The sequence below is a fragment of the Lonchura striata genome, chromosome 33 (genome assembly GCF_050655825.1).
Source record: "Lonchura striata isolate lonStrDom1 chromosome 33, ASM5065582v1, whole genome shotgun sequence".
NCBI lineage: Eukaryota > Metazoa > Chordata > Aves > Passeriformes > Estrildidae > Lonchura > Lonchura striata.
The window spans coordinates 991,020-1,061,773 of record NC_140735.1 but is presented as its reverse complement, the minus strand read 5'-3'; the positions used below and the strand labels follow the sequence as shown (position 1 = coordinate 1,061,773).

Here is a 70,754-nt window from a genome sequence, read left to right as displayed (position 1 = left end):
CAGTCCTGCAAGGCTCTTACATCAGGAGCAAAGAGCAGCCTGCAGGGTGGGGAAGGCTGGAGCTGTAGCACTGTGTGCTCATCCCTCACCTTCATGGGGAGCTGCCCCCAGACTTGCTATGTATCACTTTGATGATTCTCCTGTTGGGTGTATTTTGGAGCAGCTGTTATCTGTGGCTTTTTATGGTGATCCTGTGGAAAGCAGCCATTTACCTGCTGTGATGAACTCAAAACTAATACTAACTCTTCATTCCCTTTGGTTTTATTTGGGGTTTTTTTAGTCTCTTTGTTTGATTGGTTTGCATGGGTTCGTTTGTTTCTAGGTTTTGTCTGTTTTGGTTTGAGTCTTTTGTTTGCTTTTTCATAAGACTCAGGTGAAGTTGGCATAGCCAAAGTCAAGAGAATGTACACCAGGCTTGACTTTCCAGAAATTACTTTTGGCTGGGTTTAACTGCATTCTCCAGGCTCAGGATGACCAGTCCATTTGCAGGATTTGCTCTGCAACATCAGCTTGCCCAGGCTCTGCTCGGTGATTCAAATATGGAAAAGACAATGGATATTGTGCCAAGCTTCCTTTCAAACAGCCAAAAGTGCAACGGCATGAGAGAAAAAAAGAAAAAAACAGAGACTATATTCACCAATTAGAGCAGAAGCAGTGTCCCACCATCTTGCCTTCCACTCCTTTTAATTTTGTACATTGAGAGGCAATCCTGGGCCTAAAGCTTCCGTCTCTCAGTTCCTGATGCCATTTGACTCCAGCCTGGACTCCCCCAGATCACACTGCCTGCTTTCCACGTGGGGCTGGGGATGCTCAGCCTGGAAAGAGGAGACCCTGGGGAGGCCTCACTGCAGCTCTGCAGGACTGCAAGGGTGCCACAAGAAAGATTGGGACAGGGTGTTCCACAGGGCCTGTGGCAACAGGACAAGGGGGGGACGGCTTTCAGCTGCAGGAGGCTGATTGAAGTTGGATCTGAGGAAGCTGCTCTCTTCCACTGAGGGTGCTGAGGCACTGGCCCAGGCTGTGGATGCTCCATCCTTGGGAACAGGGCTCTGAACACCATGGTCTGGGGGAACGTTGCTAAGCATGGAACCAAAGGCTCTCTAGCTCAGTGGTCATGTCACAATCCATGTCCCATCTGGAACTGCCAGCAGCCAGCAAGCAGCACAACACAGCCGTTGGCCCTGGGCTCAGCACACGCTGCACGCTGCTCCTGCTGCTCCTGTCACCCTTCTTGTTCCTGCCCCCGAGACCTCATCTCATCAGTCTCAAAAGCTGCCTAAGGCCTGGATTGTGTCATCCATCCCTGCAGGATGCTCACATTTGTCCTGAGGAAGGTACGGTGCCATTCCATGGAGGTGGATCCCCCCAGCTGCCCGGGTGTGGGCTGGAGTTCTGGGGGGATGGGGTGGGACAGGGACCCCACTCTGAGGTTTTGCTACCTCTGCAGGCTGTTGCAGGTAGAGAAGACAAGATGGAGGTGGAGAGACAGACTGATAGAGAGGAGAAGATGGAAGTGGAGGGAGAAAAGAGAGGAGAGGAAGAGATGGAGGTGGACACCATAATGGATACGGAGGAGGAGATGGAGGTGGATGGAGAACAGACTGGAGAGGAAGAGATGGAGGTTGATGAGGATGAGGAGATGGACGTGGAAATGGAAGAGTACACCCAGGAGATGGACATTGATGAGGAAGATGAAGAGGAGGCCATGGTCCTGGGATGAAGAGCGATGCCAGCAGCAGGACAGGCATGTGGTCCCCACAGGCACAGTGGGTTCCCTGCAGCCAGGCTGGGGCGGGATTGGGCTGGGTGGTCCCTGCTCAGGAACGTGGTACCCAGTGCCTTGGGTTCTGCTGGCCATGCCCAGCCTGTCCTGTTCTTGCTTTGGGCCACACAAGCCCCATGGCAGTGCCTGGGGCCCAGCCCCCAGACCCAGCCAGCCTCAGCTCTGGCAGCAGAGTCCCAGTGTGCCAGCCTGGGGACACACGGAAGAGCCCTCTGTGCCTGACTGGAGTGACCATGGCACCTGCTTTTCTTCCCGGACTGATGGAGATCCTGGACTGAAATGGCACCCTTTTGTACATAGTTTTTAGAGTTTGTTCTTGTTTTTGCCATATAGGTTTTAGGGCTTCGTTTTGTCTTCTGTAAATACATTTCAAATATTGTTGTTAGATATGTTCTTAGGTATATACCTTCTATAAATTGTTGTTATTACAAATATTCTTACAAAAGTAAATGTGTTCTGTGTTTTCATTGCTGTTCTTATGTAAATAAACAACCTTGGGTTTTCACACCCCAGTTCTCTTTCCATTTCCTTCCAGCACAGGCAATATTGGCCAAGTTGTGTTTTCCACTTGCTCCCGGTTCCCAGGGCTGGAGGTTCATGGGGGAGCTGGCACAGCCACCCCAGCAGTGGTTGTCCCACTCAGAGGGTTCCGCTGACAGAGGTCACTGTCTCCTTGCTGTCTCTCTGGACACACTGGGGAGCTGCAGGGGCAAATCCCAGCGTGCCCTGTCCCATGGGATCCCATGTTGGGACTCAATGTCCCAGCCCGGGTGAGCACTGGTTGTGGCCCTGGGCTCAGCATGGCAGGCCTGGTGCTCACAGCAGTGCAGACTTCAAGCTGGCCATGCACAGCTCCGTGTTTCTCCCAAAAATATCACTGCTGCAGCACCTGGGGTTCCCCAGTGCTGGGCTTTTTATCCCCACTGCATGGAGGATCACATGGCAGGGCAAAGGATGGAGCCCATGTGGCATCCAACCTGCCCTGATCCAGGCTGGGCACAGCCTGATGAAGGATGAGCACATCTTGCAGGGATATGGAAACCTCCCCTGAAAACCCAGTTCAGGCAGAGCCTGAGCTCTTTTGTGGCTCTGGGCAGGAAGATGCTCAGGATCTCCCAGAGAGGCTCAGCGGGCAGTAGGATTGTGCCTGCATCTCGCTCTGGACATGCCAGTGGCTCAAGTGACAGCTGTGGGAATGATTTATAATGCACCGAGAGGGGCCACAGTCCTGCAAGGCTCTTACATCAGGAGCAAAGAGCAGCCTGCAGGGTGGGGAAGGCTGGAGCTCTACCACTCTGTGCTCATCCCTCACCTTAATGGGGAGCTGCCCCCAGACTTGCTATGTATCACTTTGATGGTTCTCCTGTTGGGTGTATTTTGGAGCAGCTGTTATCTGTGGCTTTTTATGGTGATCCTGTGGAAAGCAGCCATTTACCTGCTGTGATGAACTCAAAACTAATACTAACTCTTCATTCCCTTTGGTTTTATTTGGGGTTTTTTTTAGTCTCTTTGTTTGATTGGTTTGCATGGGTTGGTTAGTTTCTAGGTTTTGTCTGTTTTGGTTTGAGTCTTTTGTTTGCTTTTTCATAAGACTCAGGTGAAGTTGGCATAGCCAAAGTCAAGAGAATGTACACCAGGCTTGACTTTCCAGAAATTACTTTTGGCTGGGTTTAACTGCATTCTCCAGGCTCAGGATGACCAGTCCATTTGCAGGATTTGCTCTGCAACATCAGCTTGCCCAGGCTCTGCTCGGTGATTCAAATATGGAAAAGACAATGGATATTGTGCCAAGCTTCCTTTCAAACAGCCAAAAGTGCAACGGCATGAGAGAAAAAAAGAAAAAAACAGAGACTATATTCACCAATTAGAGCAGAAGCAGTGTCCCACCATCTTGCCTTCCACTCCTTTTAATTTTGTACATTGAGAGGCAATCCTGGGCCTAAAGCTTCCGTCTCTCAGTTCCTGATGCCATTTGACTCCAGCCTGGACTCCCCCAGATCACACTGCCTGCTTTCCACGTGGGGCTGGGGATGCTCAGCCTGGAAAGAGGAGACCCTGGGGAGGCCTCACTGCAGCTCTGCAGGACTGCAAGGGTGCCACAAGAAAGATTGGGACAGGGTGTTCCACAGGGCCTGTGGCAACAGGACAAGGGGGGGACGGCTTTCAGCTGCAGGAGGCTGATTGAAGTTGGATCTGAGGAAGCTGCTCTCTTCCACTGAGGGTGCTGAGGCACTGGCCCAGGCTGTGGATGCTCCATCCTTGGGAACAGGGCTCTGAGCACCATGGTCTGGGGGAACGTTGCTAAGCATGGAACCAAAGGCTCTCTAGCTCAGTGGTCATCTCACAATCCATGTCCCATCTGGAACTGCCAGCAGCCAGCAAGCAGCACAACACAGCCGTTGGCCCTGGGCTCAGCACACGCTGCACGCTGCTCCTGCTGCTCCTGTCACCCTTCTTGTTCCTGCCCCCGAGACCTCATCTCATCAGTCTCAAAAGCTGCCTAAGGCCTGGATTGTGTCATCCATCCCTGCAGGATGCTCACATTTGTCCTGAGGAAGGTACGGTGCCATTCCATGGAGGTGGATCCCCCCAGCTGCCCGGGTGTGGGCTGGAGTTCTGGGGGGATGGGGTGGGACAGGGACCCCACTCTGAGGTTTTGCTACCTCTGCAGGCTGTTGCAGGTAGAGAAGACAAGATGGAGGTGGAGAGACAGACTGATAGAGAGGAGAAGATGGAAGTGGAGGGAGAAAAGAGAGGAGAGGAAGAGATGGAGGTGGACACCATAATGGATACGGAGGAGGAGATGGAGGTGGATGGAGAACAGACTGGAGAGGAAGAGATGGAGGTTGATGAGGATGAGGAGATGGACGTGGAAATGGAAGAGTACACCCAGGAGATGGACATTGATGAGGAAGATGAAGAGGAGGCCATGGTCCTGGGATGAAGAGCGATGCCAGCAGCAGGACAGGCATGTGGTCCCCACAGGCACAGTGGGTTCCCTGCAGCCAGGCTGGGGCGGGATTGGGCTGGGTGGTCCCTGCTCAGGAACGTGGTACCCAGTGCCTTGGGTTCTGCTGGCCATGCCCAGCCTGTCCTGTTCTTGCTTTGGGCCACACAAGCCCCATGGCAGTGCCTGGGGCCCAGCCCCCAGACCCAGCCAGCCTCAGCTCTGGCAGCAGAGTCCCAGTGTGCCAGCCTGGGGACACACGGAAGAGCCCTCTGTGCCTGACTGGAGTGACCATGGCACCTGCTTTTCTTCCCGGACTGATGGAGATCCTGGACTGAAATGGCACCCTTTTGTACATAGTTTTTAGAGTTTGTTCTTGTTTTTGCCATATAGGTTTTAGGGCTTCGTTTTGTCTTCTGTAAATACATTTCAAATATTTTTGTTAGATATGTTCTTAGGTATATACCTTCTATAAATTGTTGTTATTACAAATATTCTTACAAAAGTAAATGTGTTCTGTGTTTTCATTGCTGTTCTTATGTAAATAAACAACCTTGGGTTTTCACACCCCAGTTCTCTTTCCATTTCCTTCCGGCACAGGCAATATTGGCCAAGTTGTGTTTTCCACTTGCTCCCGGTTCCCAGGGCTGGAGGTTCATGGGGGAGCTGGCACAGCCACCCCAGCAGTGGTTGTCCCACTCAGAGGGTTCCGCTGACAGAGGTCACTGTCTCCTTGCTGTCTCTCTGGACACACTGGGGAGCTGCAGGGGCAAATCCCAGCGTGCCCTGTCCCATGGGATCCCATGTTGGGACTCAATGTCCCAGCCCGGGTGAGCACTGGTTGTGGCCCTGGGCTCAGCATGGCAGGCCTGGTGCTCACAGCATTGCAGACTTCAAGCTGGCCATGCACAGCTCCGTGTTTCTCCCAAAAATATCACTGCTGCAGCACCTGGAGTTCCCCAGTGCTGGGCTTTTTATCCCCACTGCATGGAGGATCACATGGCAGGGCAAAGGATGGAGCCCATGTGGCATCCAACCTGCCCTGATCCAGGCTGGGCACAGCCTGATGAAGGATGAGCACATCTTGCAGGGATATGGAAACCTCCCCTGAAAACCCAGTTCAGGCAGAGCCTGAGCTCTTTTGTGGCTCTGGGCAGGAAGATGCTCAGGATCTCCCAGAGAGGCTCAGCGGGCAGTAGGATTGTGCCTGCATCTCGCTCTGGACATGCCAGTGGCTCAAGTGACAGCTGTGGGAATGATTTATAATGCACCGAGAGGGGCCACAGTCCTGCAAGGCTCTTACATCAGGAGCAAAGAGCAGCCTGCAGGGTGGGGAAGGCTGGAGCTGTAGCACTCTGTGCTCATCCCTCACCTTCATGGGGAGCTGCCCCCAGAGTTGCTATGTATCACTTTGATGGTTCTCCTGTTGGGTGTATTTTGGAGCAGCTGTTATCTGTGGCTTTTTATGGTGATCCTGTGGAAAGCAGCCATTTACCTGCTGTGATGAACTCAAAACTAATACTAACTCTTCATTCCCTTTGGTTTTATTTGGGGTTTTTTTTAGTCTCTTTGTTTGATTGGTTTGCATGGGTTCGTTTGTTTCTAGGTTTTGTCTGTTTTGGTTTGAGTCTTTTGTTTGCTTTTTCATAAGACTCAGGTGAAGTTGGCATAGCCAAAGTCAAGAGAATGTACACCAGGCTTGACTTTCCAGAAATTACTTTTGGCTGGGTTTAACTGCATTCTCCAGGCTCAGGATGACCAGTCCATATGCAGGATTTGCTCTGCAACATCAGCTTGACCAGACTCTGCTCGGTGATTCAAAAATGGAGAAGACAATGGATATTGTGCCAAGCTTCCTTTCAAACAGCCAAAACCGCCAACGGCATGAGAGAAAAAAAGAAAAAAACAGAGACTATATTCACCAATTAGAGCAGAAGCAGTGTCCCACCATCTTGCCCTCCCCTGTTAATAATTTTGTACATTGAGAGGCAAACCTGGGCCTAAAGCTTCCGTCTCTCAGTTCCTGATGCCATTTGACTCCAGCCTGGACTCCCCCAGATCACACTGCCTGCTTTCCACGTGGGGCTGGGGATGCTCAGCCTGGAAAGAGGAGACCCTGGGGAGGCCTCACTGCAGCTCTGCAGGACTGCAAGGGTGCCACAAGAAAGATTGGGACAGGGTGTTCCACAGGGCCTGTGGCAACAGGACAAGGGGGGGACGGCTTTCAGCTGCAGGAGGCTGATTGAAGTTGGATCTGAGGAAGCTGCTCTCTTCCACTGAGGGTGCTGAGGCACTGGCCCAGGCTGTGGATGCTCCATCCTTGGGAACAGGGCTCTGAACACCATGGTCTGGGGGAACGTTGCTAAGCATGGAACCAAAGGCTCTCTAGCTCAGTGGTCATCTCACAATCCATGTCCCATCTGGAACTGCCAGCAGCCAGCAAGCAGCACAACACAGCCGTTGGCCCTGGGCTCAGCACATGCTGCACGCTGCTCCTGCTGCTCCTGTCACCCTTCTTGTTCCTGCCCCCGAGACCTCATCTCATCAGTCTCAAAAGCTGCCTAAGGCCTGGATTGTGTCATCCATCCCTGCAGGATGCTCACATTTGTCCTGAGGAAGGTACGGTGCCATTCCATGGAGGTGGATCCCCCCAGCTGCCCGGGTGTGGGCTGGAGTTCTGGGGGGATGGGGTGGGACAGGGACCCCACTCTGAGGTTTTGCTACCTCTGCAGGCTGTTGCAGGTAGAGAAGACAAGATGGAGGTGGACAGACAGACTGATAGAGAGGAGAAGATGGAAGTGGAGGGAGAAAAGAGAGGAGAGGGAGAGATGGAGGTGGACACCATAATGGATACGGAGGAGGAGATGGAGGTGGATGGAGAACAGACTGGAGAGGAAGAGATGGAGGTTGATGAGGATGAGGAGATGGACGTGGAAATGGAAGAGTACACCGAGGAGATGGACATTGATGAGGAAGATGAAGAGGAGGCCATGGTCCTGGGATGAAGAGCGATGCCAGCAGCAGGACAGGCATGTGGTCCCCACAGGCACAGTGGGTTCCCTGCAGCCAGGCTGGGGCGGGATTGGGCTGGCTGGTCCCTGCTCAGGAACGTGGTACCCAGTGCCTTGGGTTCTGCTGGCCATGCCCAGCCTGTCCTGTTCTTGCTTTGGGCCACACAAGCCCCATGGCAGTGCCTGGGGCCCAGCCCCCAGACCCAGCCAGCCTCAGCTCTGGCAGCAGAGTCCCAGTGTGCCAGCCTGGGGACACACGGAAGAGCCCTCTGTGCCTGACTGGAGTGACCATGGCACCTGCTTTTCTTCCCGGACTGATGGAGATCCTGGACTGAAATGGCACCCTTTTGTACATAGTTTTTAGAGTTTGTTCTTGTTTTTGCCATATAGGTTTTAGGGCTTCGTTTTGTCTTCTGTAAATACATTTCAAATATTGTTGTTAGATATGTTCTTAGGTATATACCTTCTATAAATTGTTGTTATTACAAATATTCTTACAAAAGTAAATGTGTTCTGTGTTTTCATTGCTGTTCTTATGTAAATAAACAACCTTGGGTTTTCACACCCCAGTTCTCTTTCCATTTCCTTCCGGCACAGGCAATATTGGCCAAGTTGTGTTTTCCACTTGCTCCCGGTTCCCAGGGCTGGAGGTTCATGGGGGAGCTGGCACAGCCACCCCAGCAGTGGTTGTCCCACTCAGAGGGTTCCGCTGACAGAGGTCACTGTCTCCTTGCTGTCTCTCTGGACACACTGGGGAGCTGCAGGGGCAAATCCCAGCGTGCCCTGTCCCATGGGATCCCATGTTGGGACTCAATGTCCCAGCCCGGGTGAGCACTGGTTGTGGCCCTGGGCTCAGCATGGCAGGCCTGGTGCTCACAGCATTGCAGACTTCAAGCTGGCCATGCACAGCTCCGTGTTTCTCCCAAAAATATCACTGCTGCAGCACCTGGAGTTCCCCAGTGCTGGGCTTTTTATCCCCACTGCATGGAGGATCACATGGCAGGGCAAAGGATGGGATCCCATGTGGCCTCCAACCTGCCCTGATCCAGGCTGGGCACAGCCTGATGAAGGATGAGCACATCTTGCAGGGATATGGAAACCTCCCCTGAAAACCCAGTTCAGGCAGAGCCTGAGCTCTTTTGTGGCTCTGGGCAGGAAGATGCTCAGGATCTCCCAGAGAGGCTCAGCGGGCAGTAGGATTGTGCCTGCATCTCGCTCTGGACATGCCAGTGGCTCAAGTGACAGCTGTGGGAATGATTTATAATGCACCGAGAGGGGCCACAGTCCTGCAAGGCTCTTACATCAGGAGCAAAGAGCAGCCTGCAGGGTGGGGAAGGCTGGAGCTCTACCACTCTGTGCTCATCCCTCACCTTAATGGGGAGCTGCCCCCAGACTTGCTATGTATCACTTTGATGGTTCTCCTGTTGGGTGTATTTTGGAGCAGCTGTTATCTGTGGCTTTTTATGGTGATCCTGTGGAAAGCAGCCATTTACCTGCTGTGATGAACTCAAAACTAATACTAACTCTTCATTCCCTTTGGTTTTATTTGGGGTTTTTTTAGTCTCTTTGTTTGATTGGTTTGCATGGGTTCGTTTGTTTCTAGGTTTTGTCGGTTTTGGTTTGAGTCTTTTGTTTGCTTTTTCATAAGACTCAGGTGAAGTTGGCATAGCCAAAGTCAAGAGAATGTACACCAGGCTTGACTTTCCAGAAATTACTTTTGGCTGGGTTTAACTGCATTCTCCAGGCTCAGGATGACCAGTCCATTTGCAGGATTTGCTCTGCAACATCAGCTTGACCAGACTCTGCTCGGTGATTCAAAAATTGAAAAGACAATGGATATTGTGCCAAGCTTCCTTTCAAACAGCCAAAACTGCAACGGCATGAGAGATAAAAAGAAAAAAACAGAGACTATATTCACCAATTAGAGCAGAAGCAGTGTCCCACCATCTTGCCCTCCACTCTTATTAATTTTGTACATTGAGAGGCAATCCTGGGCCTAAAGCTTCCGTCTCTCAGTTCCTGATGCCATTTGACTCCTGCCTGGACTCCCCCTGATCACACTGCCTGCTTTCCACGTGGGGCTGGGGATGCTCAGCCTGGAAAGAGGAGACCCTGGGGAGGCCTCACTGCAGCTCTGCAGGACTGCAAGGGTGCCACAAGAAAGATTGGGACAGGGTGTTCCACAGGGCCTGTGGCAACAGGACAAGGGGGGGACGGCTTTCAGCTGCAGGAGGCTGATTGAAGTTGGATCTGAGGAAGCTGCTCTCTTCCACTGAGGGTGCTGAGGCACTGGCCCAGGCTGTGGATGCTCCATCCTTGGGAACAGGGCTCTGAGCACCATGGTCTGGGGGAACGTTGCTAAGCATGGAACCAAAGGCTCTCTAGCTCAGTGGTCATGTCACAATCCATGTCCCATCTGGAACTGCCAGCAGCCAGCAAGCAGCACAACACAGCCGTTGGCCCTGGGCTCAGCACACGCTGCACGCTGCTCCTGCTGCTCCTGTCACCCTTCTTGTTCCTGCCCCCGAGACCTCATCTCATCAGTCTCAAAAGCTGCCTAAGGCCTGGATTGTGTCATCCATCCCTGCAGGATGCTCACATTTGTCCTGAGGAAGGTACGGTGCCATTCCATGGAGGTGGATCCCCCCAGCTGCCCGGGTGTGGGCTGGAGTTCTGGGGGGATGGGGTGGGACAGGGACCCCACTCTGAGGTTTTGCTACCTCTGCAGGCTGTTGCAGGAAGAGAAGACAAGATGGAGGTGGACAGACAGACTGATAGAGAGGAGAAGATGGAAGTGGAGGGAGAAAAGAGAGGAGAGGAAGAGATGGAGGTGGACACCATAATGGATACGGAGGAGGAGATGGAGGTGGATGGAGAACAGACTGGAGAGGAAGAGATGGAGGTTGATGAGAATGAGGAGATGGACGTGGAAATGGAAGAGTACACCGAGGAGATGGACATTGATGAGGAAGATGAAGAGGAGGCCATGGTCTTGGGATGAAGAGCGATGCCAGCAGCAGGACAGGCATGTGGTCCCCACAGGCACAGTGGGTTCCCTGCAGCCAGGCTGGGGCGGGATTGGGCTGGGTGGTCCCTGCTCAGGAACGTGGTACCCAGTGCCTTGGGTTCTGCTGGCCATGCCCAGCCTGTCCTGTTCTTGCTTTGGGCCACACAAGCCCCATGGCAGTGCCTGGGGCCCAGCCCCCAGACCCAGCCAGCCTCAGCTCTGGCAGCACAGTCCCGCTGTGCCAGCCTGGGGACACACGGTAGAGCCCTCTGTGCCTGGCTGGAGTGACCATGGCACCTGCTTTTCTTCCCGGACTGATAGAGATCCTGGACTGAAATGGCACCCTTTTGTACATAGTTTAGAGTTTGTTCTTGTTTTTGGCATATAGGTTTTAGGGCTTCGTTTTGTCTTCTGTAAATACATTTCAAATATTGTTGTTAGATATGTTCTTAGGTATATACATTCTATAAATTGTTGTTATTACAAATATTCTTACAAAAGTAAATGTGTTCTGTGTTTTCATGGCTGTTCTTATGTAAATAAACAACCATTGGGTTTTCACACCCCAGTTCTCTTTCCATTTGCTTCCGGCACAGGCAGTATTGGCCAAGTTGTGTTTTCCACTTCCTCCCGGTTCCCAGGGCTGGAGGTTCATGGGGGAGCTGGCACAGCCACCCCAGCAGTGGTTGTCCCACTCAGAGGGTTCCGCTGACAGAGGTCACTGTCTCCTTGCAGTCTCTCTGGACACACTGGGGAGCTACGGGGGCGAATCCCAGCGTGCCCTGTCCCATGGGATCCCATGTTGGGACTCAATGTCCCAGCCCGGGTGAGCACTGGTTGTGGCCCTGGGCTCAGCATGGCAGGCCTGGTGCTCACAGCAGTGCAGACTTCAAGCTGGCCATGCACAGCTCCGTGTTTCTCCCAAAACTATCACTGCTGCAGCACCTGGGGTTCCCCAGTGCTGGGCTTTTTATCCCCACTGCATGGAGGATCACATGGCAGGCCAAAGGATGGATCCCATGTGGCATCCAACCTGCCCTGATCCAGGCTGGGCACAGCCTGATGAAGGATGAGCACATCTTGCAGGGATATGGAAACCTCCCCTGAAAACCCAGTTCAGGCAGAGCCTGAGCTCTTTTGTGGCTCTGGGCAGGAAGATGCTCAGGATCTCCCAGAGAGGCTCAGCGGGCAGTAGGATTGTGCCTGCATCTCGCTTAGGATATGACAGTGGCTCAAGTGACAGCTGTGGGAATGATTTATAATGCACCGAGAGGGGCCACAGTCCTGCAAGGCTCTTACATCAGGAGCAAAGAGCAGCCTGCAGGGTGGGGAAGGCTGGAGCTGTAGCACTCTGTGCTCATCCCTCACCTTCATGGGGAGCTGCCCCCAGACTTGCTATGTATCACTTTGATGGTTCTCCTGTTGGGTGTATTTTGGAGCAGCTGTTATCTGTGGCTTTTTATGGTGATCCTGTGGAAAGCAGCCATTTACCTGCTGTGATGAACTCAAAACTAATACTAACTCTTCATTCCCTTTGGTTTTATTTGGGGTTTTTTTAGTCTCTTTGTTTGATTGGTTTGCATGGGTTGGTTTGTTTCTAGGTTTTGTCTGTTTTGGTTTGAGTCTTTTGTTTGCTTTTTCATAAGACTCAGGTGAAGTTGGCATAGCCAAAGTCAAGAGAATGTACACCAGGCTTGACTTTCCAGAAATTACTTTTGGCTGGGTTTAACTGCATTCTCCAGGCTCAGGATGACCAGTACATTTGCAGGATTTGCTCTGCAACATCAGCTTGCCCAGACTCTGCTCGGTGATTCAAAAATGGAAAAGACAATGGATATTGTGCCAAGCTTCCTTTCAAACAGCCAAAACTGCCAACGGCATGAGAGAAAAAAAGAAAAAAACAGAGACTATATTCACCAATTAGAGCAGAAGCAGTGTCCCACCATCTTGCCCTCCCCTGTTAATAATTTTGTACATTGTGAGGCAAACCTGGGCCTAAAGCTTCCGTCTCTCAGTTCCTGATGCCATTTGACTCCTGCCTGGACTCCCCCAGATCACACTGCCTGCTTTCCACGTGGGGCTGGGGATGCTCAGCCTGGAAAGAGGAGACCCTGGGGAGGCCTCACTGCAGCTCTGCAGGACTGCAAGGGTGCCACAAGAAAGATTGGGACAGGGTGTTCCACAGGGCCTGTGGCAACAGGACAACGGGGGGACGGCTTTCAGCTGCAGGAGGCTGATTGAAGTTGGATCTGAGGAAGCTGCTCTCTTCCACTGAGGGTGCTGAGGCACTGGCCCAGGCTGTGGATGCTCCATCCTTGGGAACAGGGCTCTGAGCACCATGGTCTGGGGGAACGTTGCTAAGCATGGAACCAAAGGCTCTCTAGCTCAGTGGTCATCTCACAATCCATGTCCCATCTGGAACTGCCAGCAGCCAGCAAGCAGCACAACACAGCCGTTGGCCCTGGGCTCAGCACACGCTGCACGCTGCTCCTGCTGCTCCTGTCACCCTTCTTGTTCCTGCCCCCGAGACCTCATCTCATCAGTCTCAAAAGCTGCCTAAGGCCTGGATTGTGTCATCCATCCCTGCAGGATGCTCACATTTGTCCTGAGGAAGGTACGGTGCCATTCCATGGAGGTGGATCCCCCCAGCTGCCCGGGTGTGGGCTGGAGTTCTGGGGGGATGGGGTGGGACAGGGACCCCACTCTGAGGTTTTGCTACCTCTGCAGGCTGTTGCAGGAAGAGAAGACAAGATGGAGGTGGACAGACAGACTGATAGAGAGGAGAAGATGGAAGTGGAGGGAGAAAAGAGAGGAGAGGAAGAGATGGAGGTGGACACCATAATGGATACGGAGGAGGAGATGGAGGTGGATGGAGAACAGACTGGAGAGGAAGAGATGGAGGTTGATGAGAATGAGGAGATGGACGTGGAAATGGAAGAGTACACCGAGGAGATGGACATTGATGAGGAAGATGAAGAGGAGGCCATGGTCTTGGGATGAAGAGCGATGCCAGCAGCAGGACAGGCATGTGGTCCCCACAGGCACAGTGGGTTCCCTGCAGCCAGGCTGGGGCGGGATTGGGCTGGGTGGTCCCTGCTCAGGAACGTGGTACCCAGTGCCTTGGGTTCTGCTGGCCATGCCCAGCCTGTCCTGTTCTTGCTTTGGGCCACACAAGCCCCATGGCAGTGCCTGGGGCCCAGCCCCCAGACCCAGCCAGCCTCAGCTCTGGCAGCACAGTCCCGCTGTGCCAGCCTGGGGACACACGGTAGAGCCCTCTGTGCCTGGCTGGAGTGACCATGGCACCTGCTTTTCTTCCCGGACTGATAGAGATCCTGGACTGAAATGGCACCCTTTTGTACATAGTTTAGAGTTTGTTCTTGTTTTTGGCATATAGGTTTTAGGGCTTCGTTTTGTCTTCTGTAAATACATTTCAAATATTGTTGTTAGATATGTTCTTAGGTATATACATTCTATAAATTGTTGTTATTACAAATATTCTTACAAAAGTAAATGTGTTCTGTGTTTTCATGGCTGTTCTTATGTAAATAAACAACCATTGGGTTTTCACACCCCAGTTCTCTTTCCATTTGCTTCCGGCACAGGCAGTATTGGCCAAGTTGTGTTTTCCACTTCCTCCCGGTTCCCAGGGCTGGAGGTTCATGGGGGAGCTGGCACAGCCACCCCAGCAGTGGTTGTCCCACTCAGAGGGTTCCGCTGACAGAGGTCACTGTCTCCTTGCAGTCTCTCTGGACACACTGGGGAGCTACGGGGGCGAATCCCAGCGTGCCCTGTCCCATGGGATCCCATGTTGGGACTCAATGTCCCAGCCCGGGTGAGCACTGGTTGTGGCCCTGGGCTCAGCATGGCAGGCCTGGTGCTCACAGCAGTGCAGACTTCAAGCTGGCCATGCACAGCTCCGTGTTTCTCCCAAAACTATCACTGCTGCAGCACCTGGGGTTCCCCAGTGCTGGGCTTTTTATCCCCACTGCATGGAGGATCACATGGCAGGCCAAAGGATGGATCCCATGTGGCATCCAACCTGCCCTGATCCAGGCTGGGCACAGCCTGATGAAGGATGAGCACATCTTGCAGGGATATGGAAACCTCCCCTGAAAACCCAGTTCAGGCAGAGCCTGAGCTCTTTTGTGGCTCTGGGCAGGAAGATGCTCAGGATCTCCCAGAGAGGCTCAGCGGGCAGTAGGATTGTGCCTGCATCTCGCTTAGGATATGACAGTGGCTCAAGTGACAGCTGTGGGAATGATTTATAATGCACCGAGAGGGGCCACAGTCCTGCAAGGCTCTTACATCAGGAGCAAAGAGCAGCCTGCAGGGTGGGGAAGGCTGGAGCTGTAGCACTCTGTGCTCATCCCTCACCTTCATGGGGAGCTGCCCCCAGACTTGCTATGTATCACTTTGATGGTTCTCCTGTTGGGTGTATTTTGGAGCAGCTGTTATCTGTGGCTTTTTATGGTGATCCTGTGGAAAGCAGCCATTTACCTGCTGTGATGAACTCAAAACTAATACTAACTCTTCATTCCCTTTGGTTTTATTTGGGGTTTTTTTAGTCTCTTTGTTTGATTGGTTTGCATGGGTTGGTTTGTTTCTAGGTTTTGTCTGTTTTGGTTTGAGTCTTTTGTTTGCTTTTTCATAAGACTCAGGTGAAGTTGGCATAGCCAAAGTCAAGAGAATGTACACCAGGCTTGACTTTCCAGAAATTACTTTTGGCTGGGTTTAACTGCATTCTCCAGGCTCAGGATGACCAGTACATTTGCAGGATTTGCTCTGCAACATCAGCTTGCCCAGACTCTGCTCGGTGATTCAAAAATGGAAAAGACAATGGATATTGTGCCAAGCTTCCTTTCAAACAGCCAAAACTGCCAACGGCATGAGAGAAAAAAAGAAAAAAACAGAGACTATATTCACCAATTAGAGCAGAAGCAGTGTCCCACCATCTTGCCCTCCCCTGTTAATAATTTTGTACATTGTGAGGCAAACCTGGGCCTAAAGCTTCCGTCTCTCAGTTCCTGATGCCATTTGACTCCTGCCTGGACTCCCCCAGATCACACTGCCTGCTTTCCACGTGGGGCTGGGGATGCTCAGCCTGGAAAGAGGAGACCCTGGGGAGGCCTCACTGCAGCTCTGCAGGACTGCAAGGGTGCCACAAGAAAGATTGGGACAGGGTGTTCCACAGGGCCTGTGGCAACAGGACAACGGGGGGACGGCTTTCAGCTGCAGGAGGCTGATTGAAGTTGGATCTGAGGAAGCTGCTCTCTTCCACTGAGGGTGCTGAGGCACTGGCCCAGGCTGTGGATGCTCCATCCTTGGGAACAGGGCTCTGAGCACCATGGTCTGGGGGAACGTTGCTAAGCATGGAACCAAAGGCTCTCTAGCTCAATGGTCATGTCACAATCCATGTCCCATCTGGAACTGCCAGCAGCCAGCAAGCAGCACAACACAGCCGTTGGCCCTGGGCTCAGCACACGCTGCATGCTGCTCCTGCTGCTCCTGTCACCCTTCTTGTTCCTGCCCCTGAGACCTCATCTCATCAGTGTCAAAAGCTGCCTAAGGCCTGGGTTGTGTCATCCATCCCTGCAGGATGCTCACATTTGTCCTGAGGAAGGTACGGTGCCATTCCATGGAGGTGGATTCCCCCAGCTGCCTGGGTGTGGACTGGAGTTCTGGGGGGATGGGGTGGGACAGGGACCCCACTCTGAGGTTTTGCTACCTCTGCAGGCTGTTGCAGGTAGAGAAGACAAGATGGAGGTGGACAGACAGACTGATAGAGAGGAGAAGATGGAAGTGGAGGGAGAAAAGAGAGGAGAGGAAGAGATGGAGGTGGACACAATAATGGATACGGAGGAGGAGATGGAGGTGGATGGAGAACAGACTGGAGAGGAAGAGATGGAGGTTGATGAGAATGAGGAGATGGACGTGGAAATGGAAGAGTACACCCAGGAGATGGACATTGATGAGGAAGATGAAGAGGAGGCCATGGTCTTGGGATGAAGAGCTATGCCAGCAGCAGGACAGGCATGTGGTCCCCACAGGCACAGTGGGTTCCCTGCAGCCAGGCTGGGGCGGGATTGGGCTGGGTGGTCCCTGCTCAGGCACGTGGTACCCAGTGCCTTGGGTTCTGCTGGCCATGCCCAGCCTGTCCTGTTCTTGCTTTGGGCCACACAAGCCCCATGGCAGTGCCTGGGGCCCAGCCCCCAGACCCAGCCAGCCTCAGCTCTGGCAGCAGAGTCCCGCTGTGCCAGCCTGGGGACACACGGTAGAGCCCTCTGTGCCTGACTGGAGTGACCATGGCACCTGCTTTTCTTCCCGGACTGATGGAGATCCTGGACTGAAATGGCACCCTTTTGTACATAGTTTTTAGAGTTTGTTCTTGTTTTTGGCATATAGGTTTTAGGGCTTTGTTTTGTCTTCTGTAAATACATTTCAAATATTGTTGTTAGATATGTTCTTAGGTATATACATTCTATAAATTGTTGTTATTACAAATATTCTTACAAAAGTAAATGTGTTCTGTGTTTTCATTGCTGTTCTTATGGAAATAAACAACCTTGGGTTTTCACACCCCAGTTCTCTTTCCATTTGCTTCCGGCACAGGCAGTATTAGCAAAGTTGTGGTTTCCACTTGCTCCCGGTTCCCAAGGCTGGAGGTTCATGGGGGAGCTGGCACAGCCACCCCAGCAGTGGTTGTCCCACTCAGAGGGTCCTGCTGACAGAGGTCACTGTCTCCTTGCTGTCTCTCTGGACACACTGGGGAGCTGCAGGGGCGAATCCCAGCGTGCCCTGTCCCATGGGATCCCATGTTGGGACTCAATGTCCCAGCCAGGGTGAGCACTGGTTGTGGCCCTGGGCTCAGCATGGCAGGCCTGGTGCTCACAGCAGTGCAGACTTCAAGCTGGCCATGCACAGCTCCGTGTTTCTCCCAAAAATATCACTGCTGCAGCACCTGGGGTTCCCCAGTGCTGGGCTTTTTATCCCCACTGCATGGAGGATCACATGGCAGGCCAAAGGATGGATCCCATGTGGCCTCCAACCTGCCCTGATCCAGGCTGGGCACAGCCTGATGAAGGATGAGCACATCTCGCAGGGATATGGAAACCTCCCCTGAAAACCCAGTTCAGGCAGAGCCTGAGCTCTTTTGTGGCTCTGGGCAGGAAGATGCTCAGGATCTCCCAGAGAGGCTCAGCGGGTAGTAGGATTGTGCCTGCATCTCGCTCTGGAGATGCTAGTGGCTCAAGTGACAGCTGTGGGAATGATTTATAATGCACCGAGAGGGGCCACAGTCCTGCAAGGCTCTTACATCAGGAGCAAAGAGCAGCCTGCAGGGTGGGGAAGGCTGGAGCTGTAGCACTCTGTGCTCATCCCTCACCTTAGTATGGAGCTGCCCCAGAGTTGCTATGTATCACTTTGATGGTTCTCCTGTTGAGTGTATTTTGGAGCAGCTGTTATCTGTGGCTTTTTATGGTGATCCTGTGGAAAGCAGCCATTTACCTGCTGTGATGAACTCAAAACTAATACTAACTCTTCATTCCCTTTGGTTTTATTTGGAGTTTTTTTGGTCTCTTTGTTTGATTGGTTTGCATGGGTTCGTTTGTTTCTAGGCTTTTTCTGTTTTGGTTTGAGTCTTTTGTTTGCTTTTTCATAAGACTCAGGTGAAGTTGGCATAGCCAAAGTCAAGAGAATGTACACCAGGCTTGACTTTCCAGAAATTACTTTTGGCTGGGTTTAACTGCATTCTCCAGGCTCAGGATGACCAGTACATTTGCAGGATTTGCTCTGCAACATCAGCTTGCCCAGACTCTGCTCGGTGATTCAAAAATGGAGAAGACAATGGATATTGTGCCAAGCTTCCTTTCAAACAGCCAAAACTGCAACGGCATGAGAGATAAAAAGAAAAAAACAGAGACTATATTCACCAATTAGAGCAGAAACAGTGTCCCACCATCTTGCCCTCCACTCTTATTAATTTTCTACTTTGAGAGGCAAACCTGGGCCTAAAGCTTCCGTCTCTCAGTTCCTGATGCCATTTGACTCCTGCCTGGACTCCCCCAGATCACACTGCCTGCTTTCCACGTGGGGCTGGGGATGCTCAGCCTCGAAAAGAGGAGACCCTGGGGAGGCCTCACTGCAGCTCTGCAGGACTGCAAGGGTGCCACAAGAAAGATTGGGACAGGGTGTTCCACAGGGCCTGTGGCAACAGGACAAGGGGGGACGGCTTTCATCTGCAGGAGGCTGATTGAAGTTGGATCTGAGGAAGCTGCTCTCTTCCACTGAGGGTGCTGAGGCACTGGCCCAGGCTGTGGATGCTCCATCCTTGGGAACAGGGCTCTGAGCACCATGGTCTGGGGGAACGTTGCTAAGCATGGAACCAAAGGCTCTCTAGCTCAATGGTCATGTCACAATCCATGTCCCATCTGGAACTGCCAGCAGCCAGCAAGCAGCACAACACAGCCGTTGGCCCTGGGCTCAGCACACGCTGCACGCTGCTCCTGCTGCTCCTGACAGCCTTCTTCTTCCTGCCCCTGAGACCTCATCTCATCAGTGTCAAAAGCTGCCTAAGGCCTGGGTTGTGTCATCCATCCCGGCAGGATGCTCACATTTGTCCTGAGGAAGGTACGGTGCCATTCCATGGAGGTGGATTCCCCCAGGTGCCTGGCTGTGGACTGGAGTTCTGAGGGGATGGGGTGGGACAGGGACCCCACTCTGAGGTTTTGCTACCTCTGCAGGCTGTTGCAGGTAGAGAAGACAAGATGGAGGTGGACAGACAGACTGATAGAGAGGAGAAGATGGAAGTGGAGGGAGAAAAGAGAGGAGAGGAAGAGATGGAGGTGGACACCATAATGGATACGGAGGAGGAGATGGAGGTGGATGGAGAACAGACTGGAGAGGAAGAGATGGAGGTTGATGAGGATGAGGAGATGGACGTGGAAATGGAAGAGTACACCGAGGAGATGGACATTGATGAGGAAGACGAAGAGGAGGCCATGGTCCTGGGATGAAGAGCGATGCCAGCAGCAGGACAGGCATGTGGTCCCCACAGGCACAGTGGGTTCCCTGCAGCCAGGCTGGGGCGGGATTGGGCTGGGTGGTCCCTGCTCAGGAACGTGGTACCCAGTGCCTTGGGTTCTGCTGGCCATGCCCAGCCTGTCCTGTTCTTGCTTTGGGCCACACAAGCCCCATGGCAGTGCCTGGGGCCCAGCCCCCAGACCCAGCCAGCCTCAGCTCTGGCAGCAGAGTCCCGCTGGGCCAGCCTGGGGACACACGGAAGAGCTCTCTGTGCCTGACTGGAGTGACCATGGCACCTGCTTTTCTTCCCGGACTGATGGAGATCCTGGACTGAAATGGCACCCTTTTGTACATATTTTTTAGAGTTTGTTCTAGTTTTTGGCATATAGGTTTTAGGGCACCCTTTTGTCTTCGGTAAATACATTTCAAATATTGTTGTTAGATATGTTCTTAGGTATATACATTCTATAAATTGTTGTTATTACAAATATTCTTACAAAAGTAAATGTGTTCTGTGTTTTCATTGCTGTTCTTATGTAAATAAACAACCTTGGGTTTTCACACCCCAGTTCTCTTTCCATTTGCTTCCGGCACAGGCAGTATTGGCCAAGTTGTGTTTTCCACTTCCTCCCGGTTCCCAGGGCTGGAGGTTCATGGGGGAGCTGGCACAGCCAACCCAGCAGTGGTTGTCCCACTCAGAGGGTCCTGCTGACAGAGGTCACTGTCTCCTTCCTGTCTCTCTGGACACACTGGGGAGCTGCAGGGGCGAATCCCAGCGTGCCCTGTCCCATGGGATCCCATGTTGGGACTCAATATCCCAGCCCGGGTGAGCACTGGTTGTGGCCCTGGGCTCAGCATGGCAGGCCTGGTGCTCACAGCAGTGCAGACTTCAAGCTGGCCATGCACAGCTCCGTGTTTCTCCCAAAACTATCACTGCTGCAGCACCTGGGGTTCCCCAGTGCTGGGCTTTTTATCCCCACTGCATGGAGGATCACATGGCAGGCCAAAGGATGGATCCCATGTGGCATCCAACCTGTCCTGATCCAGGCTGGGCACAGCCTGATGAAGGATGAGCACATCTCGCAGGGATATGGAAACCTCCCCTGAAAACCCAGTTCAGACAGAGCCTGAGCTCTTTTGTGGCTCTGGGCAGGAAGATGCTCAGGATCTCCCAGAGAGGCTCAGCGGGCAGTAGGATTGTGCCTGCATCTCGCTCTGGACATGCCAGTGGCTCAAGTGACAGCTGTGGGAATGATTTATAATGCACCGAGAGGGGCCACCGTCCTGCAAGGCTCTTACATCAGGAGCAAAGAGCAGCCTGCAGGGTGGGGAAGGCTGGAGCTGTAGCACTCTGTGCTCATCCCTCACCTTCATGGGGAGCTGCCCCCAGAGTTGCTATGTATCACTTTGATGGTTCTCCTGTTGGGTGTATTTTGGAGCAGCTGTTATCTGTGGCTTTTTATGGTGATCCTGTGGAAAGCAGCCATTTACCTGCTGTGATGAACTCAAAACTAATACTAACTCTTCATTCCCTTTGGTTTTATTTGGGGTTTTTTTAGTCTCTTTGTTTGATTGGTTTGCATGGGTTGGTTTGTTTCTAGGTTTTGTCTGTTTTGGTTTGAGTCTTTTGTTTGCTTTTTCATAAGACTCAGGTGAAGTTGGCATAGCCAAAGTCAAGAGAATGTACACCAGGCTTGACTTTCCAGAAATTACTTTTGGCTGGGTTTAACTGCATTCTCCAGGCTCAGGATGACCAGTACATTTGCAAGATTTGCTCTGCAACATCAGCTTGCCCAGACTCTGCTCGGTGATTCAAAAATGGAAAAGACAATGGATATTGTGCCAAGCTTCCTTTCAAACAGCCAAAACTGCCAACGGCATGAGAGAAAAAAAGAAAAAAACAGAGACTATATTCACCAATTAGAGCAGAAGCAGTGTCCCACCATCTTGCCCTCCCCTGTTAATAATTTTGTACATTGAGAGGCAAACCTGGGCCTAAAGCTTCCGTCTCTCAGTTCCTGATGCCATTTGACTCCTGCCTGGACTCCCCCAGATCACACTGCCTGCTTTCCACGTGGGGCTGGGGATGCTCAGCCTGGAAAGAGGAGACCCTGGGGAGGCCTCACTGCAGCTCTGCAGGACTGCAAGGGTGCCACAAGAAAGATTGGGACAGGGTGTTCCACAGGGCCTGTGGCAACAGGACAACGGGGGGACGGCTTTCAGCTGCAGGAGGCTGATTGAAGTTGGATCTGAGGAAGCTGCTCTCTTCCACTGAGGGTGCTGAGGCACTGGCCCAGGCTGTGGATGCTCCATCCTTGGGAACAGGGCTCTGAGCACCATGGTCTGGGGGAACGTTGCTAAGCATGGAACCAAAGGCTCTCTAGCTCAATGGTCATGTCACAATCCATGTCCCATCTGGAACTGCCAGCAGCCAGCAAGCAGCACAACACAGCCGTTGGCCCTGGGCTCAGCACACGCTGCACGCTGCTCCTGCTGCTCCTGTCGCCCTTCTTGTTCCTGCCCCTGAGACATCATCTCATCAGTCTCAAAAGCTGCCTAAGGCCTGGATTGTGTCATCCATCCCTGCAGGATGCTCACATTTGTCCTGAGGAAGGTACGGTGCCATTCCATGGAGGCGGATCCCCCCAGCTGCCCGGGTGTGGGCTGGAGTTCTGGGGGGATGGGGTGGGACAGGGACCCCACTCTGAGGTTTTGCTACCTCTGCAGGCTGTTGCAGGTAGAGAAGACAAGATGGAGGTGGACAGACAGACTGATAGAGAGGAGAAGATGGAAGTGGAGGGAGAAAAGAGAGGAGAGGAAGAGATGGAGGTGGACACAATAATGGATACGGAGGAGGAGATGGAGGTGGATGGAGAACAGACTGGAGAGGAAGAGATGGAGGTTGATGAGGATGAGGAGATGGACGTGGAAATGGAAGAGTACACCGAGGAGATGGACATTGATGAGGAAGATGAAGAGGAGCCCATGGTCCTGGGATGAAGAGCAATGCCAGCAGCAGGACAGGCATGTGGTCCCCACAGGCACAGTGGGTTCCCTGCAGCCAGGCTGGGGCGGGATTGGGCTGGGTGGTCCCTGCTCAGGCACGTGGTACCCAGTGCCTTGGGTTCTGCTGGCCATGCCCAGCCTGTCCTGTTCTTGCTTTGGGCCACACAAGCCCCATGGCAGTGCCTGGGGCCCAGGCCCCAGACCCAGCCAGCCTCAGCTCTGGCAGCAGAGTCCCGCTGTGCCAGCCTGGGGACACACGGTAGAGCCCTCTGTGCCTGACTGGAGTGACCATGGCACCTGCTTTTCTTCCCGGACTGATGGAGATCCTGGACTGAAATGGCACCCTTTTGTACATAGTTTTTAGAGTTTGTTCTTGTTTTTGGCATATAGGTTTTAGGGCTTTGTTTTGTCTTCTGTAAATACATTTCAAATATTGTTGTTAGATATGTTCTTAGGTATATACATTCTATAAATTGTTGTTATTACAAATATTCTTACAAAAGTAAATGTGTTCTGTGTTTTCATTGCTGTTCTTATGGAAATAAACAACCTTGGGTTTTCACACCCCAGTTCTCTTTCCATTTGCTTCCGGCACAGGCAGTATTAGCAAAGTTGTGGTTTCCACTTGCTCCCGGTTCCCAAGGCTGGAGGTTCATGGGGGAGCTGGCACAGCCACCCCAGCAGTGGTTGTCCCACTCAGAGGGTCCTGCTGACAGAGGTCACTGTCTCCTTGCTGTCTCTCTGGACACACTGGGGAGCTGCAGGGGCGAATCCCAGCGTGCCCTGTCCCATGGGATCCCATGTTGGGACTCAATGTCCCAGCCAGGGTGAGCACTGGTTGTGGCCCTGGGCTCAGCATGGCAGGCCTGGTGCTCACAGCAGTGCAGACTTCAAGCTGGCCATGCACAGCTCCGTGTTTCTCCCAAAAATATCACTGCTGCAGCACCTGGGGTTCCCCAGTGCTGGGCTTTTTATCCCCACTGCATGGAGGATCACATGGCAGGCCAAAGGATGGATCCCATGTGGCCTCCAACCTGCCCTGATCCAGGCTGGGCACAGCCTGATGAAGGATGAGCACATCTCGCAGGGATATGGAAACCTCCCCTGAAAACCCAGTTCAGGCAGAGCCTGAGCTCTTTTGTGGCTCTGGGCAGGAAGATGCTCAGGATCTCCCAGAGAGGCTCAGCGGGTAGTAGGATTGTGCCTGCATCTCGCTCTGGAGATGCTAGTGGCTCAAGTGACAGCTGTGGGAATGATTTATAATGCACCGAGAGGGGCCACAGTCCTGCAAGGCTCTTACATCAGGAGCAAAGAGCAGCCTGCAGGGTGGGGAAGGCTGGAGCTGTAGCACTCTGTGCTCATCCCTCACCTTAGTATGGAGCTGCCCCAGAGTTGCTATGTATCACTTTGATGGTTCTCCTGTTGAGTGTATTTTGGAGCAGCTGTTATCTGTGGCTTTTTATGGTGATCCTGTGGAAAGCAGCCATTTACCTGCTGTGATGAACTCAAAACTAATACTAACTCTTCATTCCCTTTGGTTTTATTTGGAGTTTTTTTGGTCTCTTTGTTTGATTGGTTTGCATGGGTTCGTTTGTTTCTAGGCTTTTTCTGTTTTGGTTTGAGTCTTTTGTTTGCTTTTTCATAAGACTCAGGTGAAGTTGGCATAGCCAAAGTCAAGAGAATGTACACCAGGCTTGACTTTCCAGAAATTATTTTTGGCTGGGTTTAACTGCATTCTGCACGCTCAGGATGACCAGTACATTTGCAGGATTTTCTCTGCAACATCAGCTTGCCCAGACTCTGCTCGGTGATTCACAAATAGGGAAGACAATGGATATTGTGCCAAGCTTCCTATCAAACAGCCAAAACTGCAACAGCATGAGAGAAAAAAAGAAAAAAACAGAGACTATATTCACCAATTAGAGCAGAAGCAGTGTCCCACCATCTTGCCCTCCACTCTTATTAATTTTGTACTTTGAGAGGCAAACCTGGGCCTAAAGCTTCCGTCTCTCAGTTCCTGATGCCATTTGACTCCAGCCTGGACTCCCCCTGATCACACTGCCTGCTTTCCACGTGGGGCTGGGGATGCTCAGCCTCGAAAAGAGGAGACCCTGGGGAGGCCTCACTGCAGCTCTGCAGGACTGCAAGGGTGCCACAAGAAAGATTGGTACAGGGTGTTCCACAGGGCCCGTGACCCAGCCCCAGACCCAGCCAGCCTCCGCTCTGGCAGCAGAGTCCCAGTGTGCTAGCCTGGGGACAAACGGAAGAGCCCTCTGTGCCTGACTGGAGTGATGTCCTGGGTTGTAAAATAAGCTTGTATTCTATTTGCCATCTGTTGAAGGCAAACTTGTCGGACAGGTTTTGTTATCTCTCTCAGAGACAATGGTTTGCCCTGTAGAGGCAATGTTTTGTTTATACACTATTGACTGACTCACTGCCGGGCTGGTAAATGTAACACCGTGAGGGGTCCCACCCAGAGGGGGAAGCCAAGCACTCTATTATTGGATAAAGGGGTAGCTTTTAGGGAGAGAAGCAGCTCGCTCTCTCTCTCTTCGCGGGATTCCCGGAGAAGCAGCTCTCTTCAGCGGCACTCGCAGCGAAGCAGCCGGCGCGCGCTGAGGCGACGGCAGCGGAGCTCAGAGGCAACCCCGGCGCAGAGGAAGACCGGCCCCACTGCCACCAGATCTTCAGAGGAAAACCATACCCTTCTAAAGATCACCATTTCAGCTGCAATTCATCAACCATTGCAAGGGAAGCAATTGTCCCAGCAGAACTGTACTGGCACCCCGACTCCTCAGGTTCTGGACCTTTTCACTGTTTTTGTTTGTACCGATTGCATTTGCCTTTTTAAATTGTTGTCTAGTTTTCTCCTAGTAAAGAATTGTTACTCCCATTCCCATATCTTTGCCTGAGAGCCTTTTAATTTAAAGATCCTGGTAATTCAGAGGGAGGGGGGTTTGCCGTTCTCCATTGCACAGGAGGCTTTGCCCTCTTTCACAGACTCCTGCCTTGTCGAACTAAGACAGATTTTGACGCATCAACGTGAGGCCCGAGGGCATTGAGAGGGAAAAAGGATTAATAGTTCTTAAGTAATTTGGTTTTTTGTTGTGTGTAAAAACATCTTCAGCATCACCATGTGGTCTAGTTTACCTTGGTTTGGGTGGCATGTGATCGTAGCTATACTTTTCCCATTTGCAGACCCTTATTTAAAAATGGGTCCTATAACTAAGGCTACTGTGTCTGTTATCAAGTTTGGCTTCTGGGTTAATTGGGTGAGGAATTCATGGATCTTTAATTTCCTCTGGAAGGCAGGTACATGGATTCATAGCTATCACATGTTAACTGTATGTTTTGGGGGTTACTTTAATAACGGTACCTACTGCGAGGAAATAGCACCTGGGCAAACTTTCTCCCAACCTTTTAACCATCTTTTTGGGTCTGCTCCACCAGTTCTCAAAGGGTTAAGATCCTTTCTAAGTGCTAATGATACCATACAATGGGTGGTGTTGCTGATAGTCCTGTTATATTTAGCATTCAGAGATAAGGGAAGATTAACCTGGATAACTACCCTCACACCTACACCACAGACTCGAGATGCTGCTGCTCCAGAGCCTGACCCTCCCCACAGCCCACCTCAGAAATGAACCGCCCAGATTGGGTGAGGGTTCTGGTTAAGGAGATACGAGAGATGCTGAAGGACTGCATTTCCCCAGCTGGTGAGAAACCGGCCCTTTGCCTTGAGGAGGGACAGTCTAATAGTACAGCTGTGGAATCCACTAATGTTACAACTGTCCAGGTTCCAGCTGAACCACAAAGGCAGTCACGGTCAGCAGCAGTGGCCCCGGTAGAAACAAGGAAGTCTAAGGTGAAAGCAGAGCACCCTGCAGATAGGGACAGGAATGGAGGAACCCCACAACCCACAGGGGAGCCAGAGATTGCTATCATCACCGAGTCCCTGACGTACGAAGGTCTTCGTAATCTGCATAAAGACATTGTGCGACGAGGGCGTGAGGCTTATGCTACCTGGCTACTCCGGGTTTGGGATCTTATGGGTACAGGCGTGCAGCTGGACGGTGGTGAGGCAAGGAACTTGGGACCCTTGACCCAGGACTCGGGTATAAATCAGGTTTTTGTAAGGGAACCAGGGTCCCTTTCTCTCTGGGAGCGGCTCTTAATGAGTGTCAGGGAGAGGTTTGTCCACAGAGAGAGAATGCAAGAGCACCATCATAGAATGCGCTGGAAGACCCTCGAGGAAGGGATCCAACAGCTGAGGGAAGTGGCAGTATTTGAGGTACTCTTTGGGAGGGATGGACGACACAATAATGACCCTGACAAGGTCAGGTGTACGGGACAAATGCTGTGGAGTCTGGCAAATCTTGGGCCATCTCAATACACCACCTTCATTGCAACAATCAATGCTGACGCCCACCGGGAGACAATAGGTTCTGTTGCCAACAAACTTAGGAATTATGAGAGTATGATTAATGGCCCAATGCAGGCTCATATCTCAGCTGTGATTAAGGAGTTTAAAGAGGAGATGAGGGAGGAGATAAGGAAGGTTAATACAGCACCCGTGAGAGTCACAGGCCCCAGAATCAGCGCCCAACAATCCCCATCTAGAGAGAGAGGGTACACCCCAAGGGCTAATCTGTGGTTCTTCCTGCGTGACCATGGGGAAGACATGGGGAGGTGGGATGAGAAACCCACTTCTGTCCTGGCAGCACGGGTCCGTCAACTCAAGGAGGGAAACTCTAACCGGGGGAGTTCCACCAAAGTGAAGGTAGCCTCAACCTCCCGTGACCAAGCTTGTGGGTACGATCTGTCAGACCCCCTTGAAGGGACCTCTAGTATGTATGCCCAGGGAAGGAATGATAACCAGTGTTAGAGGGGCCCTGTCTCTAGCCAGGGAGAGGCACGGGAAAACCGGATCTTCTGGACAGTGTGGATCCGATGGCCTGGCACATCAGAGCCACAAAAATATGATGCTTTAGTTGATACTGGTGCACAGTGTACTCTGATACCATCGGGACATGTGGGGGCAGAGCCTGTTTCCATTGCTGGTGTGACAGGGGGATCACAACAATTGACTCTGGTGGAAGCTGAGGTGAGCCTGACTGGGAAGGACTGGAAGAAACATCCTATAGTGACTGGCCCAGATGCTCCGTGTATCCTGGGCATAGACTTCCTCCGGAACGGATATTACAAAGACCCAAAGGGACTCAGGTGGGCTTTTGGAATAGCCGCTGTAGAGGCAGAAGGCATTAAGCAATTGAACACCTTGCCTGGACTGTCAGAAAACCCCTCTGCAGTAGGACTCCTAAGGGTGGAAGAACAACACGTGCCAATTGCCACCTCGACAGTGCACCGCCAGCAGTATCGGACGGATCGAGATGCCGTGATCCCCATCCACAAAATGATTCGGGAGCTGGAGAGCCAAGGGGTGGTCAGCAAAACCCACTCACCCTTCAACAGCTCCATCTGGCCTGTGCGCAAATCTGACAAAGAATGGAGATTGACTGTGGACTATCGTGGCTTAAATGAAGTGACTCCACCGCTGAGCGCTGCTGTGCCGGACATGCTGGAACTCCAGTACGAGCTGGAGTCCAAGGCAGCAAAGTGGTATGCCACCATTGATATTGCTAATGCGTTTTTCTCCATTCCTCTGGCAGCAGAATGCAGGCCTCAGTTTGCTTTCACCTGGAGGGGCGTGCAGTACACCTGGAACCGACTGCCCCAGGGGTGGAAACACAGCCCCACCATCTGCCATGGACTGATCCAGGCTGCACTAGAAAAGGGTGAGGCTCCAGAACACCTGCAATACATTGATGACATCATTGTGTGGGGGAGCACAGCGGCAGAAGTGTTTGAGAAAGGTGAGAGGATCATCCAGATACTACTAGAAGCTGGCTTTGCCATCAAGAAGAGCAAAGTCAAGGGACCTGCCCGAGAGATCCAGTTCCTGGGAGTGAAATGGCAAGATGGACGGCGCCAGATTCCCACTGAGGTCATCAACAAGATCACAGCTATGTCCCCACCAACCAGCAAAAAGGAAACACAAGCTTTCCTGGGTGCCATAGGTTTCTGGAGAATGCACATTCCTGAGTATAGCCAGATTGTGAGCCCTTTTTATCTGGTTACCTGAAAGAAGAATGATTTCCACTGGGGCCCTGAGCAGCAACAAGCCTTCACCCAGATCAAGCAGGAGATCGCTCATGCTGTAGCCCTTGGCCCAGTCAGAACGGGACCAGAGGTCAAGAATGTGCTCTACTCTGCAGCCGGGAACCATGGGTTGTCCTGGAGCCTTTGGCAGAAAGTGCCTGGGGAGACTCGAGGCCGACCACTGGGATTCTGGAGCCGAAGTTACAGAGGGTCTGAAGCCAACTACACTCCCACAGAGAAGGAAATCTTGGCTGCCTTTGAAGGAGTTCAAGCTGCCTCAGAGGTAATTGGCACAGAAACACAACTCCTCCTGGCACCCCGACTACCGGTGCTGGGGTGGATGCTTAAAGGAAAGGTTCCTACTACCCACCATGCCACTGACGCCACATGGAGCAAATAGATTGCCCTCATCACTCAACGCGCCCGTATTGGAAACCTGAATCGCCCTGGGATTTTGGAGATAATTACGAACTGGCCAGAAGGTGAAAACTTTGGTCTCACTGATGATGAGGAGCAGGTACAAGTGACAAGGGCTGAAGAGGCTCCACCATACAACCAACTACCAGCAGAAGAGACCTGCTACGCTCTTTTCACTGATGGTTCCTGTCGCATCGTAGGGATGAACCGGAAGTGGAAAGCAGCCGTATGGAGCCCCACACGCCAAGTTGCACAAGCTACCAAAGGAGAAGGTGGATCGAGCCAACTCGCCGAACTCAAGGCCATTCAGCTGGCTCTGGACATTGCTGAAAGGGAGAAGTGGCCAAAGCTCTACCTTTATACTGATTCATGGATGGTAGCCAATGCTCTGTGGGGCTGGCTGGGAAGGTGGAGGAAGGCCAACTGGCAACGTAGAGGAAAGCCAATCTGGGCTGCTGATATATGGAAAGACATTGCCTCTCGGGTGGAAAAGCTGACGGTGAAAGTCCGTCATATAGATGCCCATGTCCCCAAAAGTCGGGCTAATGAGGAGCACCGAAACAACGAGCAGGTAGATCAGGCAGCAAAAATAGAGGTGTCAAAGATAGACTTAGATTGGCACCATAAGGGGGAGTTGTTCTTGGCTCGATGGGCTCATGATGCCTCAGGTCATCAGGGCAGAGATGCCACCTACAAGTGGGCATGAGACCGAGGGGTGGATCTAACCATGGACAGTGTTTCCCAGGTTATCCATGACTGTGAGACGTGTGCTGCCATCAAACAGGCCAAGAGAGTGAAGCCCCTATGGTATGGTGGGCGGTGGTCCAAGTACAAGTATGGGGAAGCCTGGCAGATTGACTACATCACACTGCCCCAGACACGCCAAGGCAAGCGCTACGTGCTGACCATGGTGGAAGCCACCACTGGATGGCTGGAGACTTTCCCTGTACCTCATGCCACTGCCCGGAACACCATCTTAGGCTTGGAAAAGCAAGTCCTGTGGAGACACGGCACCCCTGAGAGAATTGAGTCTGACAACGGTACCCATTTCAAGAACAGCCTTATCAACACCTGGGCCAGAGAACATGGTATCGAATGGATATATCATATTCCCTATCATGCTCCAGCTGCCGGCAAAGTTGAACGGTGCAACGGACTCCTTAAGACTACCCTGAAGGCTCTTGGTGGGGGAACATTTAGAAACTGGGAAATTAACCTGGCAAAAGCAACCTGGATGGTCAACACCCGGGGGTCTGTCAATCGAGCTGGCCCTGCTCAGTCAGAACCCTTACACGCAGTAGATGGAGATAAGGTCCCTGTAGTACATATGAAAGGTATTTTAGGGAAAACTGTTTGGATTAATCCCACCTCAGGCAAAGACCAACCCATTCGTGGGATTGTCTTTGCTCAAGGACCTGGTTACACTTGGTGGGTAATGCAGAAAGATGGGGAGACCCGCTGTGTACCACAGGGAAACTTGGTCTTAAGAGAGAACTGGGTGTAAGATTTCATGGTGTGCAGATGGAAATAGAATAAGGGGTGGATAATGTCCTGGGTTGTAAAATAAGCTTGTATTCTATTTGCCATCTGTTGAAGGCAAACCTGTCGGACAGGTTTTGTTATCTCTCTCAGAGACAATGGTTTGCCCCGTAGAGGCAATGGTTTGTTTATACACTATTGACTGACTCACTGCCGGGCTGGTAAATGTAACACCATGAGGGGTCCCACCCAGAGGGGGAAGCCAAGCACTCTATTATTGGATAAAGGGGTAGCTTTTAGGGAGAGAAGCAGCTCGCTCTCTCTCTCTTCGCGGGATTCCCGGAGAAGCAGCTCTCTTCAGCGGCACTCGCAGCGAAGCAGCCGGCGCGCGCTGAGGCGACGGCAGCGGAGCTCAGAGGCAACCCCGGCGCAGAGGAAGACCGGCCTCACTGCCACCAGATCTTCAGAGGAAAACCATACTCTTCTAAAGATCACCATTTCAGCTGCAATTCATCAACCATTGCAAGGGAAGCAATTGTCCCAGCAGAACTGTACTGGCACCCCGACTCCTCAGGTTCTGGACTTTTTCACTGGTTTTGTTTGTACCGATTGCATTTGCCTTTTTAAATTGTTGTCTAGTTTTCTCCTAGTAAAGAATTGTTACTCCCATTCCCATATCTTTGCCTGAGAGCCTTTTAATTTAAAGATCCTGGTAATTCAGAGGGAGGGGGGTTTGCCGTTCTCCATTGCACAGGAGGCTTTGCCCTCTTTCACAGACTCCTGCCTTGTCGAACTAAGACAAGTGACCATGGCACCTGCTTTTCTTCCCGGACTGATGGAGATCCTGGACTGAAATGGCACCCTTTTGTACATAGTTTTTAGAGTTTGTTCTTGTTTTTGGCATATAGGTTTTAGGGCTTCGTTTTGTCTTCTGTAAATACATTTCAAATATTGTTGTTAGATATGTTCTTAGGTATATACATTCTATAAATTGTTGTTATTACAAATATTCTTACAAAAGTAAATGTGTTCTGTGTTTTCATTGCTGTTCTTATGTAAATAAACAACCATTGGGTTTTCACACCCCAGTTCTCTTTCCATTTGCTTCCGGCACAGGCAGTATTAGCAAAGTTGTGGTTTCCACTTCCTCCCGGTTCCCAGGGCTGGAGGTTCATGGGGGAGCTGGCACAGCCACCCCAGCAGTGGTTGTCCCACTCAGAGGGTCCCGCTGACAGAGGTCACTGTCTCCTTGCAGTCTCTCTGGACACACTGGGGAGCTGCAGGGGCGAATCCCAGCGTGCCCTGTCCCACAGCTGCCAGGGTGAGATGGGGTTGGGAGGATGTTGGGAGAAATGGGAACCAAGTTTGGAGTGGTGTGATGTATTTGATAGCGAATAAAACTTTCAGAGTTACTGATTTCTCTCCCCTTAATTTTCAGTCAGTTCTATTTGTAGAGTGGTTCCTTCTCAGCTGAGTGAATTCCTATAAAATTCAATTTTTTAAAATCCATTGGCCCAAACATTCCAAAAACTAATATTCATATAAAACCACCCATCTGCAATTACATTTTTTTAAAACAATTTTAATTTTTTTAGAGTATTTAAGGGTGTTATTAAAGTTTAATTGTTTGGTTAAATTGTATGAGACATTATAGTGGTGTTTGGTTTCGTGTTTAGTATATTTGCAATATGAATTGTTTTACTAAGGTGTGTTCGATTGTATGTTTAGATTGGCTCGTGCTGTTAGAGGCGCTGGGCTCAGCCTGGCAACTGATGAGTCAGAGCCGTCCCGGGCGCTCATTGGCTGAAAATCGCCGGGCGGGACAAGCGCCGAGTTTCTGCCTGGGAACTGAATCGTCATCAGCGCCGCGCGCTCTGATTGGCCAGGATCTGCTTCGGGGCGGGGACGGGAGGAACTGGGGTCCCCCAGGAGCCCCCCGGGTTTGGGGTTTCCATCCCCCCTCGGCCCTCGGGGCGGCCTTGGGGCCACCCCAACACCCCCAAAATGGGGAGGGTCCCCGGAGCCGCTTGGAAGTCCCAAAAATGGGCTGGAAGCGGCAGGAGCCGCCCCAAAAAGGGATTGAAGGGTCCGGTCCGGGAATGGCTCCGATCCGGACTGGGATTGAGGGAGGGTCCGGTCAGCGGCTGCGGAGGGGCTGGGATTGGGGAGGGGTCCGGGATTGAGGGGATGGGTCCATTCCGGGACTGGGGCAGGATTGCTCCCTGGGGGTGGGCTCCATGATTGAGTCAGGGTCTCTCCCCTTCCCGATCCCTGATCCTGTTCCCGATCCCAATCCCATTACCATTTCTGTTCCAGTTCCCGGGCCAGTTCCCGATCCCGATCTCATCCCCAACCCCATTACACTCCCACTCCCGATCCCCATCCCATTCCCGTTCCTGTTCTCGATCCCGATCCCACCGCTGTTTCCAGGGAATGGCTCCTATCCCAACCCCGACTCCGAACCCGGGGGGTCAAACATTGGGATCAAACACCCCAAATCTAAACACTGGGAGTGGGGGGGACAAACATCCCCAAACCCAAACTCTGGGATGTCAACCTCCCCCGTGCCCCAAACCCGAAATTTTAGGATCAAACCCCCCAAATCCCAGATCCTGGGGTGTCAAACACTTCCCAAATCCCAAATGTTGGCGTTAAACCCTCCTGACCCGAAATCCTGGGGTTCAAAACATTTGGGGTGTCCAACACCCCCAATTCCCAAAGTCTGGGGTCAAATACCCCCAAATCCCAAATCCTGATGTGTCAAACACCCCCAGCCCCCAAAGTTTGGGGTTAAAACCCCCAATCCCGACTCCTGGGGTGTGAAATATCTGGGTTGTCCAACCCTCCTCGTCTCCAAAGTTTGCGGTCAAACCCCTCAATTCCCAAATTTTGGGGTCAACACCCCCCAATCCCAAACCCTGGGGTGTCAAATCCCCCTGATCTCCCCCACTTTGGGGTTAAATCCCCCAAAATCAGTTGGTCAATCCCCCCAGTTTCCAAATTTTTGGGTCTAAACCCCCAAACCCCAAATCCTGGGGGTTGAAATACCTGGGTTGTCCAACCACCCTGATCCCAACGTTTGGGGGTGAAACCCCCTGATCCCCAAATCTTGGGAAAGAAAAACAAAATCCCAAACCCTGGGGTGTCAAACTCCCTCAGTTCCCAAAGTTTGGGGTCAAAAACTCCCAAAGCCCCAGGTGTCAAAACCCCCTAAACCCCAAATTTTAGGATCAATCCTCCCAGTCCCCAAAGTTTGGGGTCATGACCCCCCCAAATCCACGCCAGCCCTGGGGGACACAGTGGGGTTTGTTTGGGGTTATTTGGGGTTTGTTTGGGGTTATTTGGGGCAGCTCCAGGTGCAATGTCTGCAGAAAGACCCTGGGTACAACACCGGGGAAAAAAGGGGAATGGGTGGGAATTGGGGGATTCAGGATGGGGAAAGATCCTGGGTGGGAAAGGGGGATTTAGGATGGACAGGGAAGGATTTGGGATGGGAAAAGGGGATTTGGGATGGGGAAAGGGGAATGAAGTGGGGAATTGGGGTGGAAAAGGGAGATTTTGGCATTGGAAAAGGGATTTGGGGACAGACAAAGGATGTGAGGAGGAAAAAGGAGAATCTGTCATGGGAAAAGGAGGATTTAGGTTGGGAAAAGAAAGATTTGAGCTCAAAAAGACATTAGGGATTAAAAGTGATTTTGGGGCTGAAAAAAGGAAGATTTGGGATAAAAAGTGAGGATTTGGGCTGAGCTGAGCTGAACTTACCTGGGGGACTAGGGGCGTGCAGGGTATTTGGGGCAGGGTCAGGACCATTTTTGGGGCAGTTTTCTGAGATTTTGGAGTATTTTCTTGGGATTTGGCAGCAGGTCTATGGGATTTGGGTGCAGTTTTATGGGATTTCGGGGGTTTCTATGGGATTTTGGGGTGCTTTGAGGGATTTCAGGGTATTTCTATGGGATTTTGAAGTGGTCTGGAGGGACTGCAGGATGTTTCTATGGGATTTTGGGGCAGCTTGAAGGCATTTGAGGTGTTTTGGGGCAGGTTAAGGGTATTGTGGTGCAGCTTTGAGGAATTTTGGGGTGGTTTGGAGGGATTTCAGGACATTCCTCTGAGATTACAGGGTGGTTTGGAGGGATTTGGAGTGTTTGGGGGCAGATTTTGGTTATTTAGGGGCGGGTTTGAGGCGATTTTTTAGGGGTATTTCAGGCCAGTTTTTTTGGGGTTTGGGGTTATTTTGGTGGGGTTTGGGGTGTTTTGGGTCACTTTTGGGGAAGGAGATCTCCATGGCTGGCTCTGGGTGATGCTGGAGCCCTGCAGGGCCTCGCGGGTGGCGCCCGCCTGCACCTCGGTGTCCAACTGCAGCGAGGTGATGTCGCAGCGCCCGGGCACCAGCGCAGCTCCTGGAACCCCGGGAACCTGGGATGGGAACGGGGCCAGGAGAGCCCGGAACACCCGGGAGCCGTCCCCAGACACCCAGGAACCTTCCCCAGACACCCGGGAATGTTCCCCAGACACCTGGGAATGTTCCCCAGACACCTGGGAACCTTCCTCAGACACCTGGGAATGTTCCCCAAAAACCCAGGAACATTCCTCTAGAAATCTCGGAATGTTCCCCCAGACAACCGGGAACCTTCCCCCAGAAACCCAGAAAACCTGGGAATGTTCCCCCAAATCCAGAAATACTTAAAAAAAAAAAAAATCCTGAAATATTCTCCCAGAAATCCAGAAATTTAGACATTTTCCCCAAAGAAATCCAGAAATGATCCTCCAAAAAATCCTGGAACATTCCCAAAAAACTAGGAACTTCCTCCAAAAAATCCAGAAATACTCCCCCCAAAAAATCCAAACCCAAACCCGTTCCCCATCCAGACACATTCCAAAAAAACCCATAGAAACATTCCCAAAAATCCAGAAATTTCCCCTCAAAAAAATCCAGAAATCCCTCCCCAAAAAAACTAGAAACTCCCCCCCAAAAAATTCAGAAATTCCCTCCTAAAAAAATCCAGAAATTCGCCAGAACTTTCCCATAAAAAAAACAAGACATTTCCTCTATAAGAAGTCCAGTATTTCCTCCATCTCAAAGCCTGGTATTTTCCCCCCAAAATCCAGAAATTTTCCCCTAAAATCCCAGACATTCCGCCCCAAAATCCCAATATTGTCCCAAAAAAAATCCAGCTCCAAGCCCCCCTCAGCCTCTCAACCCCCAAGCCCCAAAACCCCGCAGTGCCCCAAAGCCCGGCCGGAATGCCCGGAATGCCGGGATTGCCCCAGATCTCCCTGGCTGAGGAGCACGGGGAGCATCAGCTCCTGGGGCTGCTCAGGGAGCTGGGGCAGGAGCAGGATGTGCTTCGGGGCTTTACCACAGCTGGGGGAAACGGGAGACAAACCCCAAAATCTGCCCCAAAGCTGCCCCAGCCAAGCCCAAAATCTGCCCAAAGTCACTCTGGATAGACACCAAAAAATCTGCCACAAATCCAGAGAAAACCCCCCCCCCCAAAAAAAAAACCCAAAACAAGCAAACAAACAAACAAAACCCAAAGAAACAACAACAACAACAACAAAAAGCACAAAAATCTCCCCAAAATTTAAAAAAACACCACAAAGCTCTCACCAAAATCCAATAAAAATAAAAAAAAACCACCAAAAATTTGCCCAAAATCCCCAAAAAAATCTCCGTATAAAATCCCCCCAAAAACTCACCAAAATCCAATAAAAATTTCCTCAAATTCCTCACAGAAAATCCCACCAAAAAATACCATCAAATTCCCACAAAAAATTCCACCCATAGAATCCTTAAAATCCCACAAAATCCACCCAAAATCCCAGGGAAATCCCCACAAAAATTCCATCCAAAAGTCCACAAATTCAGCCCAAAGCCCACAGAAATCCCTCAAAATCCCCATAAAAATCGCGCCCAAAATCCCCCTAAATGCCACAGAAAAATCCCTCAATGCCACCCACTAAATCCCCATGAAAATCCCACAGAATCCATGAGAAAAACCTGCACAAAAATCCCCCCAAAATCCCCAAATCACACAAAATCCACAAAAAAAATCCCTCCAAATTACTCAAAATATTCCACAAGAATTTCTCCAGAAAGCCCCGCAATCCCACAAAATCCACCCCAAATCCACTCAAAAAATCCGCACCAAAATCCCACCAAAACCCTCTCAAATTCTCCAAAAATTGCCCCCAATTCCCTTCACATCCCACCCAAAGTCCGAGGAAATCCACCCAAAAAATCCCCACGAAAACTTCCCTCAAAATCCCAGCCAAACCTCCCAGAAGCAGCCCAAGAATCCCGCAGAGATCGCTGCGAGTGCCCGAATCGCCCGGAACAATCCCCGAGCCATCCCCGCCCGGCCCCGCGCTCCGGCCCCGCTCTCTGTGGGGCCGGGGCCTCTCCCCCCTTGGCTCTGCGCTGGTCCCGTTCGCGCTCCGCTCCCGCTCCCGCCCCACCAGCGCTCCCTGCCCTGGGCCGCGCTGGCCGAGCCCGGCGGGGCGCGCTGGATCCGCTGGGACGGCGCATCCCGGCCCCGGCCCCGGCCCCGCGGGGCTCCCGGGGCAGCTCCGGCCGGGATCCGGCACTGCCGCGGGGCTTTGGGCTTTCCCGGCGCTGCCCGGCGGCTCCCGGGGATCTGCGGCTTCCCCGGGATCCGGGGAGCTTCCAGAGGGGACCTGGGCTGGTTCCGGGGGGATTTGGGATCACTCCGGGGGGAGCTGGGGACGGCTCGGGGGGTTTGGGGTTGTTACCGAGGATTTTGGGGGAATCTGGGAGAGGTTCCAGAGGGGATTTGGGGCTTTCTGAGGGGTTCAGGGGAATTCAGAGGGGATCTGGGGAGGATTTGGGGCTGAGGGGTTTTTGGCAGGAATTCTGAGGGAATCCAAGAAGGATTTTGGGGTTTTCCAAGGGATTTTCAGGTGTTCTGAGGGATTTGGGGAGGTTCCAGACAGGATTTGGGGCAGTTCCAAGAGCAATCAGGGGCGTTTGTGAGGGATTTTGGCAAGTCCTAGAAGGAATTTGGGGAATTTCAGCAGGATTTTGGGGGAATTTAGAGGAATTTGGGAGGTTCCAACAGGGATTTGGGGTCATTTCCAGGGGATTGGGGGTGGATTTCTGGCTGGATTTCCCGTTCTTCCCCGGATTTCAGGCTTTTCCCCAGAATTTCCTGTTTTTCCAAGAATCTGTAGACTGGTGCCTGGATTTGGGTCTCATTGTGGGGTAGAAGGGGAAGGTTTGGAAGATTCAGGATGAATTCTGAGGGTTCCTGGCTGGATTTGGGTATTTATTGAAGGATTTTGGGTGGGTTTCAGATTGACTCTGGCACTTTTTTCCCAGAATTTCAGGATTGCTCCCAAAAGCTTGGTATTTTCCCCATGCTCTCACCATGGGTTTGTCCCAGAAGGGAAAGCTTTGGGGGGTTCTAGCACGCATTTTATGGATATTTGAGGCTGGATTTGGGCATTTTCCCAATGATTTGGGGGCTTTTTCCAGAATTTCAGGATTTCTCTCAAAATTCCAGGATTTCTCCTCCAACTTCTCCCTCACTATGGGCTTGTCATAGAAGGGGAACCATTGGAGTGTTCCTGGTTGAATTTTTGGGATATTTGAGGCTGCATTTTGGAGTTTTTGTTCCCCATGAAATCAGGATTTTTTCCCAGAATTTCAGGATTTTTTTTCCCAAAATTTGGGGATTTTTCTGCAGCATTTCTGTCTCACCATGGGCTTGTCATAGAAGGGGAAGCTTTGGGGTGTTCAGGGTGAATTTGAAGGGATTCCAAGTTGGACTTTGGGGATATCTGAGGCCAGAGTTTGGCGGTTTTTCCCCAGCATTCCAGTTCTTTCCCCAGTGTCAGAACTCCCCCAGTCTCTGTCTCACCACGGGGTTGCCGCAGGAGGGGAAGCCCTGCAGGGAGCGCAGGGCGTTGGTGGCGCTGCTCATCTCCCTGAAGGTGAGGAAGGCCTGGCCCCGCAGGCCGAGACTGCGCCGCACCAAAATGTCCAAAATCTGCCCAAACCGCGAGGAAACGGCGCAGAGGGACTTCTCCAGCTCTGGGACACCCAGGGGACAGCCTGAGCCCCTGGGGACACCCAGGGACACTCTCAGAGCCCCCAGGACCCCCCAGCCCCCCGTCCTCCTTGATCTCCTGGCTCAGCTGCTGATGGAGATGCTGGGCTGGGGCCGGGGGTCCTGCACCGCCAGGGCCGGGACCCCTCTGTGGGGACAGGGGGGCTTCAGGGGGCGTCTGGGGCTGCGACCCCTTCACCCCCTGGCACCCCTTTAGGTGCCCCCAGAGCCCCAAATCCACCCAGACCCACCTAAACCCCCCAGGTACCCTCAGACCCGCCCCACTTTACCCCAAAATTGACCCCAGAACCACCTAAGACCCCCCAAATCCCATCAGGCTGCCACAAATCCCCCTCAGACCCCTCAATTCCCCCACAAACCCTATAAAATCCCCTCAGATTCCCCCAAATTCCCCCACACCACCCTCAGAACCCCCAGATTCCCTCAGAATTCCCAGTTCCTCTCACAACACCCCCAAAATCACCTCGGACCCTCCCAATTCTCCTCAGATCCCCCTAAACCCACCTGAGAATGCTCCAGACCCTCTCAAACTCCACCCAAAGCTCCCTAAACCCCCTCAGACCCACCAAAGCCCCCTCAGACCCCCGCATTGCCCCCAAACCCACCGCACACCCCCTATTTCCCGTCAAACTCCCCAAAATCCCCAATTTCTCCCCAGACTCGCCCCAAACCCCCCCAGCTCTCCCGGCCCCGCCTCAGCTCCTCCTCAGCCCCGCTCCCCTCACAGTTTCCCGCCTCCGCCGTGCTCAGGGCTCCCCAGCCAATAGCGGCGCGCCCCGTGCCGAAACAACCAATCAGCGCGCGGCTCCCCTCAGCAGCGCCCGCCTCCCCGCGCCGCGGCAGCCAATCAGAGGGAGCCGGGAGCGGGCTCGGGCGGGCCCTGCGGGCGGCGCTGCCAGAGCGGGGGAGGTGCTGGGAGAGGCCGGAGCTGCGGGAGCGGCTGGGGCGGCGCTGCTGGGGAGGGGGGTCCGCACAGTGGCTGGGGCTGGGGGCTAGGGGAGCTGGGGAGGGGCTGGGGGCATCGGGGCCTTTGGGGAGGGATCCGGGGGAGTTTTGGAAGGAGCTGGGGGTGCTTGAAGGATTCCTGGGCTGGGTTTTGGGAGGGGTCTGGGGGTCCTGTGTGGGGTTTTGGGAGGAGGATCCTGAAGGATCCTGGAGGTGTCAGGAAGGGTCTGGGGAGGGGTCTTGGGGCCTTGTGGGGGGACCTTGGGGGTGGGGATGGGTCCTGAGAGGGGTCTAGAGGGGGGTCTTGGGAGGGCCTGGGGGTATTGGAGGTTTTGGGGACGGGTCCTGGGGGGATCTGGGGAAGGGCCGGGTTGGGTTTGTGGAGGGGTCTGGAGGGTCCTGTAAGGGTCCTGGGTGGGCTCTTGGGAAGGGTCTGGGGGTGGTCTCAGGGACATCCTGGGCTGGGCCCGATTGGGGTCTGGGGGCTCTCAGGGTGGATTTTTGGCCCCTTTGGCTGATTTTAGGCCGGATCTGGTGGGGTTTAGGGTGGATTTCAGATCCCTTTGGATGGTTTTAGGCCCATGTGAGTGAATCTTAATCCTGTGTGGGTGATTTTAGGTCCCTATTTTTGGTGATTTTGGGCCCTTCTGAGTAGTTTTTTTGCTTCTTTGGGCAATTTTAGGTTGAACCAAGCCTTTTTAGGGTGATTTTTGGTCTTCTTGTGTTGGTTTCAGGCACATTTGGGTGATTTTAGGTACCTTTGGGTGATTTTAGGCCAAACCAGATAGTTTCAGGGTGGATTTTAGGCGTATTTGAGAGATTAAAGGGTGATTTTATGACATTTCTTTTGGGTTTTAAAACATTTGGTGTATTTGAGACCCCTTTGGTTACTTTTAACCCCATTTGGCTGATTTTTGGCCAAACCATGTGGATTTAGAGTGGATTTTGATGCTCTTGGTTGATTTTAGGACCATGGCAAGGACAGAGACTCAGACCCTGCAGACCCTGAGTGCAGTTCTGGCCTGGTTGAGGTGGATTCTCACCAGGTGATTGTTTGCAGGTGTGTTTGCTGTGCCATGCTGTGCTGCTCCTGGCAGGTCCTGGCAATGAGCGGCGTGCTCTGTACACTTACACCTACTGCACAATCCCCGCTCATCACAACAGGGTTAATGAGGGTCTGATTTCCCCACCTCTCGGCCAGATGCCGCTCGCTTTAACTTTGGTGATCCCCCACGGAAGATCCCTCATCTGCCTCACCACCACCGCCGCCAAGGATGGAGATTGAGGCCCCCTCCCATGGTCTGAGACTGAGACCCTTAAAATTCTTACACAGGGCGCTGGCCTGACCGAAGTGGGATGTCTGCCAAGTGTTCCCTCAGGTGTGATCACTGGACCAAGACTGGTTTTTCATGGCAACCAGACCTGAAACAATGGGTCCTGCTCGCTGCTGAGACTGGTTTGTCCAGTTCGGAACTGCACTGTCTGTGCTTGTTCTCAGCTTATTCTCCACTGTCCTGTACCTGCTCCCTCAACTTTAAAAGACCCCTGAGTTAACCAAAGATTTTGGGATTTTCCCTGACGTGACAAGACGGATCTGTTGGCTGGATCACAAGGATTTCGTCTCTCTGTTGGTAGCTATTTCCCCTGGCCCTCTTTCTCTGTCTCTCTATCATTTATCTCCTAACCCTGCTATTGCATCTGCTGAGGGCATCAATAAAAGGTGCATTGGCTTTGACTGATACTGAAAGTCCCGCTGCAGTGTGTCCTTTGCACTCCGAGATGGGTAAAATGAAACATCAGGACCCCTGCTTCTATCAGTGTTTCGTGGCAGCCCAGCACCCTAAATGGGGAGAGCCAAGAGGGAGGAGCTTTTGGGATTGCTGGGACTCCCAGCAGCCTGGGGAGGGCAGGCAGCGAGGAGAAGGGGGACCCCCAATCCAAGTGTGACCCCAGCAGCTGGGACAGGGGGGAACCCTGAACACCAAAGGGGAGCAAGCAGGGATGGGAAACTCCTGGGAGGCTTTTTCAGGGCTGAATCTTGGTGTTTGGGAGGTTTTTATGGAGCCCAGGTGGCCAGGGACTTCTAGAGATGGATTTGGGCAGAGGGACCTTCAAAATCAATGTGCTCATCCCTTGTTTTCCCCAAAGCAGGATTTCCCATTCCCAGCCACAGGGAAGCTGCAAGGAAGAGGAAGAGCCTCTCCTTGTCCTTTCTCCCGCAGAGCAGGAGCTGAGGATGGAGAGCATGGAGGACAAATCCCCATGGCAGAACCTGGTGGAAGAGGCCGTTTTGAGCAGCTCCACAGCGCAGGAACCCGACAGGGAGAAAACGTCCCAGAGATCCCGCATGAGGACGGGCTGCAAATGTAGATTTTGGGGATTTAAGGGGGAAAGACGCACCCTGGGCCAGGGAGGTGCCCAGAGATCGAACCAGAACTCCAAGCTGGGGTTCCCTGAGCAGCTCCATGATGGGGAGAAGCCCCACAAGTGCTTGGAGTGTGGGAAGAACTTCAGGATGAGGTCCGAGCAGATCAAGCACCAGAGGATCCGCACTGGGGAGAGGCCCTACGAGTGTGGGGAGTATGGGAAGGGCTTCAGCCACAGCTCCAACCTGATCAGGCACCAGAGGATGCACACTGGGGAACGGCCCTACAAGTGTTCCAAGTGTGGGAAGGGGTTTACGAGGAGATCCCATCTCCTCGTGCACTATCCGAGTCACACAGAAGAGAGACCCTTCTGCTGCCCTGACTATGGGAAGGGATTCAGGAACAACTCACACCTTGTCAGGCACCAGAGGACTCACACGGGAGAGGCCCTATGAGTGTGGGGGGTGTGGGAAGAGCTTCATCCAGAGGTCCAACCTGATCGTTCACCAGAGGATCCACACTGGGGAGAGGCCCTATGAGTGTCCCCAGTGTGGGAAAAGATTCTCACAGAGCTCTCACCTGATACACCAACAGAGGCACCGGTAAGGGTAGCCCTGCAAGTGCCCCAAGTGTAAGAAGAGCTAAACTCCACCCCCCACTGGAGGACCCATATCGGGCACAGCCCTGGTGACCCACATTCCCTGTGATCCATGTTGGGAACACACCTGGCTGCTTCTCCTTTTGTGTCGACCTGCATTTTTTTCTGTTCTCAATCTCTCTGTGCTCCAAAAGGCAAGAGGGATCGATCTTTCATCTGAAAATCACTCACGTCCCACTGAAAACAACTGAATTTTAACCCACAGAGGCACAATCCCACTTCGAATTGTTTGTTCCCACCTCAAAAAAAGAACTTAATCCCTCACCAAATTCACTCAATTCCACAGCTGCCAGGGTGAGATGGGTTTGGGAGGAGATTGGGAGAAGTGGGATCCCAGTTTGGAACAGTGAGATGGGGATTGTGTGGGGCTGGGTGGCTGGGATGTATTTGATAGCAAATAAAACTTTCAGACTTATTTGGGGTGCTTTTCCAAGAATGACGGACTGGAGAGGCAGCTTGGGCTTGAAGGAATGGGCTTGGCATGCAGACAGGGCTTCTTGGACCTTGGCGATGGTGTCTTGGGCTTCTGTCCCTTTAACTGCTTTATCTAAGTTTTTTCTGATGCACAGACCAGGATATCATCCATATAATGGTAAATGATTACATCTGGAAATAGGTTCCGAACAGAGGACAGGATCTGAGCAACATACCACTGGCATATAGTAGGTGAGACTTTTAGTCCCTGGGGAAGATACAACCAATGGTATCTTTTGAGTGGAGCCTCTCTGTTAAGAGAGGAAACGGAGAAAGCACTACTGTAGGATAGACCACACTCGATGGTAGGCTTACTTGGTCCCACAACTTGTGCCCACATTGCTGTAGGGCTGAGAGGAAGCCGTTCCCTGTGATTCTTTGGGAGTAGAAAGGTTTGTGCGATCAGAATTCCTCGTGAAAGGAAAAATGGTGAGTCCGTGCAGCACAGCTGGAACGAGATTTCTTGTCCTGGGTGCACTGTTTGTACTTCTGGAACAACAAAGATTTCCTCTGGGCCATGGAGAGTGTCCCCTATAACTAAAATGTCAAAAGAACCACCTTTTGGCCCATGCTTGCCTGTGGGAACATGATAAACATTCTTATTATTAAAGTCAATGGACAAAGCAGTTACCAACTGGTGCCATGTTCCCATCTGTATCGCTCCATGGGTTGGATCCTCTCCATGTGTCCTGGGATCTCCTGGGATGCTGCGTGGCTGGATCTGGGTGGCTTTTGATTTGTTGTCTTTGCGCAGGGCCTGGCCATACTCTGCTGGGAGTTTCTCGAATGCTGCTGGTAGCGCTGCTGGTTCTGGGGTCTCTCATAGGTGTTACGGGGATTTTGGGTAAGTGATCTGTCTTGACAGTCCTTTATAAAATGTCCAAATTCCCCACAGTGATAGCAGCAGGCCTGGTCTTTGGAAGTTACTGCTGCCACTGCAGCAGAAACTCCTTCTGCAATGCCCTTAGCAACAGCTTGGGCCACTGTGTTTTCAGTGGACAAATGACATGTACAACTTTCCACCATTTGCTCTCTGGTGGGTTCTGTATCCAAGGGTAGGGCCTCAGAATTGTTCTACATTGTTCATTTGCATTTGATAAGGCAAGTTTGCACAACAGTTCTTTTCTTGCCTCTGTGCTCTCTATCTGTTTTTCCAGAGCATCTTTTATTCTGTCTACAAACTTGATAAAGCTTTCATGTACTCCTTGTTTAATATTAGAGAAGTGTTGGGCAGGAATAGAATCACCTGGGGTAAGGAGCAAGGAGGTTTTGGTGCAATAGCCAAGTCTTGTAGTGCTCCTGAGGTAAGGTGTTAGCTTGGTCAGAGGGTTTCTGTAAATCCCCTTCTCCAGCCAGCTGTTTGACTATAAAATCTGGCCTATTTGCATCTTGACATAAGTGGCCGATAAAGTTTTAAATTGTCTTTTCCAATGCCTTTCCCATAGCATATATTCTGCCGGGGAAAGAAGGCAGTGGGCAATGTTTTTAGCATTGTGAGGTACCAAAACATGTGCTGAAAAGAGAGCTTACAGGAAATCTCTAAAAATATGTGAACTTCTCCCATGTTCTTTGGCTATATTTCATAGTTGTACCAGTTCTTTATTTGTGTTAGGTTCCCACATGTTCCAGTGGTCCCCCCTCTCTTCCCCTTTATATAAATTGCTGGGAAGGCAGAAATTCTCTGAGCTAGTTCCCAATCCCCTGCCCGAGTCACTTCCATTTTGATTAGAGCCCATGGATCAATGTCCTCTGTGTCAGAATCGGACTCACTGTGCTCAGAAGAGGAGTGAGAGTGAGCAGGAGGTGCACTACGCTTTTTTGGGCGTGTTGGAGCGGGAGCTTGCAGGGGTGTGGGGGCTGGACAGAGTGCGAGGGGGCAGCTGGCTGGGCTTGGCTAGAGGGAGGCAGCAGTGGAGCGGCGATGGCAGCGCCGCTGTGGCACAGCCTGCGAAGGGCTGAGGTGCGTGGGGAAGCGGGGTGCCCCCGTGGGGGTCTCGGAGGTGCCGTTCGGGGGGCGCTGAGGGTGGGTGGGTGGGTGCAGCGCTTGGGGATGAGGGCACGGGAGGAGCGGGGCAGAGGAGGCGGTGGGGCTGGGGAAGCTGCTGCCATCCCGGCGGGGCTGCGGCGGGCAGGCAGGCAGGGATGGGAGCGGGCTGGGGAGAGCCGCAGCAGGGCCGGGAGGCACGGCTGCAGGGCTGGGGCAGTCACGGTGGCTGCGCGGAGGTTTTGGAGTGAGGCAGGGCGTTCCCGATGGAAACCGACGCAGTTACAGGCGAGCACTGAGCGGGGCACGGGGCGCGCAGCGCGGGGCACGGGGCGCGCAGCGCGCCGCGTGTTGCGGGACCGGGGAGCGGAATCCGCGCCTGCCGCGGCCGAGGGGGAGCCGGGGGATGGGTGGGCTCCACGGACCCCGCGGGTGGGTGGGGTGGGACAATTTCCGTGTTCCCTGTCCCGGGGACTGAGAGAGGAATGTTATCTGGCAAATTAGCATTTGAAGGGACAGTGTCTGTTGAGAAAGAGAAGGGTGGAATTTCCTCAGCAGGGGGAAGCTGCAGAGAAGTTGTCTTTTCCACTGTTTAGTAATTGAGTGAAATAGAGGTAGAAACTCAGTTAAAGAAGAGTTTTCATTAGTTTGGAAAGTGTATATTCTTGGCCCTACTGTGTCCCAAAAAGAATCTAAGCCGGTAGTGTGTGTTAATATCTGGAAACTGGAAATAATATATTCTATAAATTTTTTTAAGTTGGTTTTTGAAACATTTCCTCTAGAGAAAGAAAAGCTGTTAGCAGATAGGATTTCTAGGATTTGTAAATATAAGTCTCTCTCATCCTGGGATCGTTTCAATCTGCTAAATTTTCATCCCATTGCAGTATCATTCCCTTAGCCCCTCCAGCAGGAAAAAAAAAAGAAAAAAAAAAGAAAAAAAGGAAAAAAAAGCAAAAATGGACCCAAGATAAAAGCACGCCAAAAGGCTGTTTAAAACTCACACTTCTTCAGCCAAATGTGGCTCAAAAGGACTGCTGGGTGGGTGGTCTGCCGTCCAACTCCTGAGGACTTCGTCCCAGATGGCGATGTGCAGGTTCATCGGACTTCTATAACGGAGGAGTTACCTTCAAGTGGTCATAGCTGGCCGAAGCAGTGACAATTCAAGAGGAATGCTGCTCTCAGGGGTGCCAGGATGCCAGTACTGAGTTAGGGTGGCCACGTAATGCAGCCTGGGCTCCCAGGGGTCCGTCCAACCCCAGCTGCCGCTGCCATGGGTGTCTGGGTAGCACTGGGCTGATAGGCACAGTCTGTCCAGGTCCCTCAGGCAGGCTCCCAGCCACAGGCAACTCAGCGAGCACCTCTGGAGTGCTTTCAGCTCTGTGAGTTCAGCTCTTAGTGATTTCACTGTGTGCTTGCAAGTGCCTCTGGCAGACACACAGGGATAGAGAGAAAGAAAGGCTGTATGCGGTTCCACAGCAGTGTCCTTTAATTTCAACTCCTCTGAAGGGATGCAGTGACAGTTCTTCTGCCAAACTGGACAGAAATTGGGATTTATATAAGGTACTGGGGTGTTGGAGATTGTCCAATAGCCAGGGTTGAGAGAATACGACTGATAGCTTTACAGAGAGATAACAAGGGTACAAATGCAGAAGAGGGGCTTCTTTGGTCCAATCACCATGACTTAGGCATTTCTTATCTTAGGTGAGTGACCGCCAGGGAGGCCTTACAGGGCCTCTGACTGCTACAGTGGCAGAACTTCATGGAACCAAGGGGCCATGGTGACACTGTGCTGCCTCATGGAATCAAGGAGACCATTGTCAGCTTGGGGGCCCCAAGGAACCAAGGGTCCATGGTGACCTTGTGCAGCCGCAGTGTCACAGAGGAGCTGTTGTGACACAGCGAGGGCACACGGAGCCGAGGGGCCATTGTGACACATCAGGGCTCTGTGGAACCACGAAGCCATTGTGACATTGAAAGGCCTCATGGAAGCACGGGGCCATTGTGACACTGTAGAAGCACGGGGAACATTGTGACCCTCCAGGACCTCATGGAACTGAGGAGACCATTGTGACACTGTGGGGTCCCATGAAACCAAGGGAACATGGAACAGGTCTGGCTGGCTGGGCCTCCTGGAGAACACTTGACAGGTCCGGCTGACTTTGGCATATCGAGGGCTGCTTCTCATCTGCCCCTGAAGCCCTAGGGCTCTGGGCTTTCCTTCCTATGGGAGAGAACTCTCCTTCTCCTGCAGGGCCCTATGGCCAAAATTTGGATTCCTCCTCCAAAACCCTGTACATCCAAGGATTGTTTCCAGATGAAATCTGCCAGGAGAGACAGGTCTGGCTGCCCTTGGCCTCTTGTGAGCTGCCTCACATCTGCATTTGAAACACTGGGTCTTGGTGCTTTCCTTCTTATTAACAAAATTGCCCTTCTTCTCAAGGTGTCTGTGGTCAAAATTAAGATTCCTCCTCCCAAATTCTGTGTATCCAAGAATTCCTCCATGACAAAAGCTGCCAGGAAGAACAGGTCTGTTTGGCTGAGCCTCACAGGAGCCACCTCTTTCTTCTTCTGCCTTTGAATCACTTGGGCTCTGTGCTTTCCTTCCTGTGGAAAAGAACCGTCCTTCTTGTCTATGCAGAAATGGCCAAAATTGCGGTTCCACCTCCCAGAGTCCCTATATCCAAGGGTTGCTTTCAGACAAAAGCTACCAGGACAAAAGGGTCTGGCTGGCCTAGACCTCTGGTGGGAGCCTTTCATCTGCTCTTGAAACACTGCTGTTCTGTGCTTTCCTACCTTTGGAAAAAACCCCATCATTCTACTCTGGATGTCCATTTCTGAAATTGGGATTCCACTTCTAAAGTCCCCTATATCCAAGGGTTGCTCCCAGACAAAATCTGCCAGTACCATCAAGTCTGGCTGGCTGTCATGGTTTGACACTGGCACAATGCCAGTGCCCCCATGAAAATGTGATCCCTCCCTTGAATGCTGTGAAGTGGAATCTAGAATAGAGCAAAGCAGGCCCAAGCTTAATAACAGGAAAAAAAACTTTATTAAACTACTACTACTAAAGAAAAGAGAAAACTAAAGAAGGGAAAAAAAAAAAAACACACAAAGATCAAATGAAAACCTTGCAAAACATTCCTCCCCCCACCACCCAACTCCAACAAACCACAGTGAGACACAATCTGGACCCCAATCAGGTTTCCACCCTCCAAACAACCGATACTCAGTCCATCGAGGGAACAGAGTCTCTCCTGTGCCACAGACCCCCTCCAAGAAACACAGCTCCACATCCTGTGTTTCCATGTCACACATGGCACCGCCCGGAGAAAAAGTTTGCCATGGTGACCCTTCTCCTTTCCATGCACAGTGCTCTCACCACTAAATGCATGGATGGACAGACTGCTTTTAGGATTTTTCCTTTCAAGGATGCTCTGCCAAGAGGGGAGAAAACAACAGTTCAGTTTTTTTATTGTTTGGGACCACAGTCCCCCCCATTTTCCCCTGGGGCTGAGGGCTCAAAAACAGAGATCTTCTTCTCTTCTCTTTCCTTTCCAGGGCAGGGGGGTGCCACCACAAACCCCCTAACCTTTTCTCGGTTCACTCCAATTTTGTCTTTTTCCCAGCTGAAGCAGGTCTCTTGACTCACTGGCATCCTCCCAAAACACAGTCCCTCTTGAAGGAGAAGATTGGTTCAGGTTGTGGCTAACACAGAAAAGTCCAGCCAAAAGCCACTCCTTGTCCTCCTCCCCTCTAGAATTCCTCCTTCCAACATCCCAGGGTCCAAGGTGTCCCTCTTCCTCTCTTTCAAACCAAGGAGGGGAAAGGAAAATTCACAAAGCTTTCATTTCTCAAGAAAGGGTTAAAAGTCCGAACTCCCAGGGATGGCTCGATGCCCGGACATCCAGCAACTCCCACACAACTGGGCACCTTGCCGCTCCCCCCGCTCCTCCTTCCTCACCGTGGAATTGCTGACAGGACAGGACCGCCGCTGTCTCTTTCTCTCTCCCCCTCGGGAGAGAAACCGGGGGGGGGGGAATGGAGACATCCCAGATTTCTTCCACCCTTCCATCTGCAGGGGCCAGCCCGGTTCCAGTCCTTCCACCACCTTTGGGGCTTACCTTTCAGGCCATGGGGCTTCCCCTCCCCCACCCAGCTTGTGGCTGGGCAGGGGAGGTTTGCACTGCACGCTGACCAGAACCAAAAAGAGCGAGTTCCCCTGGGAATTCTGCTTTCAACCCCTCTGTGTTCTCAGAGGCGTGTCTACTTTCAATTGGTCAATATCTAAATTGACCTCTTCCTTCCGGAAAAAATTCTCTTTCCTTGTCAAACCACGACACTGGCCTTGGCCTCTGGTGGCTGCCCCTGCCACACTGGGGCTCGGTCCTTTCCTTCCCGTGGAGATCACTGTGACACTGTGGGCACCTCATGGATCCAAGGGGATCATTGTGGCACCACTGGAGCCCATGGAACCAAGGGGCCATGGTGACACCACGGGGCTTCATGGAGCCAGAGACCATTATGACTCTGTGGGGCCTGATGGAACCATGGGACCATTGGGACCCTTCAGGGCCTCGTGTCACCAAGGGGGCATTTTGACACCTCAGGGCCTCCTGGAAGCAAGGGACCATTGGGACAATGTAGGGCCCCATGGAACCAAGCCCTGTCTAGCTTGGCCTCCCAGGGGCCACCTGACAGGTCTGTCTGATGTTGGAATGCCAAGGGCTGCCTCTCATCAGCTCTGGGAGTACTGGGGCTTTCCTTGCTATGGAAAAGAACTGTCCCTCATTTCAGATGCCCATTGCCAAAACTTACACTCTCCCTAAAAAATTTCCTATATGCAAGGATATCTTGCAGAAAAAAACCTGACAGCTGTGGCTGCCCTTGTCCTCTGGTGGCCACCTCTCATCCACCCAGGGAAACACAAGGGCTCTGTTCCTTCCTTCCTGTAGAAAAGAAAGTGGCCTTCATGTCTAGGCACAATGGCCCAAATTAGAATTCGGCCTCCCAAATTCCGTATATCCAAGGATTGCTCCCAGACAAAAGCAGACAGGACAGACTGTGGGAAGATTATGCTCCTGGACGGTGGGGGTGTAGGGAGGCAGAGATCTCTGAAGCTTGCTCTTGGGGGGAGAGGTTTATTGGAGAATTCAGGAATGCCCAAGCCTCGTGCTCTCAGGTGTAGCACGTGGGTGGGCTTAGGAGGACGGGGGAGGGGAGAGAGAAACGGAGGGTTTAGGAGAGGGGAAGCCCCAGAGGGGGAGGAAGTCCAAGAGAGGAGGAGGGAGGAAAGCCAAGAGAGGGAGGAAATCCAAGAGGCCGCATGGCCGCTCGGAGCCCCCTTTTCAGGGGCTCCTAGGTGGGCTGGGACAAGGCATGGGCCAATGGGGTTACAGACTCCGATGCTTCAGGGGCAGGTACAGGGGTGTGGGATGAGCCACAATCTTTTGCGGGGTGGGATGGAACAGTCCATTTCACTCCATGATTCATCCAAGGGTAGAAGTGACATTCGGCTAGCTAAGATAACAATCATATCTATCTATCCTCTGCAACAACAGACAGGTCAGGCTGGCTCTGTCCTCTGGTGATTTTGTTAGACTATAAGCTGAATGTTTTCATTTGAAAACACCTTGGAGAGGGCCCAGAGATCTTCCAAGGAGGCCTTTGGAGGCCTCGGGCACATGACCACTACATATGGAAAAAGGAGCTCTGTGCTCTGTGCTGCTGTGGTGGTTTTGCATCACAGAAGTGAAGTCCTGAGAGAAGCTGCTAGCAGTTTCCTCTGTGTCTGACAAAAACCAATCAGTAATTAGCTTTGAGAGCGACAATCTGCTAAAGCACTAAGGAAGCTGCAGACGCCTCTGTGCAGACACAAGTTAGAGATGAGAAAGCCTGGCTGGGTCTCTCTCCCTTCTGGCCCCACAGAGGTGCCGAGGCCGGCCCAGCCCCTTCTCGGCCGTGGGGCCGGGCGGCTCCTGCCGTGGGGCCGGGCCCCTTCCCAGGGAGCCGCCAGGCGCCATCGGCTGCCGGGCACGGCAGGGGAGGCCGCGGGGCCGAGGCCGGGCCGTGGCTGCGGGTGCTGACATCTGGCCCTGCCGAGCCCTGCCCCGCCGCCAGCCCGAGCCCGGCCAGGATCCGCCAGGCCCCAGGAGCAGCCCCGGGCCGGGCCAGCTCGGCCAAGGCTCTGCCGCCCTTGGGCTTCGCCCGCAGCCAGCGGGCAGGGCAGGAGAAGCCATCGGCCCCGGCCGTGCTGCTGCTGGGCTCTGGCCTGGCTGCTGAGATCCTGGCCCTGCCCCAGCGCGGCCCAGCCTGACACAGCCCCAGCGCAGCCGCTGCAGAAACCTCCATGGGAAAACAGCTCCGGCCGCAAGCACCAAGCCCGGCCGGGCTCACGGAACCATCTGCAGCCCCGGGAGATATTGACTCTGCCAGTGCTGCCATCCTCCCTCCCGTGAGAGAAAAGGACACAGGGCAGGCACACAGAGGAGCAGCATGAACACACTGAGGGCAGGGAAGGGGAAGTTGAGTCCCAGATGGGAGGGATGAGGAGATGCCTTGATCTTGGAGCTGGAATCCTCTGGAAAAGCTGTGGAGAAGGATGTCATTGATACATTAGACTCTCTTTTTGCCTATAATGCATTGAAAAGTATGGGGAGATGACTTGTTTCAGCAAAGGCCTCCATGCTAAATTAAGCAAATGTTGACATAGCTGTGATCCCATGAGAAGTTTGAACAGAGAAAAGGAGAAGACCCTGTGCCCTCATGGAGACCTCTGTTCTCAGAAATAAAGATGATTTCAGAAAGAGCTGAAGAGACCTGTTGCTCTTAAACAGCTCATCTCAAAACTAATACCCCATAACTTGGCCTGGCCCATAAGCACATCTGTGGGAAAAGGTGGGAAAAGATGGGAGGAAGTTCACGATTGCAGATTTCTCCAGGCAGCTGCAATTCATGGAAATGAAAAGCCATGAGAAAACTGTGTTCTTGTAGAGAAGTCTTCATAACATTAACAAGAAGAAATTCTCTCTAAGTGAAGTGAAGAAAGACTATTTTAGAGGTGGTAAACTGACTGAAAATTTTAGGTTTTGTCTCTTTACATTGTCAGGTTGTATGGAGAGAGGAAGTGTTCTGAAAGTTTTTTTCTATTTCTTATTACTCTTTCTTTAGTTATTGTCAATACAATTTTATTTATACCCTTTTAAAATTTTGAGCCTACTTTACCTTTCTCCTAATCCTATCTCACAGCAGGAAATGAGTAAGTATATTCTAGTGAGTGCACTGGTAATTAGCCAACACTGAATCCACCACACTAATTGAAGCATTGGCTGAGAAATCTCAAAATGGTGAACCAAAACCCCTACAAAAACTTCCTGATAAACTGCACGAGAGCAGAGAGAAATTGAGGCAGAGCCATGGTTTGTCAGGACTTGCTTGATCCTAATGAGCCCCATGGTGCATTTGGAGCTGAGCCCTGGAACCTCAGGGCCTGAGAGGAGATTGCACAAACCTTTCCCAGAGTCAAAGTCAGAGGAAAACCCCAAAGTGGTTGGAGTCTAAAGCCTTAATGGGACCCACAAAGGTGCATCTATACCACAGGCTCTTCATGGAGTCCTTGGAGGAGAGAACTGGAGGCCAGGATGGCACAAAAACCTCTCAGAGACTGAAAATGGCACAAAGAACTCTCAATGTGGAAAGGAAAACTCAAAGTACCTTGCAAAAGTTAAGAATCTCAAAGTATTCATGAGCCCCACTGAGTGTAAGTACAAAGCTCTCAAGGGACTCATTAAAGCAGATAATTGGGGCCATGATTGCAAAAACCTCTCACAGAGTCTGTAGCAAAAGGGCAACACCAAGTACCTTAAAAGAACTGAAGTACCTTGAAGCATTAATGGGCCCCACTGAGTGTTGTTACTGACAAAGCCTCTCCAGGGACTAATTACAGCAGAATATTGGAGGCCATGATTTCAGAAATCTTGCAGAAACTGCAAGGCCAAAGCAAAAGCCAAAGTCCTTTGAAAAACCTGCAGTCCCTGGGAGCATGAAGGAGCCCCCAGGGCCATTCCTGACCAAGGCTCCCCAGGGACTCCTTCCAGCAGATCCTTGAGGCCACTGGGATGTGGGCCAGGGGGGGATGCTGACGGCAGGACCAGGGGGTGACAGTGCCCAGCCTGGCTGGGGCTGTGCCAGGAGGCCCCAGGGCCTCAGGACAAGGTGTCTCCTGACAGCCCTTGGTGGCACAGACTCTGCTGTGCCCCAGGGCACCAAGACTTGGCTTCTCTTTGTCCCCACCTGGCATCAGTGCCTCCAGTTCTCTGCTCTGTCTGGGGCCTGGGGACACTTTCTCAGTTGTGTCCCTCATTGGGACCCATTAAAAATCATAGAAACTTTGGAGTTGGATTCTGACTTGGAGTTCTGGAAAGATTTCTGCAGCTCCCTCTCAGGGCCTGATGTTCAGGGCCTGAGCACAAAGCCCCAGAGGGTCATTAAAGTCCTTGTGCTGTGTCTGTGCTGCTGACCTGGGCCAGGCTCCTGCCACAGAGGGTGATCCTGGTAAGCAAGCAGAGCTTCAAAAGCACATTTCTCTTGCTGAGCAGCTCTTCTCCCAGCCTAGCAGGGCTGGGGCACTGCCTGCAGCCAGCCCGGGCAAAGCACAGAGGCACAGAGAGCTTCAATCAGTCAGGGCTGGGAAGGGGCTGAGAAGAGCCTGGGGCAGAATCACTGCCAGCCCTTGGCACAGGAACCTCTGGCTGTAGGACAATGCAGCTGCAGCTCCTGGAGCCATTTCCTAAAGCTGGAACATCCCAATGCCCACAGACCCTGTGAGTGCATTCTCTGCTCATATCCTGTGCAGAGCAGCCAGGGGTGCCCAGGGCTGTCCTGCAGAGCAGGGTCCTGCAGCCCAGGGCGCTGTGCTGGGCCAGGGACTCTGCTGCCTGCCACGGACAGCTCTCAGCCAGCCCTGGAGCTGCTCCCAGCGCTGGCCAGGAGCTGTGGGGGGAAGGAACCACCCTGAGCAGGGCAGGTGCTGCTGCTGAGAGGGGCTGGCTGGGGCAGGGCTGCTCCCAGCTCCAGACCAGCCTGGGTACAGCTCCGGAGGACACTTCCCAAAGAAGGTAAGCCTGGGATTGCTGTAAAGATCAGAGTTTTCCTGAGAGTGTTTTCAATTTCCGGCTTGGAGAAGGATGGGAAAGTTGGGGTGATGACAGAAAGTATTTTGCTTTGTATACATTTTTCATATATCCGTAGGTCTGTAAATTGGTGTGATAAAGTTATAAATCTATAATCCTTACATAACTCTATTAAACTCTTAATTAGCTCTATTAAACTACCAATTTGTACTTATGTAACTGTTATCCTTAGCTGTCTCTAGTATGTTTTCTACCTATCTCTTGGATTTTACTAGAATAAGTTGACTGTCTAAATATATTCCTCAAATACTGTATAGTCTTATTATGAGGAAGAAGGCCTACAAGAAGAGCATTTTAGGTTTTGACCAGAATGTGAGCAGTCACAACAAAAAGTGAAGGCAAAGAAGCCTTTAGACCTACTCCAATGGATTGAGCCAGGGTTATGTAACTGGGGCAACTGAATCTCCTATTGAATGTTCCTGTTAGATATCCTAATTAATTAACCTCAATGAATTGTTGAAATCAGGGGCTGGATGTGCCCCTGGGCTACCTGGAATCTTCCAATAAAGGTCTGGTTTTTACTGGTCTAACACTGTTGCAAGGATTCTTTTTATCTCTTTTGATTATAGACACCAGAGGGATAAGAGAAGCAGAACAGGAATCGTAATCCCAGAACCACAGAACATTCTCAGTTGAAAGGATCATCAAAGGAATGTTTGAACATGTACAGAGACTCCAGAACTGTGACTTTGGGTGGTCAGTGTCTCTGCCGGGAGCCTCCCAAAGGGCCTTCAGCCACTCCTCAGCCCTGGGCAGCAGCAGCATCACCTCTGCAGGGCCCAGCAGGGCTCTCCTGAGCTGCCCTTGCCCAGCTGCACACAGAGCCTGCCCCAGCCAGGGCCCTGCACACAGGCAGGTTTCTGTAGGGCCGGGCCGAGGCCACACAGGGTGGGATGGGCTCTGTGAGCACTGGCAGGGACAAGGCACCTCTCAGGAGGGGATGTCCAGGCCCAGGGAGATGCTCAGGGAAGCAGAGGGGGCTGAACAGAGCAGTGCTGGGGGAACAAGCCCATGCGGCCCCTCACCTGCCCTCAGCCACAGGGAATCCTTTGCCTCTCACATCTCTCAGTGTAAAAATCTGAGTGCAGCAGGAATGCTGGGGATTTCTGACCTCAGAGAGCCATGAATGATGTGTGGGTAGGAAAACAATTCCTTAAACCAGCTCCTGCCATTCGTTAGACCTGGGAGTGCAGATGCTAGCAAGCTTTTCTGCAGTAAGAGAAACTTCCATGAAAAATCCTGAATATCCAGCCTTGTCCCTCTGCCACATGGCCACAAACCAAGGGCAGGGGGGCAGGGATGGCTCCTCGAGGGCCCCCATGCACAGGCCTGGCTGCTCCTGGCACACTCAGCCAGCACAACCGGAGATCAGGGAGGGACCTGGGTGAAGGTTTTCCCAGAGCAGGAACGAGGGTGGGTGAGTCCCAGCAGGACAAGCTGCAGGGAATGGCCCAGGTTTGGCTCCAAGCAGCCTCTCCTGACTTGTCCCTGTCCTTTCTCCATGAACAGGTGCCCATGTGCAGCCAGAGCAAATGTCCAACAGCAGCTCCATCAGCCTCTTCCTCCTGCTGGCACTGGCAGACACGCGGCAGCTGCAGCTCCTGCACTTCTGCCTCTTCCTGGGCATCTCCCTGGCTGCCCTCCTGGGCAACGGCCTCATCATCAGCGCCGTAGCCTGCAGCCACCACCTGCACATGCCCATGTTCTTCTTCCTGCTCAACCTGGCCCTCAGCGACCTGGGCTCCATCTGCACCACTGTCCCCAAAGCCATGCACAATTCCCTCTGGGACACCACCACAATCTCCTACATAGGATGTGCCGCTCAGCTCTTTTTCCTTCTGATCTTCATCTCAGCAGAGTATTTCCTCCTGACCATCATGTGCTACGACCGCTACGTGTCCATCTGCAAACCCTTGCACTACGGGACCCTCCTGGGCAGCAGAGCTTGTGCCCACATGGCAGCAGCTGCCTGGGCCAGTGCCTTTCTCAATGCTCTGCTGCACACAGCCAATACATTTTCCCTGCCCCTGTGCCAGGGCAATGACCTGGACCAGTTCTTCTGTGAGGTTCCCCAGATCCTCAAGCTCTCCTGCTCCAAATCCTACCTCAGAGAACATTGGGTTCCTGTGGTTATTGTCAGTTTATCGTTGTGTTGTTTTCTGTTCATTGTTTTCTCCTATGTGCAGATCTTCAGGGCCGTGCTGAGGATCCCCTCAGAGCAGGGACGGCACAAAGCTTTTTCCACCTGCCTCCCTCAGCTGGCCGTGGTCTCTCTGTTCCTCAGCACTGCCACATTTGCCTACCTGAAGCCCCCCTCCATCTTCTCCCCATCCCTGGATCTGGCCCTGTCAGTTCTGTACTCGGTGGTGCCTCCAGCCCTGAACCCCCTCATCTACAGCCTGAGGAACCAGGAGCTCAAGGCTGCACTGTGGAGACTGATGACTGGATGCTTCCAGGGACATTAAACTCCTGGCCAATTTTTGCAAATCACTTGTAATAAAAGTCATCTTTGATACTTCTTGTTCTTTTCCATTTGGAGGTTCTTTTTCTTTGTTTTACATTTTAATGTTTTCCACAAAGAAATGTCATTGTTTGGGCCATTTCTCATTTTGTTCACCTCCACCTTCCCTGTGGCCACAGACTGTGTCAATTAGGGGCTGTGCTCTTGGCGGTTTTAAAGGAGCTAAATTATGTCCAATCAGAGTTTTCTGCAGAGATGCCCCTTTTGTTGCCTCCTCTGGAGCTGCAGCAGCAATGTCTCTGTGCAGAGCAGGGGGCAGTTCTGTGCTGGCACAGCCGCTCTGGTCCTGCTGGCCACATCATTCCTGATCCAGGCCAGGAGCCATTGGCCTTCTTGGCCACCTGGGCACACAGCTGGCTCATGTCCAGCCTGCTGTCCATCAGTCCCTGCAGGTCCCTTTCTGCCTGGCTGCTGTCCAGCCACTCTGTCCCCAGCCTGTAGCACTGCAAGTGTTGTTGTGGCCAAAGTGCAGGACCTGGCACTTGGACTTGTTAAACCTCACCTTGTTGGGTTTGGGCCCTGGATCCAGCCTGTCCAGGGCCCTGTGCAGAGCCGTCCTGCCCTCCAGCAGATCCACACTCACATCCAGCTTGGTGTCATCTGCAAAATTGTCCTTGGTTCCATGGGGCCCCAAAATGTGACAATGGACTCCTTGGTTCCATGGGGCGCCACAGTGTCACAATGTTCTCTTTGGTGCCGCAGTTTCACAGTGGCCCCTTGGTTCCATGGGGCCCCAGGGTGTCACAAAGGCCCCATGGTCACATGAGGTCCCACACTGTCACAGTGCTCTCTGTGCTTCCACAAGTCCCCTCAGTGTCACAATGGACTCCTTGTTTCCACGAGGCCACACAGTGTCACAACAGCGCTCCAGATTCCTTGAGGCCCCAGAGTGTCACAGTGGCCCCTTGGTTACACAAGGTCCTGCATTGTCACAATGTCCCCTTGGTTCCATGAGGCCCTGCAGTGTCAGAAGGGCCCCTTGGTTCCACTGGGCCCTGGACTCTCCCAATGCTCTCCTTGGTTTGGCAGTGTCACAGGGGTGAAACCCCTTGGTCACACGAGGCCCTGCAGTGTCACAATGGCCTCTGTGGTTCCACCAGGACCCAGTGTCACAGGGACTCCCTGGTTCCATTTGGCCCCAGAGCACTCAATGGAGCCCTGGTTCTATGGGGCTGCACAGTGTCACCATGGTCCTCTTAGTTCCACGAGGCCCTGCAGTGTCACAATGACCCCAGAGTGTCCCAATCATCATACAATGACAGAATCAAATAGGCTGGAAAAGACCTTTGAGATCATCAAGTCCAACCAATGCCCTAATACCGCCTTGTCACCCAGACCATGCCACTGAGTGCCACTGGAGAGGGACAGTGACTCTGCCACGTCCCCCCTGGCCTGCCCATTCTAATGCCCACTCACCCTTTCTGTGAAGAACTTCTTCCTCTTGTCCAGCCTAAACCTCCCCTGCTGCAGCTGAAGGCTGTCTTCTTGTCCTGCCCTCCAGCAGATCCACACTAACACCCAGCTTGGTGTCATCTCCAAATTTGGGGATGTTGGGCTCGATCCCCTCACCCAGATCACCAGTGAAGATGTTAAACAGGACTGGGCCCAACACAGATCCCTGGGGGACAGCAGCAGGGACTGGACACCAGCTGGGTGCAGCACCATCCCCACCCCTCTCTGGGCCCAGCCTCCAGCCAGCTCTTCCATCTCCCAGCCAGGAGGGAACCTGCCCAAGCCGTGGGCTGCTGCTTTTCCAGGGAATGCTGTCAGAAACAGTGTCCAAGGCTTTGCTGAAATCCAGATGAACACATCCACAGCCTTTCCCACATCCACAGGTGGGTCACCTGGTTATAAAAGGAGATCAGGTTGTTCAGGCAGGACCTGCCCCTCTTAAATCCACACTGGCTGGCTCTGACCCCTCGGCCATCCTGTGGGTGCCCTGTGGTGGCACTCAAGGTGATCTGTTCCCGGGCACCGAAGTCAGGCTGACAGGCCTGGAGTTCCCCAGATCCTCCTTCCAGCCCTTCTTGGGGATGGGCTCACACTGGCCCCTCCAGTGCTCTGGGACCTCCCTGGTGAGCCAGGACTGATGCTAAATGATGGGGAGCAGCTTGGGGAGCTCATCCACCAGCTCCCTCATTCTACTAGGATGGATTCCATCCCATCCCATCCACCTGTGAGCATCTGAGTGGCTCAGCAGGTCAGCAGCTGCTTCCTCCTGGATTACAGGGGCCTTTCCTTCTCTCTGTGCCCATCTGCTAGCTCAGGAGAAAACTTGTCCTGAGGACAACCTGTCCTAATATTGAAAGTTGAGACAAACATGATGTTAAGTAGGTCAGCCTTTTCCTTATTTTACTCTATTCTTTACTGCATCCAATGAAGAATAGAAATTCTCCTTCCCCATCCTTTTGCTATAAATTTTTTATAAAAACATTTTTTAGTATTTTATAGAAGCTGCTAGGTTAAGTTCTAATTGAGCTTTCACCTCTCAACCTGTCTTTTTGAATGACCTAATATCATCCTTAAACACTTTCTGAGTTACTGGTCCTTTTTTCCCTTGAGTTCCCACAAAAGCTCCGTGGGCAGTCAGGACAGTCATTTCTGTCACCAGTTCATCTTTTGCCACACTGGGACAGCTGCTGCTTCCCCCTTAAGATTACTTTACTGAAATGTGTCCATCCTCCCTGAATCCCTTTGTTTTTAAGGGCTGTTTCCCTTTAAAAAAATCAGTACGTGATTCAGAGCTCCTGAAATCAGCATCCTAAGTTCGGCCAAAGTCTGCTGTTCCTAATTCCAGTGTGGAAGTTTTGTTGCTGCCCCTCCTTCTGAAAACTTGATTATTTCATGGTCCCTGTGCCCCAGGCAGCCTCTGATCCCCACATCTGCCACCAGCCCTTCTCTGTTTGTGAACAGCGGGAGACAGAGCTTTCCTTGGGAGTGGAGTGTTACCAAAAATTCGGTAAAACAGAAACCTCCTTAACACCAGTGCAGCATTAAGAAGCAGCATTCTTTATTCAGCTGGATGCATGGGGGATAGCTCCTCCCAAAGCCAAGCATGCTGAGTACAGGAAAGTTTCTGTTCATTTTCTGTATTTTGCACACATATTCATTGATTGTCCTGGACTAAACACACATCTGATAATCATTTCCCCAAATCCATTAACATATTTCCGCTCCCCTTTACCCATGTGTTCTTCTGTCCTGGGAGTCTCTCTGGACCGGTCCCTGGTGGTCGTGGACCCCAATGTTCCCGTGGGCCTGGCTGAGCTGGCAGGACACTGAGGCTGGTAAACTTCCAGTTCCCCTTCTCCCACAATGGGCATTGTGTGGTTTCCATCGGCCTGGGGTTTTGGAGAACAAGCTCCAGGTGTCAGCTCACCTGGCGGAGACAATTTATCATCTGGTAACATGAGGTCACAGAGTGGGCTATGACATCACATGAGTGATCTATGACAGAATGGTCCATGACATCAGAGAGTGGTTTCTGTGAGGTCATCAAGGAGTTATGACATCATAGGCCATCTTTGTGACATCACAGATCAATATTTGACATCACAGGATGGGAATCTGAAATCACAGAGCGGACTGTGACATCACAGAGTTGGCTGTGACATCAGAGACCAGCTGTGTGACATAAGAGAATGGGCTGTAACATCACAAGGCAGAGGTCTGACATCCCAGAGGGGCTGTGTGACATCCCAGCAGGGCTCTGTGAGGTCACTGGGTTGGTCACTCTGCCCCAGCTCCCCCTCACAGTTTCTCCCAACAAGTCCAATGCTGTTCATGCCCAGTGGGGTCCCTGTCCCCTGGTATTCCCCTGGTCCCCCTGGAGCCACAGCCTTCACCCAAGGATGTTCCACAGTGTCTAGGTTCGACAAGACAGGAATCTGCGAAGGAGGGCTAAAGCCCCCTGTGCAATGGAGAAGGTAAACCCCCTCCCTCTGAATTACTAGGAGTTTTAAATCAAAAGACTCTCAGGCAAAGATATGGGAATGGGAATAACAATTCTTTACTAGGAGAAAACTAGACAACAATTTAAAAAGGCAAATGCAATCGGTACAAACAAAACCAGTGAAAAAGTCCAGAACCTGAAGATTCGGGGTGCCAGTAGCAGTCCTGCTGGGACAATTGATCCCCTTGCAGTGGTTGATGAATTGCAGCTGCAGCGGTGATCTTTTGAAGGGTATAGTTTTCCTCTGGAGATCTGGTGGCAGTGGGGCCGGTCTTCCTCTGCGCCGGGGTTGCCTCCGAGCTCCGCCGCCGTCGCCTCAGCGCGCTCCGGCTGCTTCTCTGTGAGTGCCGCCGAAGAGAGCTGCTTCTCTGGCAATCCCCCAAAGTAAAGAGCTGCTCTGTCCCCAAAAAGGTACCCCCTTATATCCAATAAAAGAGTGCTTGGCTTCCCCCTCTGGGTGGAACATCTCACAATAGGATGGTGTTATGTTACCAGCCCTGCATTGAATCAGTCAATGGCCCACTAACGAACCATTACCTCTTAGGAGCAAAACCGGTTCTTGGAAAAGATAACAAAACCTGTCCAACAGGTTTGCCTTCAACAGATGGCAAATAGAATACAAGCTTATCTTACAACCCAGGACACACAGGATCCACCCCAGAGCCTGACATGGGGACAAGGGGCCAGGGCTGTGTGACCCAGACATCAAGGATGTGGATTATCCAGGTCCCTGTGGCCTGGGTTGGGTTCCCCTGGGCAGGAAACAGGGAAGGGCCTCCAAGGTGGGGCTGGAGCCCCAGGACTGTGAGCAGAGGCTGAAGGAGCTGGGCTTGTCCAGCCTGGAGCAGGGAAGGCTGAGGGGCTCCTTATCCCAGCCTGGAAGTGCCAGTGAGGAGGGGATGGAGAACACAGAGCCAGGCTCTTCACCTGGGGGCCTGGTGAGAGACAGAAGCCAATGGGTGGAAGGGGAAAGAGGGGAGATCAGCCAGGCCAGGAGGAGATGAAATGAGTCAGGCTGGTTTCAGCATTTCCTCAACACCAAAAGCAGCCAGACCTCCCTTCTCCATCCACCACTGACAGCTTTGCACATCAGGAATTGTTTGAGCTGTTTTCCCCCCACTCCAGGATGAGCATCCTGATGCAAGAACTTAACTGTGTTTATATCTATCAGAGAACCACGTTTGTCTAAAATCAGTTTTAATATGGAAATCACTTGTGGATGGTGGACTCATCAGACACTGCTGGGATGTTGCACATAGCTCAGGGAAGAGCATGATTGTTATTAAATTGTGTCCTGTTCAACCATGGTCTGTTGGCCATAAAGAGAAACTTTCTGTGCCTCTGAGTCTCACCAGTTCCTGACCCCAAAGGACACAAACCTGATGAGTTGTGGTTCCCACTCCAGTGGTGGCACTTGCACCTCCCTCCACCCCCAGAGAAGAGCTCCCTTGTCCCAGAAAATCCCTGGCAATGCAGGGATAAAGGAAACAGGACAGGCTATGGGGATCAGGGGCAGGGCACAGCCAGGGATTTGGGGAGGTTGTGAGCCCAGGGCAGGACCCGGCCCTTGGCCTTGGTGAACCTCATCCCATTGTCCTGGGCCCATGGCTCCAGCCTGTCCAGATCCCTCTGCAGAGCTTCCTGCCCTCCAGCACAGCCACACTCCCACCCAGCCTGGGCTCACCTGGAACTGACTGAGGGTGCCCTCGATGGCCTCATCCAGATCAGCAATAAAGAGATTTCACTGACCTGGCCCCAGCCCTGAGCCCTGGGGACACCCCTGGATGTGACTTCATGCCTCAGCTGCTCTGAGTGCCAGGAGTTGGATGGGGGAATTGGTGGGGATGGGGTAGGGACAAAGTGTTAATGATTGTCAGCCATGAAGGGTGTTGATCTTCATATCTGTTCAGACTGCATGAGAAGGTGCTGGGGGGTCAATATCAATTGACATTGCTGATACCATTCTATGAACAGGAAAAGAGAACAGGACAAAACAATTATGTCTGCATTGTTTTCAATACAATATATTCACTTTGAATACACTTCTGAAATCTGTCTAATTAACCACAGACGTATTGAAAACTTAAATTATTCCCATGGGCTTTTGTTGTTTGGGTGTTTAGAAAAAATATTAATGAGCATTTTTCAATGAATTCCTGAATGAAGGGCTAAAGAAGGAAAAGGCCTTCATCAGCAACCTCCAAGTGGCTGAGGATGTATCCCCATCAGAGCAGCAATGAGCAGAAATGGGCACAGCTTTGTGGCTGCCCCAGCTCTGGAATGGGTCCTGGGCCTGGAGCAGGAGCAACTCTGGAGGGCCCCAAGGCCGGGGCTCTTGTGCTGGCCTGGGCAGATGGGATGGCAGCAGGGGCTGCAGAGCTCTCAGCACCTCAGGCAGAGGGGAGCAGGGCAGCCAGGGAGCTCCTTTGGCCTTGGCCAAGCCCCTTCCCCCATGGTGGGGCATGAGATAAGTGGAAGATCATTTGTTCACTGTGATATGCTCGATTACCTTGGTTTGCATAAGAATGTACTGGTGTGTCTTTGAAATGCTTATTTGCTTACAAGGTGATAAGGAGGTTGAGATTAGAGTCCTGGGTGTGTGTATCTGGTCTGCTTGCTGCATCTCAAAAGAAGAGACTTAGAAGCTATCACAACGACCAGACTCAGACTACATCTGGAGAGTCACACCTGCAAGGAGAAGGGGGGGGGATAAAAGGAAGGTTGGGACAGAACATTTTTGCGCGCCGTTGGTAGAGCAGGAGACTCCCCGGCCTCCCAGCGCTGTGCTTTGCCTGCCTTACTCGCTTGCTGTTTTAAATAAAATTGCTTTATTGAATTAAGACACTTCAAATTGCCGTGTCACAATTTATAACAATTTGGTGCCGTGACTCGGATGGAGAAGTAGATCAGTCGCTACGGGACGATCGGGAGGCGCCCCGCCCTTATGGCGGCCCGGCTGCCCCAGGCTTTCTGATCACTCTCCACCGACGAACCTAAATTGAGTAACGGGCAAAGGAGAACTGGTTACCCCTGTAATCTTTGTGCACGAAGAACCAGCGAAGACGCAGGACGCGTGAGTATAGGCCGGTTTCCCGCTCGGTTTGGGGTGGTTTTCCCGGAGTGCTGTGTGTGAGAGGTCTCGTGGAGACCAAGTGAGTGCGGACTCTGTATTAGTGCGTTTTCCATTCCCCGCGAGGGGCTGGGCCACGAACCAGGGGAGCACGTGTGTGAGAAATTGAGTGCACTCCGGAAGATGGGACAGAGGAAAAGCAAGCCCTCTGGTCCCATGGGAGAGGGGACCCACGCTAAGCTTCCCCAGATTCCCAGGGATAGCCCCTTGGGTTTGATGATAATTAATTGGGATGCTTTCCCATCTAGAAAAGGGAAAGACAAAGTTAAAATGATACATTATTGTATGGAAGTGTGGGGGGGGAAACAAATTAGGGGAGACCATTTGTATTGGCCGGTATTCGGGTCCTTTGAGGATTGGATTTGTCAGGCTCTAAATATATATGTTAACTCAAAGGAAGCCTTTGATTCAGAAGAGAGCGAATATGCTTCCCTGTGGACAGTTGGGGAGACAAGGACAAAACTATTTGCCTTATCAGCCAGGGAAAAGAACAAGAAAAACAAGGAGGAAGATAATATGCCCCCCTACGTTCCTCCTCCATATATTCCTCCACTCCCACCCCCTGCTAGTCAAAATATATATCCCCAGCTGCCTGCGGACCCGGTTGGCCCCGGGGTCCCCACGGCTCCTTCAGACTCTGATGATGAGGCAGAGAGTGGAGGAACAAGGGAAAACAATCGTAGGGTAACTAGAAGTCAGACTAGAAAAAAGGAACAGGAATTGGGGATGTTTCCCCTAAGAGAACAAAGCATTGGTATGATCCCGAATCCCCAAGCGGGACAGGAAGGTCAGCCACCCCAAATAGCAGGGGTTGCCTATGTAACTGTGCCTTTAGACTCTGGGCAAGTCAGGGACTTTAAGAAGGAAATGGGACATTTGTTGGACGATCCTCTAGGAGTGGCAGAACGGTTGGACCAATTTTTGGGGCCCAATGTGTACACATGGGAGGAGTTACAGTCAATACTAAGGATTTTGTTCACGGCAGAGGAAAGGAGGATGATAAGGGAAACGGGTATGAGGATATGGGATGATGAACACCACCAAGGACCCTTAGCAGATATGAAGTGGCCCCTACAAAATCCCCAGTGGAATAACCAGGATCCCTTGCATCGCACTCACATGGGTGATTTGCGAAACATCATCATTCAGGGAATAAAACAATCAGTTCCGCAGGGGCAGAATGTGAAGAAGGCTTTTGGATTACAACAAAAAAAAGATGAGGATCCCACGGAATGGTTAGAGCGCTTAAGGAAAGCCTTCCGCTTGTATTCTGGGATAGACCCTGATACCCAGGAGGGAGAGGCGGTGTTGAAAATGCAGTTTGTGGCAAATGCATGGGTAGATATTAGGAGGAAACTAGAAAAGTTGGACGGATGGCAGACTAGAGGATTAGAGGAGCTCTTGAGGGAAGCGCAGAAGGTTTTTGTGAGAAGGGAGGATGAGAATTTCAAGAGACAGGCGAGGATTATGGCTGCAGTTGTGCAGGAAGGGCCTAACCCTAATTTCCGTGCAAGGAATGTAGAACAAAGGGAGAATCAGGAGCAGAGTTATATTTCTAGGGAAGGAAAAGAAAGAGGTCGTGAAATTGTCTGCTTCTACTGTGGAAAGAAGGGACATATGAAGAGGGGATGCAGACAACGGATAGCGGATGAGAAGGCCTTTAAGGAAGATTAGGGGTGTCAAGGGCTCTATTTGTTGGGGAAGAAACATCTTAAGGAGCCCTTGGTAAAGCTTAAAGTGGGACCCCAACAACAAGAGATGGAATTTTTAGTGGATACCAGGGCTGAAAGATCCACGGTGCAAGCCTTGCCGCTTGGATGTAAAAAGTCATCTGACACTGTACATGTAATTGGGGCAAAAGGAGAGCCCTTTGAGGTATCTGTTATCAAGGATGTGATGGTAGAAACTGATTCCAAATTTGGTATAGGTTCTTTACTACTGGTACCTGAAGCAGATTACAATTTATTAGGGAGAGATCTGATAATAGAATTGGGTATTAATTTAGAAGTTGTAAATAAAGAATTACAGATAAAGCTCTGCCCTTTAAGGGTGGAGGATGAAAAGAAAATTAATCCTGAGGTGTGGTATACCCCGGAAACGGTGGGGAAATTGCAGATTAAGCCTTTCTCAGTGGAAATAAGTGATCCTGGCAAACCCGTAAGAATAAAACAATACCCTATCCCTAGGGAGGGAAAATTAGGACTAAAACCTGAAGTAGATAGGTTATTGGAAAAAGGGCTTTTAGAGCCCTGTATGTCTCCCTTCAATACTCCCATCCTGCCTGTAAAAAAGTCAGATGGGTCCTACAGATTGGTGCACGATTTAAGAGAAATAAATAAGAGGACTTTGGCCCGGTTTCCAGTAGTTGCAAATCCATATACTTTGTTGAGCCGTCTGGGACCTGAAAATCGATGGTATAGTGTTATTGATCTAAAGGATGCCTTTTGGGCATGCCCCCTGGATGAGAAAAGTAGGGATTATTTTGCATTTGAATGGGAGGATCCGGCAACACACCGGCGGCAGCAATTAAGGTGGACGGTTTTGCCGCAGGGATTCACGGATTCACCTAACTTATTTGGCCAAGCTTTGGAACAAATTCTTCAGGAATATAAAGTAGATGAAGGGACAACCCTGATTCAGTATGTGGATGATTTGCTTATTGCTGGGACAGGAGAAGAAACAGTGAGGCATGAAAGTATTAAATTACTAAACTTCCTAAGCCTAAAAGGACTAAAAGTATCCAAATCTAAATTACAGTTTGTAGAGGAGGAGGTGAAGTATTTGGGGCATTATTTAAGTGGAGGGATAAAGAAGATTGATCCTGAAAGAGTAAAAGGAATCCTCTCGATTCCAGCCCCCAGAAATAAAAGGCAAGTTCGTCAGCTACTGGGGTTAATTGGATATTGCAGACAATGGATTGAAAATTACAGTCAGAAGGTCAGATTCCTCTATGATAAATTAAGCCAAGATAGCCTAATGAAATGGAGCCCCACGGATGATCAGCGACTCCAGGAGCTCCAGAATAATTTGGTAAACGCACCAGTCCTCAGCCTACCTGATTTAAAAAGACCCTTCTATTTGTTTGTTAATACGGAGGGAGGAACAGCATACGGGGTTTTAACCCAAGAATGGGCGGATAAAAAGAAGCCTGTAGCATATTTATCTAAATTACTGGATCCGGTGAGCAGAGGATGGCCTACATGCTTGCAGGCTATAGTAGCCGCTGCCCTTTTGGTAGAAGAGGCTCATAAAATAACTTTTAATGGAAAATTGAAAGTGTTATCCCCACATAATATCAGAGGAATCTTACAACAGAAAGCTGATAAATGGATTACAGATTCTAGGCTTCTGAAGTATGAAGGTATTTTAATTGATTCCCCCAATTTGTCACTTGAAGTGGTTACCTCGCAAAATCCTGCCCAATTTTTGTATGGGAAACCCTGTGATGAAAAGTTAGCACATGACTGTTTTCAAACTATTGAAAGTCAAACAAAAATTAGACCCGATCTGGAAGAGGAAGAATTGGACGAAGGGGAGCGATTGTTTGTAGATGGTTCTCCTCGGGTTGTAGAAGGGAAAAGAAAGTCAGGATATGCTATAATTGGGGAAAAAGATTTAAAGGCAATTGAATCCGGACCACTAAGTAACTCCTGGTCTGCACAAGTTTGTGAATTATATGCAGTACTCAGGGCTTTAAGGTTATTAAAAGGAAAAATTGGAACAATATACACAGACTCTAAATATGCATATGGGGTAGTGCACACATTTGGAAAAATTTGGGAAGAGAGGGGACTTATAAACTCACAGGGAAAAGATCTAATTCATCAAGAGCTAATTGTCCAAGTTTTAAATGCCTTAAGGGGCCCGGCTCAAATTGCTGTGGTCCACTTAAGGGGACACCAGAGAGGATTGGACTTTAGAAACAGGGGAAATAATTTAGCTGACCAAGAAGCCAAGAAAGCAGCCCTACGAACTCGGGGGGACATGGGGCAGAGCGACACTGTATCTGTGGACTCCCCCAAAGAAAAATGGCAAATATATAGTTTTACCACTCAAGAAAAGGAAAAATTACAAAAGATGGGAATTGAGGAGGGGTCTGAAGGGCAATGGAAGCTCCCAGATGGGAGAACTGTTTTACCTAAAAGCAAGGCCTCAGAAATTTTGCAAAGATTGCATGACCAGACTCATTGGGGAACTCAGGCATTAGTAGATCAATTTGCCACTAAATATATGAGTATTGGAATCTATGATTTGGCTAAAAGAGTAGTGGGAGATTGTCTGATCTGTCAAAAAGTAAACAGAAAACATCTTAGGGAAAGGCCCATGGGAGGAAGGGAATTAGCTCACAGGCCTTTTGCCAAAATACAAATAGACTTCACTGAATTGCCTAAAGTGGGTAGATATAAATATTTGTTAGTAATAGTAGATCATCTCACCCATTTTGTAGAAGCTTACCCCACTACTCGGACTACTGCTCAGACAGTGGTCAGAATATTATTAGAAGAAATAATCCCTAGATATGGGATAGTAGAAACAATAGATTCTGATAGGGGACCCCACTTTGTGTCCAAAATAACTGAGGATATCTCACATGCTCTGGGAATTAAGTGGGAATACCATACCCCATGGCATCCCCAAAGTTCGGGAAGAGTGGAAAGAATGAATGGGGAACTAAAAAAGCAATTAACCAAATTAATAATAGAAACAAAATTGACATGGGTCAAGTGTCTCCCTTTAGCCCTATTGTACATAAGAACAAGACCCAGAGCAGATGTTGGGATTTCCTCTTTTGAAATGCTATACGGGATGCCATATGATTTGGAGGAACCCCGAGATCACCCCCGGTTGAAGGACTATAAAATAACCTCATATATTATTGCCTTAATGAAACGCCGCAATGAACTTTGGGAAAAAGGAATCATTACGCAAAGACCCCCTTTAGATTTAAAAATACATAAAATACATCCAGGAGACTATGTGTTAATAAAATCCTGGAAAGAATCTACACTAACCCCACAATGGGAAGGTCCTTATCTTGTGTTACTCACTACAGAAACTGCAATTCGGACTGCAGAAAGAGGATGGACACATGCCAGTCGAGTAAAAGGACCAGTTAACAACACTGTGTGGCAAGTAACCAGTCCTCCCGGGAACCTGAAATTGAAGTTACAGAGAAACTAATGGACTCTTATCAGATTGAATACACATCAGACTTATATTACTTAGATAGTGGACTAATTAGTAATTCAAGTGTTAGAGTAAAGTGTAAAAATCAAAATTGTAATTGCTATCCTTTTGTATGCTATATCTGTAAGGTGTGTGGGGAACGGTGGTGGTCACATTGCAACAGAGGGTATCCTCCATGAGGAACTTGCAATTCCTGTTGGAACGTACAAAGAGAGATTACAGCTTGGGTACTGACCTGTAAAGTGACTAGAGGGGAAATCCGATTGGAATCTAAAGAGTGGTGGGAAATTTTCTCAAAGGGCATTCACCCAGACTATTACTGCTACCATACAAACGAGCCGAGCCCATTTGTGGCAGAGATCATAGAAGGCCTTTGTAGGAAAGACCTAAAAGGGGTCAGTTGTACCGCACCAGAGGTAAAAGATCAGAATTGGCGTTCTTATTGCATGCGGCAAGGCACTAGAGGGCATAAATCCCCTCCTGAAGAATACTCTTGCTGCCGAGAAGATGGTACACCCTGTGGCTCGAAGCACCCGAGTCGACGGGCGAGGCAGAGGAGTAAACAGCTGTGGAGGAAGGAGCCCTCAGGATGGAATACGCAAGCAATATTTGCGGAACTACCCCGGGACTGGGAGTAACAAAGGCAAAAATAGTTTTTGGGCTCAAGGGTATTTTGGTGATAACCAGCTAATAGAGGGAAAGAAGTCACAAGGGTATAATTGTTGCAGTGTGAGAAACCAGACCCCACATGCCATTTGCTTACTGCTTGTGATTTTCCTTTGTATATCTTGTAATACTGCGTAAGTAACAACTCATGAACCTTTCAAGTGGACTTTAGGAAGATGGGAGGATTCACCAGTTATAAGGAGCTGGAACTGGGGTGGCATCCCTAGTAAATCAACAAAAGGAATTTAAAGCATTAAGAATTTCAGTAGATGAAGATCTGAGTAAAATTGAGCAGGCCATCGATGGATTGGTAAAATCATTAAGGTCCCTATCTGAGGTGGTGTTACAGAACAGAAGGGGTTTAGACTTGCTATTATTACAACAAGGGGGATTGTGTGTAGCCCTGAAGGAGGAATGCTGTGCATACGCTGATCATACTGGAGTTGTTACAGACACCATGGCAGAATTAAGGAGAAGATTAGAGCAGAGAAAGAGGGAAAGAGAGGCACAGCAAAGTTGGTATGAATCATGGTTCACTCAATCTCCTTGGTTAACTACCTTGTTATCCACCCTTGCAGGACCTCTGATACTGATAATATTGGGACTGACCTTTGGGCCATGCATCTTCAATAAGGCAATAAAAATAGTGAAGGGACGCTTAGAGGCAGCACATTTAATGCTCATTAGGGCAAAATATGAACCCATACACGATGTAGATGAGACCCTAATACTAAGTCACCAAGAGTTACAAAGATTCAGTGAACAAAAT

At 51.4% G+C, this 70,754-nt stretch overlaps 1 protein-coding gene and 1 long non-coding RNA gene across 4 annotated transcripts; both read left to right on the top strand.

The window, feature by feature from the left end:
- Positions 1-39,887: 39,887 nt before the first annotated feature.
- Positions 39,888-43,298, top strand: LOC146764430 (uncharacterized). 3 transcript variants are annotated; one of them, XR_014950732.1, is made up of 3 exons: positions 39,894-40,919; positions 41,061-41,238; positions 42,082-43,298. It is a non-coding gene; the product is annotated as an uncharacterized LOC146764430 (long non-coding RNA). The 3 variants fall into 3 exon arrangements; XR_014950730.1 differs by lacking the exon at positions 42,082-43,298 and having other exon boundaries at positions 39,888-40,919; positions 41,193-41,653; XR_014950731.1 differs by lacking the exon at positions 42,082-43,298 and having other exon boundaries at positions 39,888-40,919; positions 41,061-41,653.
- A 12,059-nt stretch (positions 43,299-55,357) lies between these two features.
- Positions 55,358-57,517, top strand: LOC144247150 (olfactory receptor 14J1-like). The gene has a single exon (XM_077786767.2). It carries the CDS (start codon positions 56,062-56,064, stop codon positions 56,992-56,994), a length of 933 nt encoding a protein of 310 aa, XP_077642893.1. The 5' UTR covers positions 55,358-56,061; the 3' UTR covers positions 56,995-57,517.
- Positions 57,518-70,754: the final 13,237 nt, after the last annotated feature.

Excerpts from the sequence above, each read along its gene's own strand:
- LOC144247150 (XM_077786767.2), top strand. The coding sequence starts at position 56,062 with ATGTCCAACAGCAGCTCCATCAGCCTCTTCCTCCTGCTGGCACTGGCA.